Below are 71091 nucleotides of genomic sequence, written 5' to 3'. Positions count from 1 at the left end.
TTTTGTCGACAAGCCTTTGCCGGCCACACGACCAGCTTACGTCGGCTTACTGAGCTTATCCTTGTTCTTCATTACATTCAACGCCCTATTTAGAGTGGTGTCCCAAGGGTTGCTCTTAGTCGACCCCGCGCTACTGCTTTCAGTCACCTGCGGAAGGAATGTGAACCATTTAGAAATTTGGCTTCATTAATTAGAATGCAACCATATGGAGCTAATTACGAGGGGGTGTATTCCTTACCAGAACAAGCTCAAGCGCCCTGGTCTTCGGATCCGTGGTAAGCTCCTTTGTTTTCGGGTCCTTCTTGTACCGGGCCCTGACAAAGTTCCTGGTCTGCTTGTCACCGTATTTATCGAAGAGGGGCGGTAGGCCTTGCTCGGCACGGTCCGCCTCCTCCTTGTCCCATATAGGCTCCGCCACTCTGTAACCGTCGGGACCGAGTGTGTGTTCCCCTAAGTTCAGCTCCCGCATTTCTTTCCCCCACTTACTTGATTCGGAGTTTGCGGTGCTCGAGCAATTGATCTTGAAGTCGTTGTAGTCATCTTCGGTGATCGAAGGATTTTTCTCCTTGATCTTCTCATAACTCTCACCTTTCTCGATCATTCTCTTCACATTGCTTTTCCAAGTAGACAGGGCCTTGCTCATCTTCGTGAGGGCAGCATTGTTCACTTTATTCCCTTTGAGGCTTGTGTTTTCAAATTCAGCAGGGAACTTGTATCGTTCGTGCAGCTTCGTGAAGAGGAGGTTGCGCAAATTCCCTCGGTCAGGATGCCTCAGGTTCTCGGTGTTGATCGAGACGGTGCTCCGGAGAATGCACCCGAGCTGAAGCGAGTACCCCTTGACTATTCGTTCGGGCGCCGTTGGATTCCCGTCGGAGTCCACTTCAGTAACTTCCTCCTTGAGGGTGCGGAGCACGGTCGAGCACCGGTCCTTCCGTTGCCTCTTTGGTTGGCTGCCATCTGTGCGTGTGCCGCCATCATCAGTGGTGGCATCCTCGGCGGCACCATCAGTGGTGGCATCAGTGGGGTCATCCTCGGCGGTACCATCAGTGGTCTCGGGATCGGTGGGGAAGGCGGCGTCCTCATACAAGTGAGGTTGTTCCTCCATCTCCTGGGACAGCTTCCAGAATGGCTTGACGCTCGAACCCCCGGTCTCATCGTTGTTGGCCATGTTTCTCTCTAAATAGGAACAAAGTTTGGTCAAAAAGTTGGTTATTGTCAAGGAACAAGATCATGGTCTCATCATTTAGGGTTTGTCGACACCGAGGCATCCTAAAAGCTAAGCTTTTATCATTGAAGGTTTTTCGACGCCGAGGCACCCTAAAAGCCTAAGCTTTCATCATTTCGGTTTTTATCGACACCGAGGCACCCTAAAAGCCATGCATTAGTCACAAGTACGCCGGGGCACTTGATCCTACTTAATTACCTACTAAGATACCCCGGCCCATGTATTAGTCACAAGTACCCCATATGTCCTATTTTTAGCAAAGTCATGCTAAAATTCACGGAAAATTTCAGCATGACCTTTGCTGAAAATAGGACATATGGAGTACCCAAATTTGCCGGAACGGAAGTTAATCGACATTCCGGCAAACTCAAGGGCCTCTCGGGTGGACAAGGGCCTCTCGGGTGGACAAGTATACCATCATTTTTCTTTTCTATACATCTTCTTGACCATCTACTACAATTGATACATCCTATCAAGAATGGTACACATCACCATATATTGCAAAGATGTACTGGTCAGCAGCAATTTTAACAAGATGTACTGGACAGCAGCAAATTGAGCAAAAAAATGTACTGGACAGCAGTATATACAGGGGGAGAGGAAGAGGGGTTGGTACCTTGGGAGAGGAGGGTGTGCTTGGCTCTGCCGCCGTGCCTGAGTAGCAAGCACCTACGCCCCTGCCTTGTTCCACTTGTATCCTGCAGATCGAGAGAGGATGAGATGAATCAGATCAGTTGCTCATGCTTTTTACAAATTGTAGCTACTGTTTTTCATACCTAAACAAAATTGCCCTAGCTATATTTGCTACTGTTTTTATACCTAATTTTTTGCTACTATTTTTTTAATTTGCTGCTGCTTTTTTTTATTTGCTACTGTTTTTATACCTAATTTTTTTGCTACTGTTTTTAAAATTGCTACTATTCTTTTAAAATTGCTACTGTTTTTTATACCTAAACAAAATTACCCTAGCTATATTTGCTAATATTTTGTATTTGCTACTGTTTTTATACCTAATTTTTTGGTACTATTTTTTTAAATTGCTACTGTTTTTGCTACTACCCTAATTTCCTAAAAGATTTCTAACTTTGCTAACTGTGCTAGATTTGCCCTAAAATTTATGCACAAAAACACAGAGAAGGCATTAGGCATTACACAAAAACACAGAGAACTGCTATAATTTACAACAGGCTTTTGGTTTCTGGAACCATTTCATGCCCAAGTGATCTGATCCTTGTACTTTTGCTACAATGATACAGTGATACAAGTAGAATATGAAGGCATTAGGCATTACAACAAAAGGAACAGAGCTGCTATATTTACAACATGCTTTGTATTATTTTATATGGGAAAAATTTTATATGATGTCATGCAGCCGTATACAAAAGTGGTTATGAATTTGTTAAAAAGTATGAATTTGTCATCTAAAATTCTTGGCAGCTACCCTTCATGATTTTCCTCTTTAACATTCATATATATATACATATTCATAACCAGTTTCAGTCAGTGTCTTGCACAAAGTCATGATTATTTTTACCGGGAAAATGCATCCTACTACCGGGTGTAGCTACACCCATTTTCAGTCAGTGTCTTGCACAAAGTCATGATTATTTTTCTTCATGCAGTAAACGCCTAGACCACATAAAGTGGTCAGATGTTAGGTGAAGCATCAAAATTCAATATAACTAGTTCTAGACATGGACAAGAGCTTCATTTGATCTTTTGTTGCTCTGAAGCCATATTTTCCCTGTGTGTCTCTTTGTGCAGGTACTTGAAAAAAAAATACACAACTTGATGATGTGCTCAATTTTGACTTAAGTAGAATAAAAGAGCTTGCTAACATATATAAGAGTGCAAAGAAGATTGGTTGTATTTTTTCACTATAGTAGCTACTACAGATTTTTATGATGGTTCATTTTCACCAATATCTAGCTGCACTTCAACAGTAGACTATGTGATAATTTGTAAGAGTTTACAGCAACTGGGCAACAGGCGGTTCCAAAGAAAGTGCACTACAGGGTTACTGAAACAAATTTATGCTGCATTATGGAAGTAATCTGTGTGGGGAGCAATTGCAGGCGCGTTTGGATAAGGCATGATGCATCCAATTGACTGCCAGAATACAAAGCTTCAGAGTCAAACCCTACACCCTAAAATTTACAAAGGGGAAGGAGGAGGCCGGAGGGGGAGGGAGAGGTGGGGGCAGTACCTGAGGAGGCGGAGGAGGCCGGAGGGGACAAGGAGGAGGTCGGAGCGGCGCGGCGGTGGCGCGGACGAGGAGGAGGGCGAGGACGAGGACGACGGGGCGGCGGCGTCGGGAGAGGAGAGGGGAAGGGGATCGAGGGCGACGTCGAGGGGCGAGGAGGAGGTCGGGGCAGCGGCGTCGGGAGAGGAGAGGGGAAGGGGCAGCGGCGTCGGGGCGTCGGGGCGGAGACGAGGACGACGGGGTGGCGTCGAGGCGGCGGGGCAGCGGCGTCGGGAGAGGAGAGGGGAAGGGGATCGAGGGCGAGGGCGAGGGAGAGAGAGGGGATAGTTTTCTTCCAACAGGTACATCCATACTAATGGCGCACCTCACCCTGGTGCGCCATAAGTACATCCATACTAATGGCGCACCTCACCCTGGTGCGCCATAAGTACATCCATACTAATGGCGCACCTCACCCTGGTGCGCCATAAGTACATCCATACTAATGGCGCACCTCACCCTGGTGCGCCATTAGTATTTTTTTATTTCTGCTCGAGCCAACAGGTTATCTTCCACCTGACCTGATCCACACCAAGTTCCCTCTACTAGCTCGACTGGTCAGCAGCCAGTTCTCACACCAGGAGGTCCTGGGTTCGATTCCCAGGCTCCACAATTTTTTTTATGCATTTAAAATGTTGTTTGATATTTATTTGTGTTTAAATATGTTCAAACTTGTTTAAATCATAATAGTAATATTTTTTTATAAGACAGTAATAATTTTTTAAAAAATATCATCAAACAGTAATGCCGGTGGAGCGGGGGAGGGTGCGCGGGGTGCGGGGGGCCAGGGGACCGGGGGGTGCTCGGCGGCGAGGGGGACCGGATCTAGCGAGGTGGGATAGCGATCGAGATGGAGGGGGATCGAGATCGAGTGTCCATGAAATTTAAAAATATTCATGATAGTTCAAAAAGTGCCCATGAAATACAATCGAGAAATGAAGGCTACGATTTAAATACAATCGATCTTAGCTAGCTATCTGTTCACAATCTTCTTGCCCTTCTTTTTCGCAAATGGGGTTCTTCTGTGGAACGGACGTCCTTTAGGTAGGGTGGTCCTGCTTCTTCTTGTGGTGTATGATGCTACTTCATCATCGTCGTCATGTTCGATTCTCGGGTCGCCGTACTTGTCGAAGTCTTGCTCATTGGCTACTCCATCCATTCCGATGATCTTCCTTTTGCCTCTCCTCACGACAACACGACTGGGCTTTGACGGGTCGGTAATGAAGAAGCATTGGTCCACTTGGGAAGCCAGTACCCATGGCTCATTTTTCGCGGTGAAGTTTGCGCCTGCGGTCTTGGATTTGGCTTCGGGTATAACCATGGTGGTGAAATACCGGTCTTCTTTTAGGACGCTCTTGGCCCATCTGACACGGAACATCGGGACCTTCTCTCCAGCGTAGCTCAGCTCCCAGATCTCCTCGATCCTTCCGTAGTATCTGTCCTTGTCGTTACCGGTGTAGGATTCCATCGTTACCCCGGAGTTCTGATAACCATCGCTCTTCATGTCCTTGGCCTCGGAGTAGAATGTGTAGCCGTTGATATCGTACGCCTCATAGGTCATCAGGTTGTGCTCGGCGCCCTGTGACAAGGCGAATATGAGTTGTTCTTCCGCGGAAGAATCCTCATGTAAAGGGTACGACAGAAGCTTCTGCTTGAACCAACGCGTGAAACATGAGTTGTGCTCTTTGAGTATATCTCCGTCCGTCCTCTGTTGGCCTCGGTCATTGTACGTCTTCTTAATAAAGGTTTTGTGCTCTACCACCCAAGGATCGACCATGTCTATGTGTTGTAGCGCGACTAGGTTTGCTCTTTCAAAGTCGGCGAGTCGACCCTCGAAGTCGACATGCATTTCGCGGCGACCCTCACGGTGACCCCATCCAGCGAGCCTGCCGAGGTGCCTGTTGACGGGCAGACCAATGGGGTTCTCGATGCCTAGATAATTCGTGCAGTAGGAGATGCACTCTTCGGTCAGAAAGCCCCTGGCTATGCTTCCCTCTGGACATGACATGTTGCGAACGTATCCTTTGATGACACCATTCATCCTTTCGAACGGCATCATGCTGTGCAAGAACGTCGGCCCGAGTTGGATGATATCGTCCACGATATGGACCAGCAGATGCACCATAACGTCGAAGAATGCGGGCGGGAAGTACATCTCAAGCTCGCATAGTATCACCACGATCTCTTCCTGTAGCCTTCTGAGTTGCCTCACGCCAACAGACTTCCGAGAGATGACGTCGAAAAAGTTGCATAGGCCAAATAGCGTTTCACGGACGTGCGCGTCCATGATCCCACGGATTGCAACTGGAAGTATCTGCGTCATCAGCACGTGACAGTCGTGAGACTTCATCCCGCTGAACTTCAGCTTCGCTAGGTCTAGGTATCTGCTTATCTTCCCCGCGTAACCGTAAGGAAGTTTTACTCCTACGAGGCAGGTGAAAAACTGCTCGATCTCCTCCTGACTTAGAGTGAAGCACGCGGGAGGGTAGTCATTTCCGGTCTTCTTGGCCTTTTTGCCTTTGCGACGACTTTCCGTGTCCTGCTTCGCCTCATCATCATCATCATATATAGCGTGAAGCTCCTGCCTGATGCCCATTGATTTCAAGTCTGCCCTTGCTTTCGGCCCATCTTTGGTCCTCTCTGGCATGTTGAGCAGGGTACCAAGCAGACTCTCGCACACGTTCTTCGTGATATGCATGACATCAAGGCTGTGAGGCACACGGTGGATCTTCCAGTACGGCAAGTCCCAGAAAACAGACCTCGTTTTCCATACCTTCAGCAGCGGCTCTGGCGCCTTTCGCTTCTTTCCCGGCTCTGGCGCCTTTTGCTTCTTTCCCGGCAGTGGGCAGTCTTTCCAATTTTTCAACAGCTCGTCTATTTCCTCGCCGCTCCTCGTACGCGGACGTCCTCGGGGTTCGGTTTCACCATCGAATAGATCCTTGCGTTTTCTCCACGGGTCATCGTCGCGAAGCCACCTTCGATGTCCCATGAACACGGTTTTCGAAGACCCGGGATCTCTATCTAGCTGGCGATACGTTGTGTCATCCATGCACCTGACGCATCCAGAAAATCCGTGGACCACCTGCCCCGCGACATATCCGTAACCGAGATAGTCGTGCACCGTCGTGAGCAGCGCGGCTCTCATAGGGAAATATTCTTTCTCTGCGGCGTCCCACGTATTGGCTGGCGTTTTCCACAGCGTGTCAAGCTCCTCTTTCAGCAGCCCCAGATACAGATTGATGTCGGTTCCTGGTTGTTTCGGTCCTTCAATTAGCATACTCATGTGAATGTACTTCCTCTTCATGCACAACCAGGGGGGAAGGTTGTACATCCACACAAACACAGGCCAGGTGCTATGTGTGCTTCTCTGGCTGCCAAACGGATTGACTCCATCGGTGCTCGCGCCCAGCACGATGTTCCTTGGATCGTTCCCAAATTCTAGGTCTTCGAAGTTCAACGCTTGCCACTGGCTCGCATCCTTAGGGTGACTCAGCATCTTGTCTTTTTTATCTATCTCCGGATCATTTGCGTCATCTTCTCGCTTCTTCTCCTCACTATCCGCGTGCCAACGCAGGAGCTTTGCTACCTTAGGGTCCGCGAAATACCGCTGCAGACGAGGAGTGATCGGAAAGTACCACACCACTTTTCGAGGAGCTTTCTTCCTCTTCTTGTATCGAGTGACGCTGCACACCGGACATATGGTAGACTCCGCGTGCTCGTCCCGATAAATGATGCAATTGTTCATGCACACATGGTATTTCACGTGCGGTAAATCCAGAGGACACACGATTTTCTTCGCCTCCTCCAAACTGGTCGGGCACTTGTTCCCCTTGGGAAGACGTTCGTGCCAGAATGACATGTTCTCGTCGAAGCATGCGTCGGTCATTTTGTGTTTTACCTTCATCTCCAGAGCCATGAGCGTTACTTTCAGGCGGGTATCCTCGGGCCTGCATCCTTCATACAATGGAGTAACCGCGTCTAACTCAAGTTGATCCATCTTGGCTTTCTCTCGGGCGGCAGCTCTTGTGTTATCCGTCTGCTTGAGAAGCAGCTCTTGAATATGAGGGTCCTGCACCCAGCCCATCGATGGTCCAGCGTCGTCTGCTCCGCCGGCATCATCATCTTCATGATCATGCCCGTCGTCTGCTCCGGCATCTTCCTCATCATCATGTCCTGCATCTTCTACATGATGACTGTGTACAGCATCACCGTCGTGATCATCTCCTGGGGATTCTTCGTCTTCTCGCCCGCCCGAGCCGCGGTGGTTGTCTTGCTGCCCTTCCTCATTTCTTGCCCGGCCCCCATGGACGACTTCGTAGTCATCTTCATCACCTTGCCACCGATAGCCATCCATGAAACCACGCAAGAGCAGGTGGTCCCGCACCTGCCAGGATTCCGGGTCCGCAATAAGGCTCTTCAGCTTGCATCTTCGACACGGACATCTTATCTCCGTCTCGTTCTTTTGAAGCATCTCGGCCTTCGCGGACCTCAAAAACCTATTCACGATGCCTTCGGTCATCATGCGGACCATGGTCGCCTGCGGGGTAGAGCAAAACGATATTTTAGAACCAAGAAAAAATTTGGCATGACTTTCCCTAAAAATAGGACAAAAAAGAATGCTTAATGCCAAAATTCTCGCCGAAACGAAAATGAATCAACATTCCGGCAAAATATTGGCAACTATCGCATTTCAAATACCGGTACACCTCCAAACACAAACACATATGCAACACCACGAACATACATAGATCTAGCTAGGCCATAAAAAGTGCATGTGCACATTGTTGTAGGGAGAACAACATAAATATAGCTTCCCCCCTTACTTACCTATCAAAACAAGGTAATTTAACCACTTAAATTGAATGAATCTATGGTGGAAATGAGGTGAAAAAGAGGAGGCACCCGAGACAAGGAGGAGGTGGAGAGAATGAAGTGGGGAGAAAGTGAGTGTGGGTAGGAGAGGCTGTCCAAAATATCTTGTTGCTGCCCACTTACTAATGGCGCACCAACTCTAAATGCGCCATTAGTAATCCAGGTTACTAATGGCGCACCTTCTGGTGGTGCGCCATTAGTATGTTTGGACAGGCGCACTAGTTAAAAAAAAATTGATACTAATGGCGCACCCAGGGCCAGGTGCGCCATTACTAGTTACAACTAGTAATGGCGCACTGTGTCTGGATGCGCCATTAGTATGTTTGGACAGGCGCACTAGTTAAAAAAAATTGATACTAATGGCGCACCCTGGGCCAGGTGCGCCATTACTAGTTACAACTAGTAATGGCACACTGTGTCCGGATGCGCCATTAGTATGTTTGGACAGGCGCACTAGTTAAAAAAAACTTTTTTTTATACTAATGGCGCACCCTGGGCCAGGTGCGCCATTACTAGTTACAACTAGTAATGGCGCACTGTGTCTGGATGCGCCATTAGTATGTTTGGACAGGCGCACTAGTTAAAAAAAAATGATACTAATGGCGCACCCTGCGCCACGTGCGCCATTAGTAGTTTCAACTCTAATGGCGTATCAGAAGGTGGTGCGCCATTAGTATATACTAATGGCGCACCGCTTGTCTGGTGCGCCATTAGTGTCAATCCCATCTATAGCCCTTTTTCTAGTAGTGATATTATCACCATCATATCCATGTTTTAGATCCGATCTTGCAAGTTATAGTCACCTACTACGTGTTATGATCCGGCAACCCCGGAGTGACAGAAACCGGGACTTCTACCGGTGATGACCGTAGTTTGAGGAGTTCATGTATTCACTATGTGTTAATGCTTTGTTCCGACTCTCTATTAAAAGGAGGCCTTATTATCCCTTAGTTTCCAATATGGACCCCGCTGCCACGGGAGGGTAGGACAAAAGATGTCATGCAAGTTCTTTCCGTAAGCACGTATGACTATTTACGGAATATATGCCTACATTATATTGATGAAATGGAGCTAGTGCCGTATCGCCCTAGGTTATAACTGTCTCATAATGAATATCATCTAACAAGTCACCGATCCAATGCCTACGAATTTATCCTATATTGTTCTTGCTAAGTTACTACTGCTATCATCACTGTTACACTTGCTGCAAAATTACTGCTATCACTGTTACCGTTACTGCTGCTACTATTATCAAAACTATCATATTACTTTGCTACTGATTACTTGCTGTAGATAATTAATCTCCAGGTGTGGTTGAATTGACAACTCAGCTGCTAATACCTTCAAATATTCTTTGGCTCCCCTTGTGTCGAATCTATAAATTTGGGTTGAATACTCTACCCTCGAAAATTGTTGTGATCCCCTATACTTGTGGATTATCAGCGCGCTTATTTGGTCAGGGGAGGGTGGCTCATCAAAAGCCTTGGCATACTGCTCCAAACGCTCTTCCTCGGCTTCCCCTCGGTCTGGGATGGCTAGGCCTCTCTTGGACATGACGAGGCGTCTCGCCTGACGCATGATGGAGCTCTTCTCGCCTGCAAGGAGCTTCTTCTTCCCCTGCAGCCTGTTGCTCCTCCTCGTCGCCATTCCTGGGGTTCTGGTGTTCCTCCTCTTGTTCTTGTTCGCGGTGGGAGGCGTCGGTAGCAGCGGCGGGGCGATCGGCACGCGGATGCTGTTGAAAAATCCTGCAGTGTTTGACCCAGACATGAGGGGCACGGGCGGGTCTGTGCTATGGAGCGTGGGCTCCGTCTGCGGCGCTACAGCCGATGCGTTGTTGTTCTCGGTCCTGTGTATTTCCTCCCAGAGACCCAACTGCAGGCCCAGCCTGTCATTGGCATGCATGGGGGTGTTGCTCTGGGCCCCAACAGGCTGGTGGTCTTCGCTTGGCAAGGCGTGCCCCCCTCCCCTGCATGCATGCATGTGTCCTCCTGCGCGTGGTCTCCAGATGTGGCATGCGGCAGCCTAGGATCCAGCATGTCGGGCGCCGTGATGGCTCCAGTCATCAGCGGAGAGGAAGTGGGCGCCCGCATGCTCTGTCCTTCTGCCACCTGGTCGCTGGCACGGTGGACCTCAGCCTGGTCAGCATGCTGTTGCAGCAGCGGCATGGGGGTCGACGCCGGTCCCAAACTCTTGTCCGCCAGAAGGGCGCTCAGCGTGTCTGCATGGCCCGCCAGGTGCGCTGCAGCCTCTCCACAGGGCAGCATGTCCGTGGCGTGGCCCACCGCAGGTAGCACCGCGTCGTTGGCCGGCGGAACGGCGTAGCCGTCACCGTCAGCATGCGCCTCTCCCATCGCCCGTCCTGCGTGCTGCACCGTTACGTCTTGTGTGGCGCCCTTCGTTTGCGGTGTCGGTGTGCCCGCCCGCACTGGGTAGCGCGTGAGCCTGGGTGGTTGTGGCGTGCCAGATACTCGATGGTAGCGCCCGGAGTAGGTGCGGTCAGCGTCGCGACGGCGTCGGCGAGCGGACAGCGAGAGGGAATGATTCTAAAAACAAATTTAACTCGTTGGTGAAGTTTCGGAAGGTAGAAATATTGGTAAAACAAATTTAACTGTTAAAATAAATGATTCTAAAAACTATTAATAAACGAAATAAGAAATTGCAAATATTATCTTCAAACTTCTCTGGTGACGAAATGTGGCACAACACATTAGCGCTACTTGTCACAATCATGGAGTTTTGATGGTGCTCTGCCTTGGGTTAAAGGGGGCGGGAGGTTGTCAATACATGTCTTCTTCTTCTTCTTCTTCTTCTTCTTCTTCTTCTTCTATATAAAATTTAAAACAAAATATATTTAACATTTGCGTATAAATTATGAACCCTTTTTCATCATCGCGTTCCATGCGCTAGTATGTCCAAAACTATATCCATCATTCCATCTTAATAGGTTGCGACAAACAAACATCTTCTGACACAACTTGTACTTCCGACAATAACATATTTATACTCTCATGATAACATAAGTGAAATTCACACGACAACAGACTTGTATGTTCTTATGGATAGTATACTTCCCACATAGGGAAACTTATAGTTCATGCAAAGTGAACATGTATTCTGTATAGTGTAACATATACTTTCACACAGTACTACAACCAATACCCCCGATTAATCATGTACTCCTGTGTGCTGTAATTTGTACCGTGCGGTATGACATGTACCTGCATGGTGTAATGTGTACTCTAGAGTCTAATGCAACTACCCCTCCTGATTTTAAATGAATCCCCATCACGCAATGAAAATTTTGTAGGGTGTAGCTTTACTGCTAGATCTAGAGATGGTTTGGTCAGCGCATTGTACGTATGCGTTGAAATTTCCAACACATATGCATCATTGGTAGCATTGATGTAGGTCTATGGAAAAAATGACTCAACCACGAGTCCATGACCCATCATCCATTGTCCCTGACGCTTGAAGAATGGCGACAAAGTTGGTGCAAGCAGAGGAAGTGCTAGTCACTTGCCAGTGCCCGAGGACGGCGACAAATCAAAGAACGTGGCATCAGAAGTTGCTAGTAGTAGTACAAGCCGAGTGAAGACCGAAGACACCGACGATTCACATGAGAAGGTCAAAAAGATAGCCGGCCATCCTAACTCCTGAGGCTGATTGCCCTGTTGCCGGACCACGACATCGCATTGGCCAAGCTAGATTTACATTCCCAATTATCCACGTTCATACAAAACAAGCAACAATATGTTGTAGGTATCCTTGCCATTTGATGGAACCACCAACATCGCCATGTAAAGTTCATACATACCAAGTAACTCCACCTCTAAGGTTCCATGAGTCTCTGAAAATATTTCGGACCGCCAACTACTGCCACTGGTCGTTCAAAGCCTTTGCGCACATGTTGTAACTTCGCCATGGCATCAATAAAAAAATGTGGTCACTAAAAGCCTTGGCGATGAGCTTGGTCTTGTGACCCTGGCCTGCCATGAGCGCTCGCCACCTGCTAGGCTCGCGTGCGCCTCATGGCGCCCCTTAGGCCAATGCAAGGTGCTTAGGTGAGGTACTTAGAGAAATAAACCAGGCTTTTCTTAAGAACCGGTACTTATTTCTACAGGGTAGACGCTTGATTAGGTGTCTCTCCTGTAGAAATAGGAACCGGTGCTTCTGAAAAACCCAGGTTATTTTCTAAGCACCTCCCTCAGCATCTAGCATTGTACAAGGCCTTAGGAAAACCACCCAGGGGCACCCACTCACTAGTTGTTTCCAAACATCTCTTGTCTTTTTCTAAATGTTAACTCCTTAAAAAAATCTCAAACTTAAATCCTCAAAATTTGAGAAGTTAATTTTTGTGTTGCATCTAGTCATTTCCTCAAAACCAACCGCTAATATACCTGGCCCCACGTGGAAACCTCTCTCTCCATTGACAAGTGAGTCCCACGATTAGGGACAGAGCTCTAGCATTGGCATTAGTGTCAGCTGACACCAGCGATTTTCAAGATTTCTTCACTGAATCTGCGCCAATCAATATTAATTTGTGAACACGACATCATTGCTATGAAGCTGACCCCATAGGATTTTACTAGCAAATATGCCCGTGCGTTGCAACGGGTGAAAAAAATCACATGTCCCTAACCCACTAAACATGGCACAAGACCCACCATAGGTCCACAAAATGTACACACTTCACTCTAGAGACTACAGGCTATTGAAAATGCAAATATTAGTCTGATGCTGCTTGTTCCAAATCTCCTCAATTGGTTGCACTACACACATCAAATAATACAAACCGATAGCTGCATATGTTCAGAAAAAAGTGTGAAAAACATTCACTAACGTGGTGCAGGCAATGATGTTAATTATTAAGCGAAGGAAATTTCGGCAATAAATCCCAACTCAGAATCTGCTCAATTTTGGACTGGCCATCCTGCTGCTCCTTTTGCTATTGATTGTTCCTTGAAAATAGTCTATTCTCAGATTTCAACTAATCATAACGTATCTGAAGCACAAAGGCACGAATCCTCGGCAGTCTCTTCTCTATAGCAGCAGCAAGATCCTGTATACATCTAATCCTGTCAACAATAGTTATACTCTTATTATGGTTTGCAGAAATAGCTTTTCATGCAGAATGCGAGAACAATAATTGTTCAATCTGAAACTCTATGTTTGCTCATTTGAATGGCTGACCATTTTAACCATTCGCCCAGTTTCTAGGAGGACTGATGTGGGATAAATTGCTCAAACTTCAAGATAAACAAACTACTAAAGCGTGACATATAGTTATGTAGATGCGGCAGGAAGATTCAAACTAAAAAGAATACATTGTTCAAGGAAGCAAGTACAGAGCAATAGCAAGAAAATTTCAGCAAGCCACCCTTTCCATGCCATCAACAACAAGCGGCGTGCATTAACCAGAAAACCAATGTTGATAGTGAGTGGCAAATCTAAAGGACCTGTATTTAGAAACATGAGCTTAGTAGGTTATTCCACAGTTGATTGACTGAAAATTTATCATAAAACACTAACAACATCAGCAAGAAGTATAATTGAGAGGAAAGTTCACCAGAGGTGTCAAATTTGGACTCGTGGGTTCCTGACTTCCTATGGATCCCCATACCCTTCCTTCAATTTTGAACTATAGGGTAAAGATATGCCAATGTACTGCCAGACCAACTTTGATCGGCAATAATGCAACTCCTCCCCTCCAAGAAAGGACCATATATCATAGCCCAAGACAGTTTTATATGCCTATTAGGGAAAGAGCGTTTAGGATATGCAACATCAGCAAGAATTATGACTGGACTAAGATACTAACTACCGAGTCTTTTACCAATGACCAAGTGATATGCAACAGGACACTAAGCTAACAATTCAAATCTTGATACGAATAGAGTAAGATACTGACTATTGAGTGATTTACAGGAGAACAAATGACATGCAACATTCCTGGACACGGCTGACAATTCACAATCTCTTCCAGCGCCGCAAGAGAAAACAAAAGGTGTTTTACCTGAATATGTGATGGTTGATGAAATCCAAAGGTTCTTAATGCATGTAGAATCTAATCACCACAGCCAATCTCTTTAAATGAACAGTGACTAAAAAAATCCACTGTCCAAAGGGGTCTTCTGCTTTTGATCCACTCTTCAATAAGATTTGAGTTGTCACTGAAGCATCAGCTTGATATTATTGCAATCTACAAATAGGAAAGTGCAGTATTCATTCAACTGAGATATTCCAGAAGAGTTATAGCACTATGATAAAGCATCATAACTACAATGCATTAAACAGTGCAAGCACTTACCACGGTCATTTTCACTAAAAAATTACCACGGTCATTCCTAGACCTGCGATTGTTATGCTAAACGGATGATCTAATAGACAAAAATATTGTCTGCTTTGAACAGCAACTTGACAGATACCCAAACTTTGGGGGTAGGTAGTAGAAATAGCAAAAGTTAAAATAAATTTGTTGTTGTATGTAGCTAAGATTGATGAAATGAACAATGATATGCGAATGAGCGGATGTGGCTGTGGCAGGCGATTGGGAGCATTTGCAACCAGCCGGCGACGGTGACGGCGTTCCTATCGTATATGGATCTTAGAAAGAAAATTATTGGTCGTGACCATTGTTAATTCTGTTGGCTATAACCAATGTCGACTTTAAAAGATAGTTCTGGAGCTTCAGTTCATATGCATCTAAAAACAGATGAAGAAATAAAATAGTTAAGTTGTTTTTCCTTCATAACAAATAGGAAGAGAAATATAACTGTACAAGCTGTTCAACAAAACAATAGGAAAGATTGCTCTACATGATGTAAACTGGAGCATAAATATCACACCAACTGGTACTGCACTTTTCGTGAAAGAAATGTGAACACGACACCATTGCTATGAAGCTGACCCCACAGGATTTTACTTCTTGCTTCGTCTCTGAGGATTATGGAGGCACCAAATATGACGATTTTGTGTGCCTCTGGCTGCAGCCTTGACATCCATATGGAGCATGCATTTACAATATGAAGGGTGCTAATATGGTGGCTCCTGGGGTAAGATGCAAAAGCTAGCTGTCCAAAAGAAGAAAAAGCACTGAAAACACCAATTAATCGTGCATATAGTAGTATACAAGACTCTGTCACTTCAATTTTGTTCCATCCACATAAGAGTGCTGAACCTGCAGGTCGTGCATCGACCGTCACCCAGAACATCACAAAGTGGGCAAAGAACAAAGAACAACCCCACAACTAGAGGACGGAGCAGAGCTGCTGCAGCCTGCGGGATTAAATGGGGCGGTGGTCCGGCTAGTCGCGGCATTGGCTGATAGCGGAGCAGCCGCGCGAGTAGGGGTTGGCGACGGCGCCCGGATGGCAGTTGTAGTAGGACGCGCCCGGCACGGAACACGGCACCGAGTCCCTCATCAGCGCGGAGTAGCTGATGTACTGCGTAGGGTAGCCGCCGCCGTCCTCCTCTTCCTCCGCGTAGACAAGGCGCCGCCTGAGCCCAAACACGTCGTCGTGCTCGCGCTCGCGTTCGTGCAGGCACTCCTCCACCGTGCCTTGGCAGGAGATGGGTCCCGGACGCATCCACCCCGCCACATCCGCCGTGCGCCCCTGGACGACGAGCTCCACCGCCGCCGCGGCCGCTGTGGCAGAGGCGACGAGCGTGGCTACGAACAGGAGCAGCGTTTGCCGTGCCATGGTTGACGAGAGAGCGGCAATGGAGGCTGCAGTGCTCTGGGATGCGTGGGGTGGTGGAGCCAGGACAGGAGCGAGCGTGCCGCAGTCGACCTTGGGCGGTGCAGCAACAGAGGAAGGGGGGAAGCTTTTTTAAACGCGAGGAGTGGGAGTCGGGCGTCTGTAGAGTCGGCCCGGATTTGTGTTCAAACTACACGAGCGTGCCACTCATGTTAACCTGAGTTTGCTGTGTGCAACAAGATGCATACACCATTGATTGAATGAGATGTTTTGTTGCTACGGTTCCACATGAAAGTTTCTACTCCAGTTTTGGCTGATTTACTATTGAATTCTATAGTACTCCAGAGATTATTATGAAACACAGGAAGTATCATCTAAGGGCCTCTTTGGTTTCTAGGATCTAAAAACGCAGGAAAACACACACAGAAATAGGATATAATACATGCGCAAACCAGAGAATTGATCATATCAAAGTCAAACCACAGTAAAATGTATAGTTAGAATCTTATGATGCCATCAAGGATCTTATTATCGTTCTTCATGCATATGAATTTTAATAAGAGCTCCAAATGTATGCTGGAATTCCTGCGTTTTTTCCTTTGAAATTGAGATTAAAGGAATTTTTTCTCCATTTTTTCATTACCCCAAACCTTTCAACCAAATGCATGAACAATAGTACCAAAGGAAGACTTTCTGTTCCTACGTTTTCCCTCCATTTTTCCTCAGAACCAAAGAGGCCCTTACTACTGAATTCTATTGGATCGCCTAGAACCTATACATGAAACAAATCATGAGGATTGAAATCCTCAAATAATCTTTTGAATATAAAATGCCCAAATCTACGCCTTTTGTATGTTTGCCATCTTTATTCTTTTTTTTCATACAGCGACTTTCGAGAAGGGAGTTAGGGTCTCTTTGATTCAAATGATTTTTAGAGGACTCTAATATTGACAAATTATTCCTACGTGAGTTCTTGGCTGTGTGAATGTGTGATCTCTAGAACCTCAAACCATATGAACTTTTCCTAGGAGTAAATAAACACTATATTTCATAGAAAAATAATCATCCACTCCAACCTCTTTGGAAAGAACCCTACGTCTTCATGTTCACAATCAAACATCATTTCAATCTCATAGCATCGAAGATGTCATTATAGTCTAATCTTTCTGCCTTGATAATTTTGAGACGGTTTTAGTTGGTATGTGTATAGGTGCTCCTGTTTTGCCATGAAATACATGCACAATTGCCTCCAAATTGGACCAAACACGGAGACCAGCACAACAAAGTGCGCCACAAGTATTTTGATGCTCACCTCTGCCGGCGAGTGACCCCAAGTTAGAAAGAGCTTACAAGTTTAGCCCCAACATTTATGTGATTTTTGAAGGATTTGAATCCTAAGTTCTTTTTTTCCTACGGTGTCTTTAGAAATAGAGTTCAAATCTTTAGACATGTTGTTAAAAAAAAATCTTTTGACATGTACTTTATTTTGGAGAGAAAATTGCATCCACTCAAACTTCTTGCTATAGTTACTTTGTGTTTTACACATATGTGTTGAAAATCTTCCTGCAACCCCGCATCGGACACCAACTGACACTAGTCCAGAACCGGACTTTAGCGCCGGTTCGTAAGGGCCTTTAGTGCCGGTTCTGCAACCGGCACTAAAGAGTGGAGACTAAAGCCCCCCCCCCTTTACTACCGGTTCGGCATGAACCAGCGCTAAAGTGCCACCACGTGGCACGAGCCAGGCCCGGGTGCTGGTAGAACATTAGTACCGGTTGGTAGCACCAACCGGTACTTAATGTTTGGGGGGTTTTGGTTTTAATTTTTATTTTTCCATTAATTTTGTGTTTTTCATTGAATTTTTTTTGTTTGCTGGTATTTTACGATACTACATATTGTACACGTTATGCATATATACAAATAGATTTTCTCGTAGAACCGATCATATATATATATAATCGAATGTCTCACAACCACCATTAATTATTCACACATACACATGTATATATATACAATTTCTCCTACATGTTGCCCTGGTGCCTTCGGAGCACGATGACAAGTGGTTCATGGGGCGGTAGCGGGTAATAGTATTCTCCTTTGGGATCTATGACCTGGTCGAGCAAAAATCCCGCTATTTCCTCTTGAAGTGCTCGTATGCGCTCTGTTGGTAGGAGCTGGTCCCGCACCTCTTTGAACTGTTAAGAAGGAGATCAATATGCATGCGTATTAGTTGTGTGACTAGATATCGACAATCATGTAAGATTTGTGAATAGTGTTCTGGCAAACGTACCCAGTCCTGTCTATCAGATCTGCTCCTTTCGGACGCCATCATGCGAATGTTCTCGCAAACGTAGTATGCACACACTTCAGTCCCCGGCGCCTGCTTCAGGTCCTTTACGAGAATAGAATTTAATCAGATAATAATTAATCAAGCATGTTAATTAATTAATGGTATTGAAACAAGAATTAAAGAGATGGTAGGTAGCTAGCTAGTACTACTTAATTACTTACCTTGGGTCGATACCAACATAGCTTTTGTCGCCATTTTCCTGTAGTCACCTTGATGTACTTTGCCCAAGCCCTGTCCGCCGGCAAAGAAAATTAATAAAGGGGTTATTAAAAATAGTTCATATCAGGAAATGACGAACTAAATAGGCTGAGATATAGTTAATAATGATTGAAATAACCTGTCGACTATCCCCTTCACGATGTTGTAGTCACTATCTTTTTTAAGTAGTGAGTCCAGTACTTCAACTTTTCCTTCGTCAACTTTAATGTCTAACAAGATCCAGTGGAAGCTGCATGCGCATACGTTTGCATGTATAAATTAAGCGGGCATGTGCATAACACTAATCAACTATAACCCTAAACCATATACACTTATTAACATCTAGCTAGTAAGCAAAAACAGAATTTGTAGTACAAGACAGTGTGACTCACTCGAAGTTGTAAGGAAGTAGTATATCTTCATTGCTATTGAGGCGCTTCAAGAACTCTAGCATGCATTTCTCTACATCTTGTCTACACCATTCCAATTTCCATGTGTATTCATTAACGGTATTTGGGTCAATGAACCCAATGCCATAGCGTCCAGCTTTTTTCGTTTCATACATCTTCATCCTGCATAATACCACAGAAAAGAATATATAGTGAGGATACAGGTAATTAATGATCAATCAATGAGCACTAGAGCTAGCTTGAGACTTAAATTACAGAAAGAAATCACTTACATACAATAGCAACTGACGATAGATTTGTCGAGTGCATCTTGATTGAATAACCGAAATAGTTCTGAATACTCAACGGACAGAGCTTTCTTATTGAAGTAATGATCTTCCTCGACTTGCACCATGAGGGATTCTCGGTTGGAAATCTTGGTAATTTTCATGTACCAACCATGCAATTCATACATTCTCGTTGGGAGGTTCTTGACCTCCTCGGTCTCGACCAAAGGTTGGCCCCGGACATATTTCTGTTTTATTTCCTCCTCTCTAAGCGGAGACATGGGCTCGATATCGAGGAGTTGTCCAACAGTGATCTTGAGCATTTCAGCCTGCATTATATGCTCCTCGGTTATTACCACATCGCCCAGCTCGGGAACGTAAACGGTTTGCCCACAATAATATTGGGCGCGTGTACTCTCATGTGTTGTTGGCACAACAAGCGGGGGGTCAATTGCGCCGCCTGTTCTCCCAGCTGGGGAACGGTTTTCCCGCATTTTTTGACAGCTGCTTGTTGGCTCGAGCTCGAGCTCGCTTCTTTCTGTAGTCGTGCTCGATGTGCCTTCCTGATTTGGCGCTCATAGTCTGAGTCAACAGGCTTGGGAGCTGGTGGTCTAGCCATACGAATGAAGTGGTCAATCTTTTCCTCAGGCACTTTCTCCCTCGGCGGCGGTGCCGGTTTCGGTCCAAAATGGGCGTCCACTTCGGCCCGCACTATTACATCGTTTTGCTCCTCGGTCATGTCGTAAGGCCTCTGAGGAAGAGGAGCGAGGCTGCTTGGACCATATTTATATTGCTTGTCTCCGCCTGTACTTCCTGTACTACCTCGACTCGTACCGCTACGCACCATAGCTGCGGCATGTCTCTTCTGCGATTGCTTAGGCGGTGGAGACGGCTGACGTGGCTTAGTTGGAGCAGGAGGAGTGGCCTGACGCTGTGCCGAACTTGAAGCAGGAGGTGTGGCCTGACACGGTGTCGGACTTGAAGCAGGAGGTGTGGCCTGACGCTGTGCCGGACTTGAAGCAGGAGGTGTGGCCTGACACGGTGTCGGACTTGAAACAGGAGGAGTGGCCTGACGCTGTGCCGGACTTGAAGCAGGAGTCTGCTCACGCGTTCGTGGACTTGGAGGAGCGGGAGTCTGCTGATACGGTGGCGGACTTCGAGGAGTCGGCAGACGCGGTGTCGGTGGACTTCGAAAGATGATGCAATCCTTTCTCCATAGGATGATACGATGTATGGCCTCTCCCAGTGTGTGCTCGTCGTCACCTCCAGGAATGTCAAGCTCTAGCCCCGAATATGGGTCCACCACCTCATCAACCAAGACACGAGCATAGCCCGCTGGAATCGGGGCGCAATGGAAGGTTGCTTCGAGGGTAATTGTAAAAGCAACGGCGTTCGCCACCTTCATGGATATGTTCTTCATTTTAAAATGTAGCTCACAGTTAGTGTTCTCTATGATGTCATCCACAAGGTATGTATCCAGCAGTGCGTCGCCCGGGGCGGAACCAACGCTGCTTCTCGGCATGGATGGGACGGTGCTATCCAATGCTGGATGATCATCCGCTTGCTGCTGCCGCTGCTGAGACCCCCTTTCCTGGCTAAGTGAGTCGATCTGCTGCTGCTACTGCTGGAATTTGAGTGCCAAGTCCGCGTGCCTTGCTTCTAGGCCTTGAAGGCGTTCCGCGTCCTTCTTCCTCTGCTCCTCCTCCAGCTTCCTCTTCTTCTCCTCCTCCATCTTCTTTCTTGCACGGGTCCTGTAGTCGGCGTTCCATTCCGAAAAGCCCTCATACCAGGGAATAACGCCCTTGCCTCGTGTTCTTCCCGGGTGTTCAGGATTTCCCAGGGCGCGCGTAAGCTCGTCGTTCTCTCTGTGGGGCGTGAACACCCCCTTTTGAGCAGCTTCTATTGCGTCAAGTAACTTTTGTTCTGCTCCTTTTAGACTTGCCTTCTTCGAAACCAGGCCTCTCTTCGGGTCCAACGCCCCCCATGCGCATAGAACCAAGTTCTGCACCTGGGGGGCCAGCTCCTAGTAACCGGAGTGACCCCTGCATCCTCCATCTCTTGCTCAGACTTATCCCACTTACGCATTGCCACCGCGTAGCCACCTGGACCCAGCCTATGGAACTGCGTCTTTTTGCGGCATTGGCCTTGTTTTTTCTCGACCGTTCCTTAGATAATTCTGATTCCTTGAATTTCACGAAAGCGGGCCAGTGTTCTCTTTGCTTCTCCAGTGTTCCCTTGAATTCTGGAGTCTTCCTTTCTGCAGCGAGGTAGTTGGCCCATACAATTTTCTTGTGGGTGTTGAATGCAATTGCCATCTTCTTAAGAGCAGCGTCTTGACTTTCTGCACATCTGCATCAGTGAAATAATCTGGTAGGGTGAAATGTTCCATCAGAGATTCCCAAAGCTTTTGTTTTGCTCTGTCGTCGACCCAAGTAACATCTGGGCGTTTAGTTTTTGGCTCTTTCCATTCTTGAATGGAGATCGGGAGTTGGTCCTTCACAAGAACTCCGCACTGACGAACGAACTTGTTCGCAATGTTCTTAGGCGTGAGGGGTTCGCCACTAGCTTTGATGGAATCGATGTTGTACTTTACACCCTCCTTCAACTTTTTGCCCGGCCCGCGCTTTGTCCTGCTGTCTGTAGAAGCAGATTTGCTCGATCCGGAGGGCTGAAAGAAGAAAAATCGATTCGTTAATATATCTTCAAATAAAAAAACATGTGATGATCACTAGATGCCTGCTTATATAAATATACCTCGCCGGTAGTCTTTGTTATTTCAAGATCAACATTGTATTCGTCATCATAATCATTGTCTGCGTCATCATAATCATAATCATAGTTCATGACTTCATCAGCTCGGTCGTCGAGATCGAATATCTTATCATCACCCTCCCCATTATTGTTCAGATATTGGGAGCCGTCATTTGCTTCATTCAGATCATCTGGCCTGTTAGGGCTGCGTATGATCTCGAACAGGGCCTCTTCTCCCTCTCTGCCGGTATTGTCCGTCATAGCTTTTATTTAACTAATACAGAAGAAATATAAAACAATTTAGTATTCAAATTACAATGCATGGATGCAATCAATAAGGAAAAACTAAATCATATAGTACATAATATGCATCGTCTCGAATAATATATAATCTCGAATACATCATCTCGAATAATATATAATCTTGAATACATCACTGGCTAGGTAGCTAATAAAGATCGAATACCATAGAAGAATCTAGGCCACTCGCGGTTCCTAGGGCGCGGGCGGTGGACACCGAAAGACAAGGAACCATCACAGGATCATATCTCCGGTCATCTGCCCAAAGAACCTGCCAGGTATTGGAGAACCTGACGTCCATAGCAGCCATGTAGCGATGGACGTGCCCGTCCTCCTCCCTGACACGACGACGCACCACCTCCGGCGGGGTCGGCTCCCTCTGCACCGAATGTGACCCACACGAATGCCACCAAAGGAGATCAGGGTCGACGACGGGACCCGAGGCCGGGTTCCTCACCAAGCGGCGCGCCCCTCCAGGTAGCACCTCCCAGTGCCAGCCCGGCGGAGCCCAATCCCGGACATGGGTCAGCCGGACGTCGTCGCGAACGGGTCAACGGCGAGGATGCGGGCCGGGCATCATCGAGAACAAATACTATATGCCCGCAAAAAGTAACATTTTTTAAGGACCCCGATAACAGCCGAACGTTCGGTCTGGAGGGCCTTCCCACCGAACGAAAGATTCGTACAGAAGCGATCGTGGCAACGAACGAAAACGTTCGGGGGAAACACGCTCCAGTCCGAACCCGTGATAGCTAAAAAAGGAGAAACCAAGTGGGCCAAAGGCCCAGCTATCTCACGCCATAGCACCATCTAACTTTTTAGTTTAACATACAGAGAAAGTTGCCATCCTTTTCGAATTAAAAAAAGCCTAAATATGGATTCATAAAATAAATGTATGCAAAAAAAATGACGTCCATAAAATAGCCACAAAATGTTACAAACTAAAAAGTTTACATGCTTCTAAAGTGGCAAAACTACCACTTATTCAATGTGAGTATTTGCATTTTCAGTTCACAAGCTTCAAAAACTGTGCTAGGGCAACTACTATCCAATAAATTTACCATGGCGCGTAGTGTAAATTTTACCATCAAATATTCAAGGATGTCGATAACGACCGGCCGTTCGGCCCAGTGACTCCGCAGATCGAACAATTCGTTTAGTGTCGGGGTGGGCATCGACCGAACAAGTTCATTCGGATGAGAGGAGCCCCAGCCCCAACGCCCTCCCCCGCCCAGCATGAACAACCCAACACAGCTGCCGGCCTTGTGACTAAAAAAAGAAAATAAACATAGTATCACCTAGTTTGTACTGCGAATGAAAAATATTTTTTTATCTATGAAAAAGAAAGCCCAGATTTTGCCATGTTATGAAAAATTTGCCATTAAAAGGAGAAAATTGAGAACTAAAAAATCCCAGTGATGCAAGCCAGAAATTTCCATCTGTCTTTAACAAAGCAAAATTTGCCATGGACAAAAAAGATCTTTGTTTACAAAAAAATTAAAACAAACATGAAAATGCCTAAAACCTACTCCATGTAGTGTACAGAAATAATTGCCCATCTAATATAATATGAAAAACTCTTACGTGAATAAGAATGCAGCAATGAGATTCCTTAGTTAAAAACGTATTCTTTCTGGCATCGCCTTGAAAAAAGAAACTTGCCATGGGCATTAAACTGAATTTACCGTGGGACATTTAGTGAATTTGCCATGGCAAAATCACTTTAAAAAATTGCCATGGTAAAAAAAATTGACATCGTCTTGAAAAAAGAAACTTGCCACGGGCATCAAACTGAATTTGCCGTGGGAGATCTAGTGAATTTGCCATGGCAAAATCACTTAAAAAATGGCCATGGTAACAAAAAGTTGACATCGTCTAGAAAAAAGAAACTTGCCATGGGCATTAAACTGAATTTGTCGTGGGACATCTAGTGAATTTGCCATGGCAAAATCACTTTAAAAATTGCCATGGTAAAAAAAAGTTGACATCATCTTGAAAAAAGAAACTTGCCATGGCCATTAAACTAAATTTGCCGTGGGACATCTAGTGAATTTGCCATGGCAAAATCACTTAAAAATGGCCATGGTAACAAAAAGTTGACAGCGTCTAGAAAAAAGAAACTTGCCATGGGCATTAAACTGAATTTGCCATGGGACATCTAGTGAATTTGCCATGGCAAAATCAATTTAAAAATTGACATGGTAAAAAAAAGTTGACATCGTCTTGAAAAAAGAAACTTGCCATGGCCATTAAACTGAATTTGCCGTGGGACATCTAGTGAATTTGCCATGGCAAAATCACTATAAAAATTGCCATGGTAAAAAAAGTTGTTATCGTCTTGAAAAAAGAAACTCGACATGATCATTAAATTGAATTTGCCTTGGCAGAATCATTTTCAAAATTGCCATGGTAAAAAAAGTTGACATCATCTTGAAAAAAGAAACTTGCCATGAGGATTAAACTGAATTTGCCGTGGGACATCTAGTGAATTTAATAAACACAAATTGTCTTCACAAATCACGACTATGTAACATGGCAATAAAAAAAATATATAAGGTGCCACTGCCACGGCAAGAAAACATACTAATTACCATGGTCATTTATAGGTCGTGAATTTCCCAACTAAAGCTATCTACACGCCTTATGTAAATTTGCCATGCCAGTTTGTCAGAGGTGAAGGAGAGGGGGAGCAAACCACTATCTACACCTAATGTGATTTCCCAACTAAACTAACTCGCAAACTGCTCCAAATTCCAAGAAACCTCACACAGTAAATGCAAAAAATGGTTTTAAAAGATTGGTCAAAAAGCAATGAGGGGATGCGTACCCCCATGGGGCAAACTATCTGTGCAACTACAGCACATAATAAAATTGCCATGGCAAAAAGGAATCCTCTTAACCCCCTACAAAAACACAAGGGAGGGGGAATTTAGTTGCCATGGCTAAAAGAATCACCTGAAAGCCCCTGTAAAACATAGGGGGAAATTAAGTTGCCATGGGTCTCTGGCTGAATTTGGCATGGGTAGTAAAATTTGAATGAACACTAATTCAAAAGGTTGGTTCTGAAAAAAATAATGCCCAAAACATACACTAATCCGGTGCCCTCATCCAAGTCTACAATTTGTCGATTTGCCATGTGTAGATTCTGCAAAAATCATCTACACACCTTAATCTGAATTTGATAGGAGGCAAACTGTCTAAACATCGAGCATAAAAAGTGTCACTGTCTTCTCAAACCATTTTCATGGCATTATCATAGGAACAACAATTTCCTTATCCTATTGACTCGAAAATAGTTACTCCTGGAATGCATTAGAAACTCACGGTTGGCCCCTGCTTCATGACAATGGTGCGAGTGTGACTATTTATTCTGAATCGCACTCTCGGTCTGCATACAGCATGTGCTGCTCACGAAATCAGATTCAGTTAGTGCTTATGCCAGGACTGAGAGGGTGGGTTACTCTGCACTCAAGCGGCTCCCTGTGCATCGCCGGAGCCGCCCCGAGCACGATCGCTTGACAGCACCGAGCTCGTGCTCCGGGAGCATCTCCTCCTGCCGCGGTCTCCGGGCACACCGCCGGGTAAGCCACCCGCACGAGCTCCTCCGTCGAGGTATCCGGGCACGGCGCCGCGGAAGCCACCCGCACGAGCTCCTCCGCCGCGGTCTTTCGGGCACGCGCCGGAATCCACCGACGAGAGAGCGCTGTTGGGGGAGGAGTTGTGAGGCTCTCGGGTGTCTCCGGGGAGGTCGGAGGTGTGTGGCTGTGGGTGTGGTCAAAGTGAATGGATAAGATGCCTGTGTTTGTTTCGTTCGGTGGCTCGCCATCCAGCCTGAACGTTTGGAAAAGATGACGTGGCAGCCTATGTACTATGATTCGTGCTGGAATAAATGGACGGCGATGGAGCCGTTCGGGACGAGAACATAGATTCCTGACGTTCGGGAGTTATTGATATCGTTTTTTAAATGATTGAATTGTGATAACTAAAATTCTATATGCAAATTCTAACAATTTGACATTAATCTAATTCATCTAACTAAAACTAATTTTAAAATTTCTAACATTTCTATATATATAACTAACATTTCTAATATTTCTATAACTAAAAAACAAAAAAATTGCTAACATTTTTATAAATATTTCTATAACTTAAAAACAGAAAAATTTATAACATTTCAATATAACTAACATTTCTAATATTTCTATAACTAAAAAACAGAAAAAATTCTAACATTTTTATAAATATTTCTATAACTAAAAACAGAAAAATTTCTGTAACTAAAAAACTAAAAAACAATGTGTGTGTGTGGACATGGCGACCGGGGCAGGAGCTCACCGGCGAGGCGAGGCGACGGGGGGCGGCGACGGGCGGCGACGACGGGGATGGGGACGGGGCGGTGACGACGGGGACGGGGACGGGCCGGGCGGGGATGACACGGGACGACGGGGCGCGGCGCGGCGACGACGGGGACGGGGACGGGGCGGCGACGGGGACGGCCTGGGCGGCGATGATTGGGACGGGGCGGCGACGGGGGAATCGACGAGGGGTGGCGACGGGGGGCGGCGGGCGACGGGGCAGAGGAGAAGAAGCAGATGAGAAACTGAATTTTTTGAAGTGTTTTCTTATATAGGATGGGCCTTTAGTACCGGTTGGAGCGACCAACTGGTACTAAAGGTCAATTTTGGCCAGGCCAAGCGGCGGGAAGCGCCCACCTTTAGTACCGGGTGGTGGCTCCAATCGGTAGTAAAGACCCTCCCTTTAATACCGGTTTGAGCCGCCACCCGGTACTAAAGGGGTGCGCTCGCGCTGGTGCGGTGCGTCATGTTTAGTCCCACCTCGTTAGCCGAGGGGCGTCCGCACTGGTTTATAAGCCCCAGTGCGGTAGCTCTCTCGAGCTCCTCTCCAAAGCAGGCCTACTGGGCCTAACTGTTCTGTGCTGCCCTGTGGGCCTACTGGGCCTTCGTGGGCCTGCATCCTGGCCGAACAACAGGTTGGGTTTCTAGTCGTATGCAGGCCGCTGTGGCGCAGTAGGCGGGCTTTTTATTTTCTTATTTTTTTTGCTTTATTTTTTTATTTTTTTGAGTTGTTTTTTTGCTGTATTTAGAGTTTCTTTGTGAATATTTTTTGCTTTAGGTACAAAAAATTACAAACTTTCTATTAGTGCCGGTAGTTTACAATTTGAATAGTTTACATTTTGAATTATTTGAAATTTGTGTGAATTACTAGTTTGTGAATAACTTAACTTTGAAAATAGATTTTTCAGTGATACTTTTTTCTTATGTTTAATATTAGTGTGTTTTATCATTATATTCAATTTGGTAATGCTTAGGTTATTTAAAAAATGAAATGCCTTTGTAACGGATGAGTTTTCGTCCGAAACCCTGATACTTTAAAAGAGATTGTCCATTTTATACACGAAGTGCATCCAGTTTTTCGGTAACCCTCTCTATTTTTTGCACATGCTATGTGGGTGAAATTATGATACCATGCCAACTTTCAACCTTTTCTGAGTTCATTTGAAATGTTTTTCAATTTCAGGGTCATTTAGCTGAAAAAATCAGTAAATGCATGAAAGAATTTGTTTGCACATAAAATTTCTTCGCATTTTAAATGCCAAAACACATAACTACCTTAACTATTATAGAGATTCCCTCCTGGGTGTGAAACACAGAAGAAAGTGATGATAGTGAAGCCGATCACATCCCAGATCTTTGGGTGTGAAACTTTTTCTTCGCGTGTGTCCCTTTGCGCCATAGCCATGGAAAATTTTCATCATTTAACTGGATGCTCGGGTCAATATTCACTGTGAATGGAGCAATTTCATCAAACTTTTCATAATCTTCTGACATGTCTGTCTTGTCATCCACTCCCACGATATTTCTCTTCCCAGAAAGAACTATGTGGCGCTTTGGCTCATCGTATGATGCATTCGCTTCCTTATCTTTTCTTTTTCTCGGCTTGGTAGACATACCCTTCACATAGAAAACCTGTGCCACATCATTAGCTAGGACGAATGGTTCGTCTGCATACGCAAGATTGTTGAGATCCACTGTTGTCATTCCATACTACAGGTCTTCCGTTACCCCGCCTCGTGTCATATTGACCCATTTGCACCGAAACAAAGGGACCTTCAAACCACATCCATAGTCAAGTTCCCATATCTCCTCTATGTAACCATAATATGTTCCTTTTCCCGTCTTGGTTCTTGCATCAAAGCGGACATCACTGTTTTGATTGGCGCTCTTCTTATCTTGGGCGATCGTGTAAAATGTATTACCATTTATCTCGTACCCTTTGAAAGTCATTATATTCGAAGATGGTAACTGGGACAGCGAGTACATGTCATCTTCAATAGAGGCGTCATGCATGGTACGTGTCTGCAACCAGCCGGCGAAACTCCTGGTTTGTTCACGTGTAATCCAGTCATCAGACCGCTTCGGGTGTTTGGAGCGTAGAAAATTCTTGTGTTCGTCCATATACGGAGCCACCAAGGCGGAATTCTGTAGAACTGTGTAGTGTGCTTCAGTGAGAGAATGTCCGTCCATACATATTATTTGATTCCCTCCTAGCATGCCTTTTCCATCCAGTCTGCCCTTATGCCGTGATTCAAGAACACCAATCGGCTTAAGGTCAGGAATAAAGTCAATACAAAACTCAATGACCTCCTCATTTTCATGGCCCTTGGAGATGCTTCCTTCTGGCCTAGCACGGTTATGAACATATTTCTTTAAAACTCCCATGAACCTCTCAAAGGGGAACATATTGTGTAGAAATACAGGACCCAAAACGTTAATCTCTTCGCATAGGTGAACTAGGACGTGCGTCATGATGTTGAAGAAGGATGATGGGAACACCAACTTGAAACTAACAAGACATTGCACCAAATCATTCTCTAACCTTGGTATGATTTCTGGATCGATTACCTTCTGAGAGATTGCATTGAGGAATGCACATAGCTTCACAATGGCTAATCGAACGTTATCCGATAGAAGCCCCCTCAATGCAACCGGAAGCAGTTGCGTCGTAATCACGTGGCAGTCATGAGACTTTAGGTTCTGGAACTTTTTCTCTGCCATGTTTATTATTCCCTTTATATTCGACGAGAAGCCAGACGGTACCTTAATACTGAGCAGGCATTCAAAGAAGATTTCCTTCTCTTCTTTGGTAAGAGCGTAGCTGGCATGACCCTGATGTATGCCGTCTTTGCCATGCATACGTTGCTGGTCCTCCCGTGCCTCAGGTGTATCTTTTGTCTTCCCATACACGCCCAAGAAGCCAAGCAGGGTCACGCAAAGGTTCTTCGTCACGTGCATCACGTCGATTGCAGAGCGGACCTTTAGGTCTTTCCAATAGGGCAGGTCCCAAAATATAGATTTCTTCTTCCACATGAGTGCGCGTCCGTCAGCGTCATTCGGAACAGGTTGTCCGCCAGGACCCTTTTCAAAGACTACCTTCAAATCTTGACCATATCATGTACATCAACACCAGTACGGTGGCGAGGCTTCGTCCGGTGATCCGCCTCACCTTTGAAATGCTTGCCTTTCTTTCTTACGGGATGCCTGCTCGGAAGAAATCGACGATGTCCCAGGTACACATTCTTCCTACAATTGTCCAAATATATACTGTCGGTATCATCCAAACAGTGCGTGCATGTGCGGTATCCCTTGTTTGTCTGTCCTGAAAGGTTACTGAGAGCAGGCCAATCATTAATGGTCACGAACAGCAAGGCTTAGGTCAAATTCTTCCCCCATGTGCTCATCCCACGCACGTACACCTGTTCCATTCCACACCTGTAAGAGTTCTTCAACTAATGACCTTAGGTACACATCAATGTCGTTGTCGGGTTGCTTAGGGCCTTGGATGAGCACTTGCATCATAATGAACTTCCGCTTCATGCACAACCAAGGAGGAAGGTTATACAAACATAGAGTCACAGGCCAGGTGCTATAGTTGCTGCTCTGCTCCCCAAAAGGATTAATGACATTTGCGCTTAGACCAAACCATACGTTCCTTGCGTCATCTGCAAACTCCTTCCCGTACTTTCTCTCGATTTTTCTCCACTGCGACCCGTCGGCGGGTACTCTCAACTTTCCGTCTTTCTTACGGTCTTCTCTGTGCCATCGCATCGCCTTGGCATGCTCTTTGTTTTGGAACAAACGTTTCAACCGTGGTATTATAGGAGCATACCATATCACCTTGGCAGGAATCTTCTTCCTGGGGCGCTCGCCCTCGACATCACCAGGGTCATCGCGCCTGATCTTATAGCGCAATGCACCGCATACCGGGCAAGCGTTCAAATCCTCGTACTCACCGCGGTAGAGGATGCAGTCATTAGGGCATGCATGTATCTTCTGCACCTCTAACCCTAGAGGGCAGACAACCTTCTTTGCTTCGTACGTACTCTCGGGCAATTCGTTGTCCTTTGGAAGCATATTCTTTATCATTACCAGCAACTTTCCAAATCCCTTGTCAGATACACCATTCTCTGCCTTCCATTGCAGCAATTCCAGTGTGGTGCCCAACTTTTTCTTGTCAGCTTCGCAATTCGGGTACAACAATTTCTTGTGATCCTCTAACATGCGCTGCAACTTCTTCTTCTCCAAATCACTTGCGCAGTTTCTCTTTGCATCGGCAATGGCCCGACCTAGATCATCAACGGGCTCATCTGATGCCTCTTCTTCAGCTTCTTCCCGCATTGCCGGCTCAGCTTCTTCCCCCATTGTTGTATCATCGTATTCAGGGAACCCATGGCCAGGATAGCTGTCGTCGTCCTCTTCTTCTTCATTGTCTTCCATCATAACCCCTCTTTCTCCGTGCTTGGTCCAAACATTATAGTGGGGCATGAAACCGGACTTAAACAGGTGGACGTGAATGGTTCTTGACGTAGAGTAATTGTGATCATTCTTACAGACTAAACATGGACAAGGCATAAAACCATCCGCCCACTTGTTTGCCTCAGCCACAAGCAGAAAAGTTTGCACATCATTAATGAACTCGGGAGAGCATCGGTCATCGTACATCCATTGTCGGCTCATCTTCATTACACAACACCGAAAAGACCAAATTAATACAAGTTCATACATAAAGTTCATACAAGACTTAAATGTAACAAACAAATAACTCTCTAACTAAAGAATTTAAATGCAACAACAAATGCGATCAAGATCGCAACTAAGGTAACAATTGATCCAACAGCATAATGATACCAAGCCTCACTATCAATGGCATATTTTCTAATCTTTCTAATCTTCAAGCGCATTTTCTCCATCTTGATCTTGTGATCATCGACGACATGCAACTCCAATTCCATCTTCTCCCCCTCAATTCTTTTCAATTTTTCTTTCAAATACTTGTTTTCTCTTTCAACTAAATTTAACCTCTCGACAATAGGGTCGGTTGGAATTTCCGGTTCACAAACCTCCTAGACAAAAATATCTATGTCAACTTGATGGGCATAATTTGTCATAAACACGAAATGCAAGAACTAGTTTTAATAGAGAATATACCACATCCGAATCATAACAAGGACGAGGGCCGACGGGGACGGATATCAAAACCATGACACTATGTATAACAAACAACGTAAGGGTAAGATAATTATACGAATAACTATATATCCAAATCACACAAATATCAATTTGATAATGTAAAACATTCATGAACAAGAGGCTCACCACAAGGTGGTGCCGGCGACGGAACGATGCGGGCGATCGACTGTGGTTACGACGGAATTTAGAAGGCACTAAGTAAACCACACCTACATATGCAAACTAAGTGTTATTTTTGACATCAAATTGCATATAAATCAAATACTAGCACATATATTTCCTCCCAAATTACTAAACTCATAAATTAATCACTATACAAAGCATTGCAAGAGCTAATCTAGCAATGAGAGATGAAAGGACAAAGTTGCTAACCTTTGTGATCATTTGAATGGATGGGGGCCTTCAAATCTTGACAAATTTTGGGCAAAATGTGTGATGAGCTCGAGAGGAAGAGGGGAAGAACAGAGAGGAGAGGGGAAAAGGGAAGAACAGAGTGAGCTCGGGTGAAAGAAGGGTTTATGTAGAACGGCCTTTAGCACCGGTTCGTGCCACGAACCGGTCCTAAAGGTGCTGGAGGGGCCTCGGGCTGACAACATCCTGCCACCACTCACTTTAGTACCGGTCCGTGGCACGAACCGGTGCTAAAGGTCGGCCACGAACCGGTACTAATGAAAGCGACCGGCTAGCCGTTAGAACCGGCACTAATGCACACATTAATGCCGGCTCAAAAGCAAACCGACACTAATGTGCTTGACATTTGACCCTTTTTCTACTAGTGTGAACATGCGACGATTCTAGCAGCTTCACGAGTGGCGATGCCAGCACCAAAAAGCTATGGGTTCAAGTGCACTAATTTCTCTAGAATGTCTTAATTTATATTATTACACAAATATTAATAGAACTAGGGATGCAGGTTGACCTAGGAATCTTCGCCAATTTTCTACTCATCTGACGCATGCTGGGTTGCGGTCACAAGCTTAGGTCCAGGGAAAGCCCGCGCAGTGCCAAAGATCTATACAGCAGCTGGCCAGTTCACTTAAAATTCAGTTGCTATTGACACACAAGTCCTTGCAGCATAGCGGCTCCTCGCCACCTTCCTACAGTAGAAATCGAAGTGAGCTGTAAGGAGAAAAAACTGGGGAATTAGATGGATGGAAAGAAGGTACTCCAACGATACCAAGTGAGCTGGCAGGATGCAGCATACTCGGAAGAAGCAAAACCCCTAATAGTAAAAGGAAGCAGTTTCCATGCCGGATCTCAGTTTCGATTACCATCTCCCAAGGCCAGGTAGTAAAACTAAAAGTAAAAGTAAAAGCAGAAGCCAAAGCACCACGCCGTGCATCTTTGTTTTTAAACACAAAGGCTGCAGACATGGTAGTATTAGTATACAAACCATAAGGCCATGCATAGGTAACATCGTAGTAGCAATCATGAAAAAGTACTGATGAAATTAAGACACGTGACTCATGAAATCACGAAAAAGGAAGACATAATTTGTGGAATGTAGGAGATCCACACCAACAAATACATACATATATAGGGCCTGTTTGATTCCAATAAGTCACCTAACTTATAAGTCAGGTGACTTAAAACCAGTGACTTATAAGTCACGTCTGTTTGGTTCTCATCTGACTTATAAGTCACCTGACCACACCTTCCCACCTTATTTTTTTATGTAAAGGTTGTGGGACCCACGCAAAAGAGGTTGACTTATAAGTTTTAAGTTGGGGTGGAGCAACTTATGACTTATAAGTTGGGGTGACTTATAAGTTGGGTCTGTTTGGCAAAATAAGTCACTTTTTCCACTTTTCGACTTATAAGTTGGTGACTTATTTGAAACCAAACAGGCCGATAGTTGCAGAAATACTAGTGACCCAACACGACTCAACCAATAAAGTTAAATGAAAATTATCACAAGCAATTCCTTAAAAGAATACTAGAAAAGTTAACTGTTAGTAAACCGAGTCACCCAAAAAATACATGAAAATCATATGGGAGCCGGTATCTCCAAAAAAGAAAAGAAATAGGATTACAGTGCTTCAATTTTATTTATTCTTGAATCAAACACCGAGATACTTTATGTTCATAGATCCAAGCGTTGCAATGGATCCAGGATCTCAGATGCAAGACACCACAAGTTCTAAATTCTGAAGGTGTGATTGTCCTTACATACCTTGTGTGAACGAACATTAAAGAATTTTTGAAGAAAAAAAAATCATCTCCCATATCTAGCACACATTTTCTTTTTTGCTACAATAATTGTTTTCGCGCATTCTACTCCTGCCAGGAACTCCGTGAAGAAACATTCACATGATCTGTACACCTAAGCAAAAGAAGAGAAGTTATTCCTTTAATGCATTATTTTCTAAAAACTTCAGAGATGATAATAAAACAGATAGATGACTAACCAGCATTTATGAGGAAACATAAAACTTGGGGAAGCAAAAAACAGTGTCAGGTCTATTCTGCAGTAGCTTGGCAAAATCTTCGCCATAAAAGGGTGGCATATTTTTGCTACACATCTTATCAAGTCCATCTGTTCGATCATTTTCACAAGTCATTTAGATTGTAACTTTACACAAGCATCCTATTATTAGCTAAAGCGTAAAGCCTGCCTCCAGCAGGGCCCTACATGGATCCTATTTATGAACTATAATTCAATTTCCCCGATGAACCGAGGATAACTGCAATGCGAAGGTGTGGGCATAGTTCGTTTAGCCACCAATTTCATGAAAATGTCAGATAACACCAACGGCAAATCAGTTAAATGATAAACCATTCAGACGCCTAACAATGGGATTATGCGGTCATAAGGCAAGACCAAAGTTATGCATTTGTTCAATCTAAAATTTCTCATCATGAAAAGCAACATCTTGATCACCCCTGAAAGGAAGACAACCATAGAAACAGGAGGATCTCAGAATGCTAAAGAACCTAGATGGAACAAAGTTCTTGTGAGCGTGAAATAAACTCTATCTCAGCAGGGAAAACATAAAAAATGGTGCAATTAACTAGGACGAAAACATACATGGACTCACAAGTAGCTCCATAATTACCGTAACAAATCCTCTGGCAGATCACATGACCAGGAACACTCGACAAATGTTGGAATGCATTATAACGATATAAGCAACAATGGTGGATTTTACTTTGAAGATGCACCCAGCGGACCACCAACAAAAACAACAAGAACAACAAAGCCTTTAGTCTCGAACATGTAGGGGTAGACTAGAGCTGAAACCCATAACATCTCGAAACCAACTCATGGCTCTAGCACGTGGATAGCTAATTTCCACGTATCCCTATCAATGGCTAGTTCTTTGGTGATATTCCAGTCCTTCAAATCTCTCTTTATGGACTTCTCCCATGTCAAATTTGGTATACCCGACCTCTGTTGACATTATCAGCACGCCTTAGCCGTCCGCTATGCACTAGAGCTTCTAGAGGCCCGCGCGGAATATGCTCAAACCATCTGGGCGATGTTGGACAAGCTTCTCTTCAATCGGTGCTACACCAACTCTATCCCGTATATCATCATTCCAGACCCAATCCATTTTTGTGTGGCCACACATCCATCTCAACATGCGCGTCTCCGCTACACCTAACTGATGCACATGTCGCCTTTTAGTCGGCCAACACTCATCGCCATACAACATTTGCGGGTCGGATCGCCATCCTATAGAACCTGCCTTTTAGCTTTTGTGGCACTCTCTTGTCACAGAGAACGCCAAAAGCTTGGCGCCACTTCATCCATTCGGCTTTGATTCGATGGCTGACATCTTCATCATATCACCCTCCTTTTGCAGCATTGACCCTAAATATCGAAAGGTGTCCTTCTGAGATACCACCTTCCCATCAAGGCTAACCTCCTCCTCATGTACTCAGTTTTAGTTCTACGAAGCCTAAAACCTTCCGATTCCAAGGTTTGTCTCCGTAGCTCTAACTTTCTATTAACCCCCGGCCGAGTGTCATCGACTAGCACTATGAGATATCTCGTATATCCCTTGTGACCTCATCCATCACCACAACAAAAGGATAAGGGCTCAAAGCTGACCCTTGGTGCAGTCCTATTTTAATGGGGAATGTCACCATCACTTGTTCGAACACTTGTCACAACATTATTGTACATGTCCTTGATGAGGGTAATGTACTTTGTTGGGACCTTGGATCCCACCACATGACATTCCACGATATCTTATCGTAGGCCTTCTTCAAGTCAATGAACATCATATGCAGGTCCTTCTTTTGCTCCTTGTATCTCCCCATAAGTTATCATACCAAGAAAATGGCTTCCATGCTTGACTTCCCAAGCATAAAACCAAACTGATTTTTGGTCACACTTGTTATTCTTCTTAAGCGATGCTCAATGCCTCTCTCCCATAGCTTCATTGTATGGCAAATCAGCTTAATTCCACAGTAATTAGTACAACTTTGAACACACCCTTTGTTCTTGAAGATTGGTACTAATATACTCCGCCTCCATTCTTCCGACATCTTATTTTCCCCAAAAATGAGGTTGAAAAGCTTAGTTAGCCATACTATCGCTATGTTTCTGAGGCCTCCACACCTCAATGGGGATACAATCAAGGCCCATCGTCTTGCCTCCTTTCATCCTTTTTAAAGCCTCCCTGACCTTAGAATCCTGGATTCACTACACAAAACACATGTTGATATCATCAAAGGAGTGATCCAGTTCAATGATAGAGCTCACATTTTCTCCATTCAACAGCTTGTCGAAGTACTCCCGCCATCTATGCTTAATCTCCTCGTCCTTCAACATGAGTTGATCTGCTCTGTCCTGGATGCATTTGACTTGGTCAACATCCCACGTCTTCCTCTGGCCATCTTATAGATGTCTCTTCCGCCTTCCTTCGTATCTAAGCGCTGGTAGAGGTCCTCATACGCCCGACCCCTTCTACTTCCATATGTTGTCTGCACACCTATCCAGGTGTAGACGTCTGAAACAGTCTTTCCTCTCCTTAATAGCCTTCTGGACATCATCGTTCCACCACTAGGTACCAAACTCCTCTGAAGCCACCTTATGAATGCAAGTCGTCATCTTCATCCACATATTGTTTGCATCACCTCCTTCCCAAGGGCCCTCTTTAATGACCCTTCATCTCCTTGAAAGCCCGAGCTGCCTCCTTGAGCTTCCACCACTTCGTTCTAGTGAGTTTGGCGCGCTTATTCCACTAGACACGAATCCAAAAGCGGAATTCAGCCACCACAAGCTTATGTTGAGGGACAACAGTCTCTAGGTATCACCTTACAATCTAGGCAAGCACGTCTGTCTTCTCTTCTTGAGAGGTCGAAATCAATCTGGCTAGAGTGTTGACCACTACTAAAAGTCACTAGATGTGATTCTCTTTTTTTAAAGAGGGTGTTAGCTATGTTCATGTCGTAGGCTAGAGCGAAGCTTAAGACATCTTCTCCTTCTTGATTCATGATGCCATAGCTAAAGCCTCCATGCACCCCTTCAAAACCTGTGCTAGATGTAGCCACGTGGCCATTGAGGTCTCCTCCTATGAAGAGCTTTTCGCCAGTAGGCACACTCCTAACCATGCCCTCCAGGCCTTCCAAGAACCCCCTCTTGGTGTTCTCATTGTGGCCAACTTGTGGGTCATACACGCTGATAACATTAAGAACTAAGTCCCCAACTACCAGCTTGTCCAGGATAATCCGGTCCCCACACCTCTTGATGTCTACCACTCCATATTTGAGGCTCTTGTTGATCAAGATACCTACTCCATTTCTGTTTTCAGTTGTTCCCGTGTACCACAACATGGAGCCGGTATCCACCACCTCTTTCACCTTCTGTCCCCTCCATTTGGTTTCTTGGATGCAAAGGATATCAACAACTCTCCTCACCGATGTATCAACTAGCTCCCGTAGCTTACCTGTCAGGGACCCTACCTTCCAGCTATCTAAGAAGATCCTACTAGGCTTGGCTAGCTTCCTTACCCTTTGCACTTACCGAGTCAAATGTGAAGACCGTTGCTCATTTTTCACTACACCCGGGCGTCGATGTAGCGCACCACTAAGGATGCAACAACCCAATCCTTGCTTACTTGTCACCGTATCCAAATCAAGATACGACGCGCCACCAAGGGGGTGACGGCCCGGCCCTTGCCCATTTGACACCACACCCGGGTTTCGATATGGCACGTCGTTAAAGAGGGTTACTCCCCAACGTGATACAAAATGCACAAATTCAGAGATATCAATTTTTAGAATGTGATTTTACTTCCATATTGAAAGAATTAAGAAGGAATAGGATAACACAGACATGCTCAATACGCACACAAGATGATGAGCATGATCTCAAAAGAAACGCAAATACTAATATGACTCGATACCCTTCTATTCTCTTGGATCCTCACCCTGGAGGCTTCTCCCGATGCTGCTCTGTAGCTTCCAGCATCACAGACTGGCACATGCTGGCGCGGCCTTGACCTCCATACCGACGCCAGCTCCACTATCCCCTGGTTAAGCCCCTGTCAGCTTCTCCCTCACCTGACGGTACCATCAGTTCAATGCTGAGTCTCAACCATTTTACTCTTGACCCAGTTCTACCCACTCTCATCCTATAGCAGGATTTGGGACTGGGGAATTCCATGGCCTCATCCCTCAATGCTGCCTCTCACCACCTCACACATGGCAGCAACTTCTGTAGTGTTAGTAACAAGTCGAAGCAACTATCTATTGGAGACATTTTACTTTGCACACAATAGTTCATTCTCTCTCTTCCTAGTAACAAGCTAAGTAATAGCTTGTGAAGATGCTCTTGGTGTGCAACTAAACCTAAATTTGCAAGGGAAATTGCAAACCTTCTGGTTAAGGTTCGATGGATAATTTAGATTCTGCAAACTCATGCTTTTATAGTAGTAAAGAGGTATAGATACAGAAAATAAAAACAGAGATCATGTTGCTCATATTGATGCAAATACAAGTTATTTCTCTTGCAAATAAATAAATAATAGAGAAGGCCACATATGCAAAGTAGAACAAGCCGCATTAATGTTCTCTATATTATGCAGCAATGAAATAGCCACACCTGAATACAAACTAGATGCTGGGTAAACAATGTTCTTGTATTGTTAGCTTCAGGCCTCACAAACTAAGAGCAATCAAAAGGCACTTCGACTAATTTCTAGCTCATCCACTATGCAGTTGGCTGGAATGTACCTGCAATATTCAGAATCAGCATCGGTCCTTAGTCCATGTAGTGAGGTGTTGTTTGGACAAAAAGCTCCTCATCTTCTTCATCATCATCGTCTTCGTCGGCACCTACCCAGTTGCTTGGGTGATGCTGCGAACGAGGGTTATCAACCACAACTTCTGTAGCAAAACAAAAGGCCAATCAGCTGAAAATTCAGTGCCAACACAAATGTATGCATTTGAGTTCAATGGGTGTTTGCTGAGATAGTTAACCAGGAGGCTCTTCCAAGTGATCCATTTGCACAGGCTGCTCTCTGTAGTATAAACTAGTGAAGGAAACAAGTTACCAGAAGTAGGATAGCAGAAATAACTTACGACTCAGATCTTACAACTCCCCAGTTATGACTCACAACAAATGAAAAATCTGCATTAACATCAAATATGTTGACATGATTTGCCAGTTACTTGTAGGAATTAATAAATGGTCGGTATATGATTCTTTTATGGAGTTGGTATATGAACTAATTGCAGTAACCAGATGTATTTGATTGCTTCGTCAGTAATCATTCTCCACTGAGTCTCTACAAAATGATTTCCTTTTGGACTCGACATCTTATATCAAAAGGCATATCTCCGACAAATAGAGTATATTACCATTGGTATGGCTGTAATTTCACTCCCAACACAAGTTCAAATTACCTTAAAAGATGTTATGGTTTGAACTAGCTGAAATGGAGTAGATACCCCAAAACTCTGAGGAAGATAGGTTAGTGAAGCGAGGGTTTGTCTGTGTAGTTCTACAACATGTGTTCCCGAAAGATTCCATCATGAGGGATGCTGGTATAGTGGTACTTCCTCCGTCCCAAAATATAGCATGTATTATAATTTTTTCCTAGTCAAAACTTGTAAACTTTGACCAAGTTTAGAGGAAAAATATCAACATCTAAAACGCCAAATCAATATCATTAGATTCATCATAAAATATATTTTCATATGGACTATAGTTGGTATTGTAGATATGGATAAATTTCTACTAATCTTGGTCAAAGTTTGTGAACATTGACTTACGCGAAAACCAAATGTACACTATATTATGGGACAGAGGGTGTATTATAATCCCAACTAAAGCATATCTCAACTATACTAGCTCAAATACCTAGAGAGGATAGGGAAATGACTTCTGTTATTGTGCCTGATTAGCTAATTTGATAGCTGCAAGGAGATATGCCAGATATATAGCTGCAAGTCCTGACTTTTGTGGTACCAAATTATATCACTCAAATAAATAATACTCCCTCCGTCCCAAAATTCTTGTCTTAGATTTGTCTAGATACAAATGTATCTAGTTACGTTTTAGTGTTAGATACATCCGTATCTAGACAAATCTAAGACAAGAATTTTGGGACGGAGGGAGTACTAAGTAAAGCGACTTAATAGGATACATATAGTTTGCGTTATATGTCACTGGTAGCTTGCAGGGAGCATTGGTATTGGGAAGCACTGATGTGTCATTCAGTACGTTAGCTCTTCCATTTCTCTCCTTCTGGGCACGATTTTCTGCGTTAGCTTCAAAGCTTTTGGGAGTAAGACCTGTTCAAGAAAGTTTGCTTATTTTAGATAGCTTTGATGATAGATGAACAGGACAGTGCTAGAATTAAGAGATCAAAGGAACTTTCTAGCACCAGCAGGTTTGATTACACCAGGCATGTGAAAGTCCATGCACTGTGATCTGACATTGACCTCACAAAAGTGTTCAACTGGTCATGATGTTTCATACAGGCGCTTTGGCTGTGTCTCCTCTCATCAGATCACAATGGTGCATAGTTCAGTGTAGGAATGCATGCCTGGAGTGTGACCATATCGATGGCTAACAAGAACCTTTTGCCAAAATGACACACACCTGAAAGCTCTGACCATATTCTTGTATGGTTTGAGACATTTTCTGGAACTGGTGATGGTGCAGCAGCGGCAGCCCTTGGTTCTTCTGCATGATGTGCTGATGTAGGTGGCTGCTGAGGAACACTGCCATCATTTAGTTGTGATACAAGCATAGTGGCTAGAACTAGAGTTACATCGAAATTAGAACTTGATCCATCATCGAATCCAAATCTTGGAGCCAACAGTACAGGTCTGCAATTCAAACGAAGCCTCATGGGTCATGGGGACCAGTCAGAAAACATAACCAAATTCAACAAGTAAACTACTTACTCGCCAGCCTTCTGATAGAATAGGAGAATATCAACCTCACATCCTTCACAAAATGTTAAAAATGCCTAGATTGAAAGAACAGAAAATAAATATGTATATAAGATATCGATTCAAAATGCAAAACATGCATGCACAGTTTTGTGCTGGGCATTGTGGGGCTAGCTAGAAAATAGGCATGATTGACCTTCCTTCTCCTGGTGGCCATTCAATTTGGCACTCACTAATTTTGACAATACATATTGAAACAGTAAGAAAATGAACCAGATATTGCTTCTTCATCATACATCATAACATGACTTCCTGAGACATCATCCTACAGCCATACAAAAAGCACTTTCTCTCTAGTAAGCACTAGAATGTCGAACCTCGCTGAACAATCACCTAACCAAATTCACTCTCTAGTAGGCTCTAGTAAGACATATCTGTCAGATTTGTGCAGTCACAGGTACCAGACCAGAAGACAGAGCCATCAATTGCCAAACCCTTGTTGTGTTGTTTTAGAAAGCAGAAATGAAGATAGTATTTCCTATTCTGAGCTCGACTACAAGTGAGGACACACACATACAGTTATTTCCTGAAACCACTTCTACTTCTACAAAGAACTATTCCTTGACTTGGTTAAAGGCAAATAAGTTCCAATTAATTTCCCATTTCAAAGGAGACATTACCTTATTTCTTTTAAAGTTGACGATCTAAATCTTTTGGCATGAAGAAAGAAGAACAAATCATAGAATCACCTTCAATTCTTTCACCCCGAATGTGACATCTACGGGATCCCCAGCATGCTCATACTCCAAGAACTCCTCTGCTGGATCGATCCACAGTTGTGTGTGCAGCCTACTGTCGTAGTCATCTGCAATTCCCAAACCACGTCACAGTTGACAGCCCCATAGAAATTTCACCACCACGCTATTTTTTGACAGCCCCATAGGAAGGAAACCTTTACCTTTGGTCGGGTCGATGTAGCTTAGGAGCTCGACTGCCTTCCCCCCAGTGCCATCATCGACGCCAGGCAACCGTGCAGCAGGCTCGGTGGCAATAACGGTGAGCTCCTGCAGCGAGGACTGGAAATTGGAGAGCAGGCGCGTGAGGTCCCGTGGCCGTATGGCGAGGCGGCTGGGGAAGCCGTTGCGGTCGAGCGCCAGAGTCTGCACGTCGGACTCCGCGCTGCACGAGATCCGGTGCGTCTTCTTACGCCCTTGACAAGACAAGACGCGAGAAGGCACATCATCAGCTCAGAGCGGCAAATTTTGGGAAAGAGCCGAAACGGCAAAAATTGGCGGGAAAACAGGGAAAATGCGCGCCGATGTTGACAAAAAATGGGGAAATTTTGAGCACGTCAATGGCAAAACCCTAGAGGGAGGGAGGGATGGGCTGGGAACATGTACCGCTGACGCAGTGGATGACGAACTCGAGCTTGGACGCTTGGGGGTTTGGGAGCGAAGCGTTGAGGCGGTCGATCGCGGAGGTGGGCGTGCGGAGCACAGCGAGGACGGACTTGAGGAGGACGCTGCACTGGAGCGGCGTGGAGGACGGCGCGGCGTCGGCGTAGGCGTCGGCGGGGAGGTGGAAGTGGTCGAAGAAGTCGCGCGTGAGGGAGACGGACGCGAAGGCCGACCGCGAGCTGTTGAGCGTGTGCAGCTCCAGCTGTAAGCCGAAGGCGAAAACATGAGATTAGAAATCGTGAGAACCGGCCGCCGCGCTCCGGTGAGGAATGGCATGTGTGGGCAGCGAGGGGAGACGGCGCACCTTGTCGGGGTAGGCCTGGAAGACGAGGTCGGAGCCGATGCGGGCGAGGCAGGTGACGCAGCGGGAGAAGGTCCGCAGCGCGCCGCCGCTCATCGACAGTTCCATGGCCTGTCGCGTTTGGGGGTTTCGGGGGAAGAGGAGGAGCGGGAGGAAAAAGAAAACGGGAAGGAGGGCGCGACGTGGGCTTCGGAGTATTGGGCTGGGGCCCAGCCCAATAACAGCACGCCACGGCCCAAGGAGGAGGCTGCGTTGCAAGCGCTGTCTGTCTCGCTGCCGGTGGGTCCACGACAGGACGCTAGGGTTTACGAGCCCTCCCTCTGGCCGCTCCTGCTATAAAGTCCCGGCCTCACACACCCTTGCGCCTCCGCCGCCGCACCAGCTTCTCTTCCTCCTCCCGCAGCGCCTCCTCGAATCCAAGAGATCAAGGTGCGTCCCTTCCCTGCCAACTCCTTTCGGTAATCTGTTGCTCGATCTTGGATGTCCACCTTCCTGCGTGTTCGTCGATTCGTTCCCATCCTGCGTCTTCACGTCTTCTTCTTGTCACCAAGTATATTATTGTTAGCGCCGTAGTGCTTGGTCAGGATCTATGGCTAGCCTAGGATGCGATGCTTTGCATACCGCAAGATGGACTGCTGGATTCGTGGTTAAGCGCGAGCTTGTGTCCCAGATCCTGTTATTAGTTTCGTAGTAATAATTAAGTAGGAATCGATTCATGCCGTTTGTTAGGGTGAATAAGAATTTCTGTTGATGTCGCTAGATTCTTGGAGACAAGGCTGTGGCTGGACATGACCGACTTCCCATGACCTCGAGCTTTCAGCTTTCCTCTTGTGCTTAGTTTGTGCCTCAACTGTTTCTTCTTCCATTTGCAGTCGCTGTTGTTGTGCCACTCCCCCTCCAGCCGCCGTCATGCAGAACGAGGTGGGTGACATGGTGGACCTCTACGTCCCCAGGAAGTGGTATGTCTCATGCGCTCTCTCTTTAGTCTGATGGCGTATGTTTTGCACTTGTGGACGCTAATCATTTTCTTCTGCTTCTTGCAGCTCGGCCACCAACAGGATCATCACGGCCAAGGACCACGCCTCTGTCCAGATCAACATTGGTCACGTTGATGAGAATGGCCTCTATGATGGCCGCTTCACCACCTTTGCTCTCTCTGGGTTCGTCCGTGCTCAGGTAATCATCTTTGTTGTAATTGATTGATTCAACTATGTGTGTGGTCACAAGTTTGCTCTCATCAAATTACTATTTTCAGTGATCGTGTTACTGTTGATGAAATAGTAGTAAACTCAGTCCTATCTTTGAGGAAATGGAACAAGTGTTTGATATTTTCTATTGGTGCTGCGTACTTGCTTATGTTAAAACCTGATAATATTGACCATGAACATCTATTTTCATCTTGTCCTTGCACCCAAGTAATTGTTTGAAGACTTGTCTACCTTTTAGTTCTGAGTGTTCTAGTTATCTGATTCAAATGGATGCTCAGTGTCATCATGTTATCAAATGGATGCTCAGTATTACCATGTTATCCACTTTGGTTATTGATACTTCCTCTGTAAACTTGTATAAGAGCGTTTAGATCACTAAAGTAGTGATCTAAATGCTCTTATATTAGTTTACAGAGGGAGTACTTTGAATTCAATTTGTTGGATTACACATTAACTAAAAATTATTTGAGCTGTTTTGATAATTGTTGGGTGCATTCATGTCTTGTATCACATTCATTACTGGGCTCTTACCGCTTGTTATGTTTTGGCAGGGTGATGCTGATGGCTCCCTGGACAGGCTGTGGCAGAAGAGGAAGGCTGAGATCAAGCAGCTCTAGATGTTGCTAGTAGTTTTACCTGGAACTTGTGTCCTTCCCATGTCTACCTAGCTCTTGGATGTCTGTGGTTGGTTTCAGTTGCTGCTATGGAAGCTAAGACTTGATGTCACTTGGCCTGGTTTATTGTGAACATGTTTTGAGTTTAATCTGTGTTGAATGCTTGATATATGTCCCTTATCTCGTTGCTTATTGTTATACTGATGATTTGGCCCTTATCTCGTTGCTTAATCTGTATTGAGTTGTTTGTCCCTTGTTATTCTTTACTTCAAAATGCATGTACAAGAGTAACAACTGTAGCAAATTCGTGGACAGCAACTGCGTTTTGGCCAATTGAAATCCTTGGATTTCTAAGACGTGAGACGCTGCACTTAGGCCTATCTTATTCCATCACACTATTTCCGTTATTCTGGCTGACGATTGATGCTGTAAACTGCTTGCTAAGAAACTCTGGTGCTATCTTGCCGTTTGCTCCTTCCGGGTAGAAGCCACCAGCGATATGCTCGTTGCCGGTGAGGTAGAGGATCCTGAGCAACTCGGCCGGTGTCCGGGCGTAGGAGGGAGTCCCTGTCGGCGGAGAGCACGTTGGTGCAGATCTTGCCCTCTGGGCCGAGCTCGGGCGGCACAGTGAGCCCCTTGTCCTTGACCCCGCACTTCCCCAGCTGGTTTCTCGTGGCGGAGAACTCTGCCACGGTGATCCCCTTGTAGGGTGGCACCGTCTCGTGCTTACGCTCGAAGAGCAGCGCGCGGAAGACGGCGTCCTGCCCCGCCTCCACGCCTAGCAACCCTGCAAGTAGTTGCAACAAATACAATGGCGTCCTTGTTACCAACTATGAATGGTGCCGATGTGCATGGATACGATGTTGGATGGTCGATTTGAATTTGATTACATGTTTAGTCTGGTAGCCGTCGATGATGGGGTTGGAAGTTGAGGGCAAAGTTGTTGGCGCTCAGGTCGATCTTTGGCCTAGGGAACCCACCCACCGTGTTCTGGATGGCCCTGCAACCAAAATGAAGGGCGTCATATGGATTTAAAGTACCAACTTGCTTCCATCTAAGTGGATTTTCATCAACGTAATAATAATAATCAACGCCGAACGCCGCGTGGAGGAAGAAGTCGGCCTCGGTGTACTCGAGGTTCAGCGCGAACTGCATCGGGTCGACGTCGTACGGGAACACCGGGACCGGAACGTGCGGAGCCGGTGGCTGGCAATGAGGCCTGCACTGCCGCCGCTGACGCCTTGGCTGGAGGGCAGACCGCATGGCCGGATGATGCCCTGCATGAACAGGCTAAGGCTAGGACTAGGAGGAACAGGAGCAGCAGGAGAAGAGTCACTGTGTAGGTGCGAGATGATGCCATTGCCATCCTAGTACTAGTTAGCTAACTCGAGGAAGGTATATGGTGTCATTGCTAAATTTATAGCACGTCCAACAATCTGGAAGCTGCCCTTCTGAATTGAAACAAACAAGCAGCTAACCACCCTTCTTTGACCGTGATTGTTGCCGAGGTTACCTCCTGCTGCAAGGTAAACATTGTGCGTGAGAAATCTGGAGTAGATGGTTGATGCTTGGAGGTATCCGGAAATATCACTTTCTACAGAGTCCAGCTGCTTCACTTCAAATTGGATTGCCATGGTCCCAAAGTATCGTCTCAATTTTCTTGAGCCTATCTCCGCATCACCCGTATGCAGGCCGCAGATGCTATTTCTAGGTGAGAGGCGAGTTTCTGTGGATCACTTCGTCAAATTTTTCTTCACTGATGACATGTTTATACACGGCAGTTTTTATGTGGTTGTTGTCAGGGTGTCCACAGAATTCATGCCTTTCCTTGTTTAAGTGGTGGCTTGATCACTTCAAATTGGAGGGACTATTGGGCCAAATTCCCATACTGTAAAAAAAGTGAAGAAGTGTCAAACCAAAATACCCAATAAGCATAAGCGGGCTGCCCCCTCAACTCAACCCTGACGAGTACGCAAACTTGGTCAGGGAGAATTTAGACGGTGCAACTTTTTGTGCCATATCTTCCAAAACCAAGTTGTGTACCATCCGGTTGCCTATGGGGGACGCCTTTCCTTTGCTGGGAACTTCAGGTAGTATTTGACAACCTTGTCTGTAATGGCAGCCACATGCATCAGCTACCTTCCTGACTGGAATGAATCGCACACGATGCAATACTTTTTATCTTGTGGTTAAGCTTCCAGCTGAGGCGGTGGTTAAACTGCCATGTAAACAAATATATGAGAGTGTTTAGGAAGTACCTTTCTTTTTTCCCGTGGGGAAAAGCACAGGTTTGTACGACAAGATGTCCCACCGGATTTGGCTGGTCCAAAATTCGGCCGGCCACTTAGCAGCCGCCCGATCCCATTGCCCGAGACCGTCTGATACCCCGCCTCTGAGTCCGCGACTCCGTCTTCCGTGTGCGGCTCCGGCGAGGGCAACGGCCGCCTCGCAGCTTGCACCCCGACGCCTTGCAGCCTCTCCGTTGCCGATCGGTTACCATCGATCGGTTGCAACTTCCATTGTTGTTGCTCCATGTTGCAGCACCCCCAATGAGCCGTCGTAGCCCCTTGCCGCCGATGCTTGCTGCACTGGATTGTGCGAACGACAACACCAGTCAACGCCGTTGAATGGATGTAGCAGAAAACATCGCCGGTCATAGCAAAAGACGACGACGGTTGCAGCAAATCATTCATCGTCGCCGTTGGGGGGTTGCAGCTCCGCCATGGTGGGTGTAGCAAAATCTCTTGCCGGTAATAGCAAAATCCGACGACGGTTGGAACTTTTTTTATCTACTGTTGAAGTTTTTGTGACAATGGTTGCAACTTTTTTCAGTTGCGCGGTGCCGCAGTTGAAGCTTTCTCTATCTACAATTGAAGCTTTTCTGACAAATGGTTGTAGCTTTCCTAGTTGGGTAGTGCCAATTGAAGCTTTCTCTATCTACAATTGAAGCTTTTCTGACAAATGGTTGTAGCTTTCCTAGTTGGGTAGTGCCAATTGAAGCTTTCTCTATCTATCGTTGAAGTTTTTTTCATCTGTGGGTTGAAGCTTTTTTGGTCCACGGTTGCAACACTTGTATACGTGTGGTTCCGCGTCTCACCTCCGTCCTAGCGGCAGGCAGCGGTAGCAGCGCCGTCAACGACCTGCAACATGAGATGGGTGTAGAGCAATGCCCATGGCCGTGGCTACATGGTTTGCTCTCGCGAAAGAGAGAGATAGAGGATGGGTTATGCTCATCAAAGAAGAAGAAAATAAAAATGATTGGCTGGGGAAAAGATAAGCTTGAGGGGAAATTGGGACATTAGTCGCATGATCTTCTTTGAACCGATGGCACGTGCAGCCAGCGAAACGCTTCGGCCGATCGACTGTTGTAAGGCCAACTCCTACGCGCAACCCCAACCGGACGTATGTTTTGTCCGGATTCTGCCTGTTTGGGTCGGGCAAAGGGGTGTTGTCCGGCCGCCCCCGACCGAAATTGGCCGATACGCCCAACTGATGGACGCATTTCGTCCAGGCTGCCATGAAAATTGAAGTAAAAACTAAAATAGCTCACGCCCATAGCCATGTCAACATCCATAGTTCATGCCGGCTAGAGTGCCAGCGGCCGGCACACATGCCAGTCTACAAAACAACACCCAGGGTTCACGCTGGCACACTAGCCAGCGGCCGACACACTTGCCAGCGCACAAAAAAGGTCATAGTTCATGTCTCTGGCCCCTAGTTCATGCTGGCATGCATACAAGCTGGCATACAAAATGATGTCGCTCTTGGTTGTAGCTCAATCTTCTAGATCGAGCATCGCCTTTTGCTTCTTTTCGAATCAACTCTCCTCTTCGGGAACATCGCGCTCAAGTCGACCATCATGATCTCCACCTCCTTCGCCATGAAAGCTATTGCCACCTCTTTTGTGTTGTTCTTGGTGTTGGTGTCCTCAATCTCGAGCTTCTTCGTTTGGACGGCCTCCTCAATCTCGATCTTCCTTCTTTTGACATCCTCCCAGAGGCGGAACCAGTTTCTTAAAGCCTAGGGCTAAAACTAAGTAGCTGTAAATGATGCCAAATACAACCACCTCGCAAAAATATCTCAAAAAACTCCAAATATCACACATCTTGAATTTATATTTTATCATTTTAATAAATAAAAATGGTACATAATTTAATTTAATATCACCAACATTGATTCCGGTTGATACTTCCTCCGTTTCATTTTAGTCCGCATATAAGATTTGTCTTATGTCAATCGTAGTAAAGTTTGACTAAGATTATAGAAAAAATAGTAACATTCATAATATAAGATAGATTTCATTAGATTCATCATTGAATTAACTTTCATATTGTATCTCTCTAGTGTTGTAGATGTTGATAACTTTGTATATAAATTTAGTCAAACGTTATGATGTTTGACTTGAGACAAATCTTATATGTGAAGTAGTAAAAATGAAACGACAGGGGTAGAACGGAACTAGAAAAAAAAATACTACCTCCAATGCAAAATAAATGTCGTGGTTTTAGTTTTCAACGCGAGTAGGTGATAACACAAACAAGAGATTGCCTAATTTACACGCCCGGGCGATTGTGGTGAGGGAGCACAACAGGAGAGGAAAAAAGAGGGCTGGAAAGGGGTTGTTCTGACAAAGTGAGATGATTTCTACATACGCGTGTGGACTGGGGCGGTGCAGCGTGACTTCCTCTCCACAGGTTTTTTACGCTGGTCCGTAAAAAAACTCTAGCGATTGATTCGGAAGCAACCAACCACCGTCCGTTGTGAGAACTCCTAAGAAGCAATGCAGGCTGACGCCTGGGGCTGGGCTTCTATAAGGCTTTAAATCTGACAAAAAATCCTATTGGGTACATAGCACTAATTTGGCTACGCTTGGGGCTATAGCCCCAGTTGCCCCAGGCCTAATTCCGCCTCTGCATCCTCCTCCATGTCGAGCTTCTTTGTTTGGATCTTGATGTAGGCCTTCATTTGCTCCTCTTTTTCTTGGTGCTTCCTCTCGTCCCTTGCTTTCTTTTGGGCAATCATGCCTTGCAAAGTTTCTTGCAAGGCAAACGATGCTGCATCACGCTTCTCGTCCACCTTCGAGTTGGTCTTATGCCTCTGCTACTTCACTCCTTCTCCATGCTCAACGACAGTCATTGGCCCTCCATTATTCTTAACGGCGGCATATTGACCTTTAAACTTGGGGCAATCTTTGATGAGCATCCAACAATGGGTGAGGGTGAATGGCTTGTTCGCATGTTGGACCTTGAAGGCTTCCAAAGCTTGGAATGCCTACACAATAAAAGTGTAGGTAAGAATGTAATAGTGAAGGACAAAAAATGCAACAAACATGAACATGGCATATGAACAAAGTGAAGAAGTTCATACCATGTCACCCACGCCTAGGCTACTCACGGGACGGGCTTCAATGCTCTGAAACGCAGAACAAAACTTGTTATACTTGTTGGATAAACCCCCACTTCTTTTGGATTGAGTTGATGCCATAGGTGCTTGCAAAATTATAGAGCGAAAACTTACTACGTTCATGGAAGCTGGCATAAACTCTCCCCCAAAAAATGTCTCCTTTTTGCTCGACACCGATCTTGGGATCTTGCCCTATTTCCTTCCAACTTTTGCAAATCAACTTGTCCTCATCTTAGGTGTATGATCCCGCTCGAATGCTTTGCCTCCTCTTTTGTGTGTTTTCTTTTAGGGTCAGCTCATCGATAAACAATGGCTCCTCCTCAATATGTACGCCATCTTCTTTGTCTTGGCAATACATGTCTCCATTCAATGGCTCGCTGATACATCCATTTTGCATCATGTTTTCCTACTATTATTTTTATTGTTTTAGAGTTATATTTCACTTTTTGACGCAATTCTAATGCCTTTTCTCTCTTAAATTTCAAGTTACATCACAAGAGGGAGATTAGCGGCAATTGGAATTTTGGACCTGGAAAGAGCTACAACAGAGATAGTTATTCTCTGAAGCTCCAAAAGACCTGAAAACTTACGGAGATTTATTTCAAATATATAAAAAATACTGAAAATAAAATATACCTGAGAAGACCCTCCATGGGCCCACAAGCTCAGGGGTGTGCCACCTACACTTGTGGGGCCCACGGAGGTCCACTAATGCCCATGTTCCACTATATGAAGTCATTTACCATAGAAAGAAAATCAAGAGAAGACTTTTGGGATGAAGCGCCGCCATCTCAAGGCGGAACCTTGGCAAGAGCACTTTTGCTCTCCGGCGGAGCGATTCCACACGGGATAGTTCCCTCTGGAAGGGGGAAATCGAAGCCATCATCATCGTCAACACTCCTCTCATCGTGGCAGGACTCATCTCCATCAACATCTTCACCAGCACCCTCCCATATCCAAACCCTAGTTCATCTCTCGTATCTGATCTTTGTCTCAAACCTTAGATTGGTACCTGTGGGTTACTAGTAGTGTTGATTGGTTGAATATTGTATGTTAAATTTATTAATTACATATTTAGGTTGTGTTCGGTACGGCTCCTGCTCTCAGATTCTGTATGGGAGTCGAAGGAGCAGAGCCGAACGCCCGGGCTCCGAGAAAATATGATCCGCGGATCGGCAAGGAGCGCAGCAGAAAATACACCAGCGCGGAGGAGCGACCAACGGGTCGATTCTATTTTTGTGGAATCCAGAAGGCCCAGAGAAGTTAAGAGATATTACCCACCAGTACCATTACTAACCCCCAAAATCTCATACCTCTTCCCTTAATCTGTTCCATCTCCTCTCTTTCTCTCATACGAGGAACAGAGAGAGGCGATCGGTGGCAACCACGGCCACCACCGAGGCCGCGACCGAAGGCAGCCACTGGAGACCGGCGAATGCGACCTGCTACACCGTTTGCTTGTTTCCCAAGATAAAAATTCTCCCCAGAACCTACTGACAGTTTCTGGGTCGTGTGGGAAGGACCCCCCCTATTGCACACACTCACTAGGCGACGGTTTAAAACTCCGTCGCGGAAAGGGGGTAAAAAACGTTTATATAGCACGTCTCTGCACGAGTGTGATCATGAAAATGATATGCATATGACTCAAAGAAATGAAATAGATGAAATTTTCTTTAGGAAAGAACCTATTCTTAAGCATAACTTGCCTGTTAAAATTTTGGGAGATCCTCCTCCACATGAGGGTGATCTTGTGTTCGAATTAAAGAAACTCCCGGATACTTCCAAATATGCTTACCTTGATGAAAAGAAGATATATCGTGTCATTATCAATGCTAACCTTTCAGTACATGAAGGAAAGATATTATTGAAAACTCTGAAGAAACACCATGAACCAATTTGATATACTCTTGACGACCTTAAAGGCATCAGTACTACTCTGTGTCAACATAAAATTAATATGAAGGCCGATGCTAAACCATTTGTTGATCATCAACATCGCTTAAATCCTAAGATGAAGGATGTGGTAAGAAGGGAAATATTAAAGCTTCTAGAGGTCGGTATAATTTATCCTATAGCTGATAGCAAATGGGTAAGTCCCGTTCATTGTGTCCCTAAGAAAGGTGGCATTACTGTTGTTCCTAATGGTAAAATGAACTTATCTCACAAAGAGTTGTTACAGGTTATAGGATGGTAACTGGTTTTAGAAAATTCAATAAAGCTACTAGAAAAGATCATTATTGTTTGCATTTTATTGATAAAATGTTAGAAAGATTATCTAAGCATACACACTTCTGTTTAAGGATATTCTGGATTTTCTCAAATACATGTGTCACTAGAAGATCAAGAGAAAACTAATTTTACATGTCCTTTTGGAACTCATGCTTATAGACACATGCCTTCTGGTTTATGTAATGTACCTGCTACATTTCAAAGATGTATGATGGCTATATTCTCTTATTTCTGTGAGAAAATTGTTGAGGTCTTCATGGATGATTTTTCTGTGTACGAAACTTCTTTCGATGACTGTTTTAGCAATCTTGGTAGAGTTTTGTAGAGGTGTGAAGAGACTAGTCTCGTCTTGAACTGGGAGAAGTGTTACTTTATTGTGAATGAGGGTATAGTCCTTGGTCATAAAATTTCTGAAAGAGGCATTGAAGTAGATAAACCTAAAATTGATGCTATTGAGAACATGTTGTGTCCTAAAATATCAAAGGTATAATAAGTTTGCTCGGTCATGCAGGTTTCTATAGAAGGTTTATTAAGGACTTCTCTAAAATTTCTTGACCTCTTACTAATCTTCTACAAAAATATATTCCATTTGTTTTTATGATGATTGTGCAGAAGCCTTTGAAACACTTAAGAAAGCTTTAATAACGGCTCCTATTGTTCAACCACCCGATTGGAATTTACCCTTTAAAATTATGTGTGATGCTAGCGATTATGTTGTTGGTGTTGTTCTTGGCCAAAGAGTTGATAAGAAATTAAATGTTTTCATTATGCTAGTAAGACCTTAGGCACTGCTTAGAAAAATTATGCTACTACTGAAAAATAAAATTTAGCAGTTGTGTTCGCTTATGCTAAGTTCAGACCTTATATTGTTGATTCCAAAATTAGCTCCCTTTATATCCCACTACCTATTGATGATAGTTCTCCCGATGACCCATTGCCTATTGATGATAGTTCTCCCGACGAAAATTAGCTGTTACAAATGCTTCTTCTTCTCGTGATAACCCTTGGAATGCATATTATGTTAATTCCATTGTTGCCAAATATATACTACCTAATTACACATACCAACAAAAGAAGAAGTTCTTTGACTTAAGACATTACTTTTGGGATGACCAACATTTATATAAAGGAGTATATCGTGTTATTAGATGTTGTGTACCTGAGCGTGAGTGGGAATAAATCTTGAGGAAGTGCCACACCGATGCATATGGACGACACCATGCTGGAGACAAAGCTGCACACAAGGTAATGCAATCTGGTTTTTATTGACCTACTCTCTTCAAAGATGCACGCAAGTTTGTCCTTTCTTGTAATGAATGTCAAAGAGTTGGAAATATTAGTAGACGTTAGGAAATGCCTATGAATTGTTCAGTTGTTATTGAACCATTTGATAACCGGGGCTTTGATTATATAGGAACTTTCCTTCCTCGTATGGTTATACTCATATTTTAGTTGCTATTGATTATATCGCTAAGTGGGTAGAAGTTATTCCAACTAGTAGTGCTGATCATAATACTTCTGTTAAAATGCTTAAATAGGTTATTTTTCTGAGGTTTGGAGTCCCTGGATATTTAATAACTGATGGTGGTTCACATTTCATCCACGGTGCTTTCCGTAAAGTTCTAACTAAATATGACATAACCATAGAGTAAAATCACCTTATCATCCTCAATCTAGTGGGCAAGTAGAATTAATTAATCAAGAAATTTATAGCACGTCTAACAATCTGGAAGCTGCCCTTCTGAATTGAAACAAACAAGCAGCTAACCACCCTTCTTTGACCGTGATTGTTGCCGAGGTTACCTCCTGCTGCAAGGTAAACATTGTGCGTGAGAAATCTGGAGTAGATGGCTGATGCTTGGAGGTATCTGGAAATATCACTTTCTACAGAGTCCAGTCGCTTCACTTCAAATTGTATTGCCATGGTCCCAAAGTATCGTCTCAATTTTCTTGAGCCTATCTCCGCATCACCCGTATGCAGGCCACAGATGCTATTTCAAGGTGAGAGGCGAGTTTCTGTGGATCACTTCGTCAAATTTTTCTTCACTGATGACATGTTTATACACGGCAGTTTTTAATGTGGTTGTTGTCAGGGTGTCCACAGAATTCATGCCTTTCCTTCTTTACAGTTTCCTATGGGGGACGCCTTTCCTTTGTTGGAAATCTTCAGGTAGTATTTGACAACCTTGTCCGTAATGGCAGCCACATGCATCAGCTACTTGCCTGACTGGAATGAATCGCACATGATGCAATACTTTTTATCTTGTGGTTAAGCTTCCAGCTGAGGTGGTGGTTAAACTGCCATGTAAACAAATATACGAGAGTGTTTAGGAAGTACCTTCATTTTTTCCCGTGGGGAAAAGCACAGGTTTGTACGACAAGATGTCCCGCCTGATTCGGCTGCTCCAAAATTTGGCCGGCCACTTAGCAGCCGCCCGATCCCATTGCCCGAGATCGTCTGATACCCCGCCTCTGAGTCCGCGACTCCCTCTGCCGTGTGCGGCTCCGGGGAGGGCAACGGCCGCCTTGCAGCTTGCACCCCGATGCCTTGCAGCCTCTCCGTTGCCGATCGGTTACCATCGATCGGTTGCAACTCCCATTGTTGTTGCTCCATGTTGCAGCACCCCCAATGCGTCGTCGCAGCCCCTTGCTGTCGATGCTTGCTGCGCTGGATTGTGCGAACGACAACACCAGTCAACGCCGTTGAATGGATGTAGCAGAAAACATCGCCGGTCATAGCAAAAGACGACGATGGTTGCAGCAAATCATTCATCGTCCCCGTTGGGGGGATGCAGCTCCGCCATGGTGGGTGTAGCAAAATCTCTTGCCGGTAGTAGCAAAATCCGACGACGGTTGGAACTTTTTTTATCCACTGTTGAAGTTTTGTTGACAATGGTTGCAACTTTTTTCAGTTGCGCGGTGCCGCAGTTGAAGCTTTCTCTATCTACAATTGAAGCTTTTCTGACAAATGGTTGTAGCTTTCCTAGTTGGGTAGTGCCAATTGAAGCTTTCTCTATCTATGGTTGAAGTTTTTTTCATTTGTGGGCTGAAGCTTTTTTGGTCCACGGTTGCAACACTCGTATACGTGTGGTTCCACGTCTCACCTCCATCCTAGCGGCAGGCAGCGGTAGCAGCGGCGTCAACGACCTGCAACATGAGATGGGTGTAGAGCAACGCCCATGGCCGTGGCTACATGGCTTGGTCTCGCGTAAGAGAGAGATAGAGGATGGGTTATGCTCATCAAAGAAGAAGAAAAGAAAAATGATTGGCTGGGGAAGAGATAAGCTTGAGGGGAAATTGGGACATTGGTCGCATGATCTTCTTTGAACCGATGGCACGTGCAGCCAGCGAAACGCTTCGGCCGATCGACTGTTGTAAGGCCAACTACTACGCGCGACCCCAACCGGACGTATGTTTTGTCTGGATTCTGCCTGTTTGGGTCGGGCAAAGGGGTGTTATCCGGCCGCCCCCGACTGAAAGTGGCCGGTACGCCCAACTGATGGACGCATTTCGTCCAGGCTGCCATGAAAATTGAAGTAAAAACTAAAATAGCTCACGCCCATAGCCATGTCAACATCCATAGTTCATGCCGGCTAGAGTGCCAGCGGCCGGCACACATGCCAGCCTACAAAACAACACCCAGGGTTCACGCTGGCACACTAGCCAGCGGCCGACACACTTGCCAGCGCACAAAAAAGGTCATAGTTCATGTCTCTGGTCCCTAGTTCATGCTGGCATGCATACAAGCTGGCATAAAAAATGATGTCGCTCTTGGTTGTAGCTCAATCTTCTAGATCGAGCATCGCCTTTTGCTTCTTCTCGAACCAACTCTCCTCTTCGGGAACATCGCGCTCAAGTCGACCATCATGATATCCACCTCCTTTGCCATGAAAGCTATTGCCACCTCTTTTGTGTTGTTCTTGGTGTTGGTGTCCTCAATCTCGAGCTTCTTCGTTTGGACGGCTTCCTCAATCTCGATCTTCCTTCTTTTGACATCCTCCCAGAGGCGGAACCAGGATTTCTTAAAGCCTAGGGCTAAAACTAAGTAGCTGTAAATGACGCCAAATACAACCAACTCACAAAAATATCTCAAAAAACTCCAAATATCACACATCTTGAATTTATATTTTATCCTTTTAATAAATAAAAATGGTACATAATTTAATTTAATATCACCAACATTGATTCCGGTTGATACTTCCTCCGTTTCATTTTAATCCGCATATAAGATTTGTCTTATGTCAATCGTAGTAAAGTTTGACTAAGATTATAGAAAAATATTAACATTCATAATATAAGATAGATTTCTTTAGATCCATCATTGAATTAACTTTCATATTGTATATCTCTAGTGTTGTAGATGTTGATAACTTTGTATATAAATTTAGTCAAATGTTATGATGTTTGACTCGAGACAAATCTTATATGTGAAGTAGTAAAAATGAAACGACAGGGGTAGAACGGAACTAGAAAAAAATACTACCTCCAATGCAAAATAAATGTCGTGATTTTAGTTTTAAACTAAAACCACGACACTTGTGTTAAATCAAAGCGAGTAGGTGTTAACACAAACAAGAGATTGCCTAATTTACATGCCGGAGCGATTGTGGTGACGGAGCACAACGGGAGAGGAAAAAAGAGGGCTGGAAAGGGGTTGTTCTGACGAAGTGAGATGATTCCTACATACGCGTGTGGACTGGGGCTGCGCAGCGTGACTTCCTCTCCACAGGTTTTTTACGCTGGTTCGTAAAAAAACTCTAGCGATTGATTCGGAAGCAACCAACCACCGCCCGTTGTGAGAACTCCTAAGAAGCAATGTGGGCTGACGCCTGGGGCTGGGCCTTGGTTAGTACGCCTGGGGCTGGGCTTCTATAAGGCTTTAAATCTGACAAAAAATCCTATTGGGTACATAGCACTAATTGGGCTACGCCTGGGGCTATAGCCCCAGTTGCCCCAGGCCTAATTCCGCCTCTGCATCCTCCTCCATGTCGAGCTTCTTTGTTTGGATCTTGATGTAGGCCTTCATTTGCTCCTCTTTTTCTTGGTGCTTCCTCTCGTCCCTTGCTTTCGTTTGGGCAATCATGCCTTGCAAAGTTTCTTGCAAGGCAAACGATGCTGCATCACGCTTCTCGTCCACCTTCGAGTTGGTCTTGTGCCTCTGCTACTTCACTCGTTCTCCATGCTCAACGATAGTCATTGGCCCTCCATTATTCTTAAGGGCGGCATATTGATCTTTAAACTTGGGGCAATCTTTGATGAGCATCCAATAATGGGTGAGGGTGAATGGCTTGTTTGCATGTTGGGCCTTGAAGGCTTCCAAAGCTTGGAATGCCTACACAATAAAAGTGTAGGTAAGAATGTAATAGTGAAGGACAAAAAATGCAACAAACATGAACATGGCATAGCAACAAAGAGAAGAAGTTCATACCATGTCACCCACGCCTAGGCTACTCACGGGACGGGCTTCAACGCTCTGAAGCGTGGAACAAAACTTGTTATACTTGTTGGATAAACCCCCACCTCTTTTGGATTGAGTTGATGCCATAGGTGCTTGCAAAATTGTAGAGCGAAAACTTACTACGTTCATGGAAGCTGGCATAAACTCTCCCCCAAAAAATGTCTCCTTTTTGCTCGACACCGATCTTGGGATCTTGCCCTATTTCCTTCCAAGTTTTGCAAATCAACTTGTTCTCATCTTAGGTGTATGATCCCGCCCGAATGCTTTGCCTCCTCTTTTGTGTGTTTTCTTTTAGGGTGAGCTCATCAATAAACAATGGCTCCTCCTCAATATGTACGCCATCTTCTTTGTCTTGGCAATACATGTCTCCATTCAATTGCTCGCTGGTACATCCATTTTGCATCATGTTTTCGTACTGTTATTTTTATTGTTTATGAGTTATATATCACTTTTTGATGCAATTCTAATGCCTTTTCTCTCTTAAATTTCAATTTACATCACAAGAGGGAGATTACCGGCAATTGGAATTTTGGACCTGGAAAGAGCTACAACAGAGACAGTTATTCTCTGAAGCTCCAAATGACCTGAAAACTTACGGAGATTTATTTGGAATATATAAAAAATACTGAAAATAAAATATACCGGAGAAGACCCTCCATGGGCCCACAAGCTCAGGGGTGTGCCACCTACACTTGTGGGGCCCACGGAGGTCCACTAATGCCCATGTTCCGGTATATGAAGTCATTTACCATAGAAAGAAAATCAAGAGAAGACTTTTGGGACGAAGCGCCGCCATCTCAAGGGAGAACCTTGGCAAGAGCACTTTTGCTCTCCGGCGGAGTGATTCCAGAAGGGATACTTCCCTTTGGAAGGGGGAAATCGAAGCCATCATCATTGTCAACACTCCTCTCATCGTGGCAGGACTCATCTCCATCAACATCTTCACTAGCACCATCCCATATCCAAACCCTAGTTCATCTCTCGTATCTGATCTTTGTCTCAAACTTAGATTGGTACCTGTGGGTTACTAGTAGTGTTGATTGGTTGAAGATTATATGTTCAATTTATTAATTACATATTTAGGCTGTGTTCGGTACAGCTCCTGCTCTCAGATTCTATACGGGAGTCGAGGGAGCAGAGCCGAACGCCCGGGCTCCGAGAAAATACGATCCGCGGATCGGCAAGGAGCGCAGCAGAAAATACACTAGCGCGGAGGAACGACCACCGGGTCGATTCTATTTTTGTGGAATCCAAAAGGCCAAGAGAAGTTAAGAGATATTACCCACCATTACCATTACTAACCCCCAAAATCTCATACCTCTTCCCTTAATCTGTTCCATCTCCTCTCTTTCTCTCATACGAGGAACAGAGAGAGGCGATCGGTGGCAGCCACGGCCACCACCGAGGCCGCGACCGACGACAGCCACCGTCGTCACTGGAGACCGGCGAATGCGACCTGTGATGTCTACTACACAACCTTCTTCTTGTAGACGTTGTTGGGCCTCCAAGTGCAGAGGTTTGTAGGACAATAGCAAATTTCCCTCAAGTGGATGACCTAAGGTTTATCAATCCGTGGGAGGCGTTGGATGAAGATGGTCTCTCTCAAACAACCCTGCAACCAAATAACAAAGAGTCTCTTGTGTCCCCAACACACCCAATACAATGGTAAATTGTATAGGTGCACTAGTTCGGCGAAGAGATGGTGATACAAGTGCAATATGGATGGTAGATATAGGTATTTGTAATCTGAAAATATAAAAACAGCAATGTAGCAAGCGATAAAAGTGAACGTAAACGGTATTGCAATGCTAGGAAACAAGGCCTAGGGTTCATACTTTCACTAGTGCAAGTTCTCTCAACAACAATAACATAATTGGATCATATAACTATCCCTCAACATGCAACAAAGAGTCACTCCAAAGCCACTAATAGCGGAGAACAAACAAAGAGATTATGGTAGGGTACGAAACCACCTCAAAGTTACTCTTTCTGATCAATCTATTTAAGAGTCTGTAGTAAAATAACACGTAGCTATTCTTTCCGTTCGATCTATCATAGAGTTCGTACTAGAATAACACCTTAAGACACATATCAACCAAAACCCTAATGTCACCTAGATACTCCAATGTCACCTCAAGTATCTGTGGGTATGATTATACGATATGCATCACACAATCTCAGATTCATCTATTCAAACCAACACAAAGTACTTCAAAGAGTGCCTGAAACATCCATTTTGCATCATGCTTTTATATCGATATTTATCGCATTATGGGCTGTTATTGCACATTATGTCACAATACTTATGCCTATTCTCTCTTATTTTACAAGGTTTACATAAGGAGGGAGAATGCCGGCAGCTGGAATTCTGGGCTAGAAAAGGAGCAAGTATTAGAGACCTATTCTGCACAACTCCAAAAGTCCTGAAACTCCACGAAAGTTATTTCTGGAAATAATAAAAAATACTGAGCAGAAGAAATACATCAGGGGGCCACCACCTGTCCATGAGGGTGGGGGGCGCGCCCTACCCCCTGGGCGCGCCCCCTGCCTCGTGGGCCCCCTGTTGGTCCTCCGACGGCCATCTTCTGCTATATGAAGTCTTTCGTCCGAAGAAAAATAATAAGAAAGCTTTCGGGACGAGACTCCGCCGCCACGAGGCGGAACCTTGGCGGAACCAATCTAGGGCTCCGGCAGAGCTGTTTTGCCGGGGACACTTCCCTCCGGGAGGGGGAAATCATCGCCATCGTCATCACCAACGCTCCTCTCATCAGGAGAGGGCAATCTCCATCAACATCTTCACCAGCACCATCTCCTCTCGAACCCTAGTTCATCTCTTGTATCCAATTCTTGTCTCCAAGTCCGGGATTGGTACCTGTGGGTTGCTAGTAGTGTTGATTACTCCTTGTAGTTGATGCTAGTTGGTTTATTTGGTGGAAGATCATATGTTCAGATCCTATATGCATATTAATACTCCTCTGATTATGAACATGAATATGCTTTGTGAGTAGTTACGTTTGTTCTTGAGGACATGGGAGAAGTCTTGCTATTAGTAGTCATGTGAATTTGGTATTCGTTCGATATTTTGATGAGATGTATGTTGTCTATCCTCTAGTGGTGTTATGTGAACATCGACTACATGACACTTCACCATTATTTGGGCCTAGAGGAAGGCATTGGGAAGTAATAAGTAGATGATGGGTTGCTAGAGTGACAGAAGCTTAAACCCTAGTTTATGCGTTGCTTCGTAAGGGGCTGATTTGGATCCATATGTTTCATGCTATGGTTAGGTTTACCTTAATACTTTTGTTGTAGTTGCGGATGCTTGCAATAGAGGTTAATCATAAGTGGGATGCTTGTCCAATTAAGGACAACACCCAAGCACGGGTCCACCCACATATCAAATTATCAAAGTACCGAACGCGAATCATATGAACGTGATGAAAACTAGCTTGACGATAATTCCCATGTGTCCTCGGGAGCGTTTTTCTCTATATAAGAGTTTGTCCAGGCTTGTCCTTTGCTACAAAAAGGATTGGGCCACCTTGCTGCACTTTATTTACTTTTGTTACTTGTTGCTCGTTACAAATTATCCTATCACAAAACTATCTGTTACCTACTATTTCAGTGCTTGCAGAGAATACCTTGCCGAAAACCGCTTATCATTTCCTTCTGCTCCTCGTTGGGTTCAACACTCTTACTTATCGAAAGGACTACGTGTTGGAAATATGCCCTAGAGGCAATAATAAAAGGTTATTATTATATTTCTTTGTTCATGATAATTGTCTATTGTTCATGCTATAATTGTGTTATCCGGAAATCGTAATACATGTGTGAATACATAGACCACAACGTGTCCCTAGTAAGCCTCTAGTTGACTAGCTCGTTGATCAACAGATAGTCATGGTTTCCTGACTATGGACATTGGATGTCATTGATAACGGGATCACATCATTAGGAGAATGATGTGATGGACAAGACCCAATCCTAAGCATATCATAAAAGATCGTGTAGTTTCGTTTGCTAGAGCTTTTCCAATGTCAAGTATCCTTTCCTGAGACCATGAGATCGTGCAACTCCCGGATACCGTAGGAGTACTTTGGGTGTGCCAAACGTCACAACGTAACTGGGTGACTATAAAGGTACACTACGGGTATCTCCGAAAGTGTCTGTTGGGTTGGCACGGATCGAGACTGGGATTTGTCACTCCGTATGACGGAGAGGTATCTTTGGGCCCACTCGGTAATGCATCATCATAATGAGCTCAATGTGACTAAGGCGTTAGTCACGGGATCATGCATTACGGTACGAGTAAAGAGACTTGCCGGTAATGAGATTGAACAAGGTATTGGGATACCGACGATCGAATCTCGGTCAAGTAACATACCGATTGACAAAGGGAATTGTATACGGGATTGATTGAATCCTCGACATCATGGTTCATCCGATGAGATCATCGTGGAACATGTGGGAGCCAACATGGGTATCCAGATCCCGCTGTTGGTTATTGACCGGAGAGGCGTCTCGGTCATGTCTGCATGTCTCCCGAACCCGTAGGGTCTACACACTTAAGGTTCGGTGACGCTAGGGTTGTAGAGATATGAGTATGCGGAAACCTGAAAGTTGTTCGGAGTCCCGGATGAGATCCCGGACGTCACGAGGAGTTCCGAAATGGTCCGGAGGTGAAGAATTATATATAGGAAGTCAAGTTTCGGCCACCGGGAAAGTTTCGGGGGTCACCGGTATTGTACCGGGACCACCAGAAGGGTCCCGGGGGTCCACCGGGTGGGGCCACCTATCCCGGAGGGCCCCATGGGCTGAAGTGGGAAGGGAACCAGCCCTTAGTGGGCTGGGGCGCCCCCCATGGGCCTCCCCCTTGCGCCTAGGGTTGGAAACCCTAGGGTGGGGGGGCGCCCCGCTTGCCTTGGGGGGCAAGTCTCCCCCCTGGCCGCCGCCCCCCCCCATCTAGATGGGTCTTGGCCGGCGCCCCCCTCCCAGGGGGCCTATATAAAGGGGGGGGGAGGGAGGGCAGCAACATAACAGCCTTGGGCGCCTCCCTCCTCCCCTGCTACACCTCTCCCTCTCGCAGAAGCTCGGCGAAGCCCTGCCGAGACCCCGCTACATCCACCACCACGCCGTCGTGCTGCTGGATCTCCATCAACCTCTCCTTCCCCCTTGCTGGATCAAGAAGGAGGAGACGTCGCTGCTCCGTACGTGTGTTGAACGCGGAGGTGCCGTCCGTTCGGCACTCGGTCATCGGTGATTTGGATCACGGTGAGTACGACTCCATCAACCTCGTTCATTGGAACGCTTCCGCTCGCGATCTACAAGGGTATGTAAATGCACTCCTTTCCCCTCGTTGGTAGTATACTCCATAGATGGATCTTGGTGAGCGTAGGAAAATTTTAAAATTCTGCTACAATCCCCAACAGTGGCATCATGAGCCAGGCCTATGCGTAGTTACTATGCACGAGTAGAACACAAAGCAGTTGTGGGCGTTGATGTTGCCAATTCTTCTTGCCGCTACTAGTCTTATCTTGTTTCGGCGGTATTGTGGGATGAAGCGGCCCGGACCGACCTTACACGTACGCTTACGTGAGACAGGTTCCACCGACTGACATGCACTAGTTGCATAAGGTGGCTAGCGGGTGTCTGTCTCTCCTACTTTAGTCGGAACGGATTCGATGAAAAGGGTCCTTATGAAGGGTAAATAGAAATTGGCAAATCACGTTGTGGTTTTACGTAGGTAAGAAACGTTCTTGCTAGAAACCTATACAAGCCACGTAAAAACTTGCAACAACAATTAGAGGCCGTCTAACTTGTTTTTGCAGCAAGTGCTATGTGATGTGATATGGCCAGAAGATGTGATGAATGATATATGTGATGTATGAGATTGATCATATTCTTGTAATAGGAATCACGACTTGCATGTCGATGAGTATGAAAACCGGCAGGAGCCATAGGAGTTGTCTTTATTATTTTGTATGACCTGCGTGTCATTGAATAACGCCATGTAAATTACTTTACTTTGTTGCTAAACGCGTTAGCCATAGAAGTAGAAGTAATCGTTGGCGTGACGACTTCATGAAGACACAATGATGGAGATCATGATGATGGAGATCATGGTGTCATGCCGGTGACGAAGATGATCATGGTGCCCCGAAGATGGAGATCAAAGGAGCATAATGATATTGGCCATATCATGTCACTATTTGATTGCATGTGATGTTTATCATGTTTTGCATCTTATTTGCTTAGAACGACGGTAGTAAGTAAGATGATCCCTTATAATAATTTCAAGAAAGTGTTCCCCCTAACTATGCACCGTTGCGAAGGTTCGTTGTTTCGAAGCACCACGTGATGATCGGGTGTGATAGATTCTAACGTTCGCATACAACGGGTGTTGACGAGCCTAGCATGTACAAACATGGCCTCGGAACACACGCAATACACTTAGGTTGACTTGACGAGCCTAGCATGTACAGACATGGCCTCGGAACACGGAGGACCGAAAGGTCGAGCATGAGTCGTATAGAAGATACAATCAACATGGAGATGTTCACCGATCTTGACTAGTCCGTCTCACGTGGTGATCGGACATGGCCTAGTTAACTCGGATCATGTTTCACTTAGATGACTAGAGGGATGTCTATCTGAGTGGGAGTTCATTGAGTAATTTGATTAGATGAACTTAGTTATCATGAACTTAGTCTAAAATCTTTTACACTATGTCTTGTAGATCAAATGGCCCACGTTGTCCTGAACTTCAACGCGTTCCTAGAGAAAACCAAGCTGAAAGATGATGGCAGTAACTATACGGACTGGGTCCGGAACCTGAGGATCATCCTCATAGCTGCCAAGAAAGATTATGTCCTAGAAGCACCGCTGGGTGAAGCACCAATCCCAGAGAACCAAGACGTTATGAACGCTTGGCAGCAGCGTGCTGATGATTACTCCCTCGTTCAGTGCGGCATGCTTTACAGCTTAGAACCGGGTCTCCAAAAGCGTTTTGAGAAACATGGAGCATATGAGATGTTCGAGGAGCTGAAAATGGTTTTCCAAGCTCATGCCCGGGTCGAGAGATATGAAGTCTCCGACAAGTTCTTCAGCTGTAAAATGGAGGAGAATAGTTCTGTTAGTGAGCACATACTCAGAATGTCTGGGTTGCACAATCGCTTGTCTCAGCTGGGAGTTAATCTCCCGGATGACGCGGTCATTGACAGAATCCTTCAGTCGCTTCCACCAAGCTACAAGAGCTTTGTGATGAACTTCAATATGCAAGGGATGGAAAAGACCATTCTTGAGGTATATTCAATGCTGAAATCAGCGGAGGTGGAGATCAGAAAAGAACATCAAGTGTTGATGGTGAATAAAACCACTAAGTTCAAGAAGGGCAAGGGTAAGAAGAACTTCAAGAAGGACGGCAAGGGAGTTGCCGCGCCCGTTAAGCCAGTTGCCGGGAAGAAGTCAAAGAATGGACCCAAACCTGAGACTGAGTGCTTTTATTGCAAGGGAAGTGGTCACTGGAAGCGGAACTGCCCCAAATACTTAGCGGACAAGAAGGCCGGCAACTCCAAAGGTATATGTGATATACATGTAATTGATGTGTACCTTACCAGTACTCGTAGTAGCTCCTGGGTATTTGATACCGGTGCGGTTGCTCATATTTGTAACTCAAAACAGGAACTGCGGAATAAGCGAAGACTGGCAAAGGACGAGGTGACGATGCGCGTCGGGAATGGTTCCAAGGTCGATGTGATCGCCGTCGGCACGCTACCTCTGCATCTACCTACGGGATTAGTTTTAAACCTCAATAATTGTTATTTAGTGCCAGCTTTGAGCATGAACATTGTATCTGGATCTCGTTTAATTCGAGATGGCTACTCATTTAAATCCGAGAATAATGGTTGTTCTATTTATTTGAGAGATATGTATTATGGTCATGCCCCGCTGGTCAATGGTTTATTCTTGATGAATCTCGAACGTGATGTTACACATATTCATAGTGTGAATACCAAAAGACGTAAAGTTGATAACGATAGTCCCACATACTTGTGGCACTGCCGTCTTGGTCACATTGGTGTCAAGCGCATGAAGAAGCTCCATGCAGATGGACTTTTGGAGTCTCTTGATTACGAATCATTTGACACGTGCGAACCATGCCTCATGGGTAAGATGACCAAGACTCCGTTCTCCGGAACAATGGAGCGAGCAACCAACTTATTGGAAATCATACATACCGATGTGTGCGGTCCAATGAGTGTTGAGGCTCGCGGAGGATATCGTTATGTTCTTACTCTCACTGATGATTTAAGTAGATATGGGTATGTCTACCTAATGAAACACAAGTCTGAAACCTTTGAAAAGTTTAAGGAATTTCAGAGTGAGGTTGAGAATCAACGTGACAGAAAAATAAAATTCTTACGATCAGATCGTGGTGGAGAATATTTAAGTCACGAATTTGGTGCGCACTTAAGGAAATGTGGAATCGTTTCACAACTCACGCCGCCTGGAACACCTCAGCGAAACGGTGTGTCCGAACGTCGTAATCGCACTCTATTGGATATGGTGCGATCTATGATGTCTCTTACCGATTTACCGCTCTCATTTTGGGGCTATGCTTTAGAGATTGCCGCATTCACTTTAAATAGGGCTCCGTCGAAATCCGTTGAGACGACACCATATGAATTATGGTTTGGGAAGAAACCTAAGCTGTCGTTTCTAAAAGTTTGGGGATGCGATGCTTATGTCAAGAAACTTCAACCTGAAAAGCTCGAACCCAAGTCGGAGAAATGCATCTTCATAGGATACCCTAAGGAAACCATTGGGTATACCTTCTACCTAAGATCCGAAGGCAAGATATTTGTTGCCAAGAACGGGTCCTTTCTGGAGAAAGAGTTTCTCTCGAAAGAATTGAGTGGGAGGAAAGTGGAACTTGATGAGGTGATAGTCACCCCTTCCGTGCCGGAAAGTAGCGCAGCGTGGGAAGATGTTCCTGTGGTGCCTACACCGACTGGGGAGGAAGTTAATGATGATGATCATGAAGCTTCGGATCAAGTTACTACTGAACTTCGTAGGTCCACAAGGACACGTTCCGCACCAGAGTGGTACGGCAACCCTGTCCTGGAAATCATGTTGTTAGACAACGGTGAACCTTCGAACTATGAAGAAGCGATGGCGGGCCCGGATTCCGACAAATGGCTAGAAGCCATGAAATCCGAGATAGGATCCATGTATGAAAACGAAGTATGGACTTTGGCTGACTTGCCCGATGATCGGCGAGCCATAGAAAATAAATGGATCTTTAAGAAGAAGACAGATGCGGATGGTAATGTGACCATCTACAAAGCTCGACTTGTCGCTAAGGGTTATCGACAAGTTCAAGGGGTTGACTACGATGAGACTTTCTCACCTGTAGCGAAGCTGAAGTCCGTCCGAATCATGTTAGCAATTGCCGCATACTATGATTATGAGATATGGCAGATGGACGTCAAAACGGCATTCCTTAATGGCTTCCTTAAGGAAGAGTTGTATATGATGCAGCCGGAAGGTTTTGTCGATCCTAAGAATGCTAACAAAGTATGCAAGCTCCAGAGCTCAATCTATGGGCTGGTGCAAGCATCTCGGAGTTGGAACATTCGCTTTGATGAGATGATCAAAGCGTTTGGGTTTGCACAGACTTATGGAGAAGCCTGTGTTTACAAGAAAGTGAGTGGGAGCTCTGTAGCATTTCTCTTATTATATGTGGATGACATATTATTGATGGGAAATGATATAGAATTCTTGGAAAGTATAAAGGCCTATTTGAATAAGTGTTTTTCAATGAAGGACCTTGGAGAAGCTGCTTATATATTAGGCATCAAGATCTATAGAGATAGATCGAGACGCCTCATTGGTCTTTCACAGAGTACATACCTTGACAAGATATTGAAGAAGTTCAATATGGATCAGTCCAAGAAGGGGTTCTTGCCTGTATTGCAAGGTGTGCAATTGAGCACGGCTCAATGCCCGACCACGGCAGAAGATATAGAAAAGATGAGTGTCATCCCCTATGCCTCGGCCATAGGGTCTATTATGTATGCCATGTTGTGTACCAGACCTGATGTAAACCTTGCCGTGAGTTTGGTAGGAAGGTACCAAAGAAATCCCGGCATGGAACACTGGACAGCGGTCAAGAATATCCTAAAGTACCTGAAGAGGACTAAGGATATGTTTCTCGTTTATGGAGGTGACGAAGAGCTCGTCGTAAAGGGTTATGTTGACGCTAGCTTCGACACAGATCTGGATGACTCGAAGTCACAAACCGGATACGTGTATATTTTGAATGGAGGAGCAGTAAGCTGGTGCAGTTGCAAGAAAAGCGTCATGGCGGGATCTACATGTGAAGCGGAGTACATGGCGGCCTCGGAGGCAGCACAGGAAGCAGTCTGGATGAAGGAGTTCATTACCGACCTAGGGGTGATTCCCAATGCGTCGGGCCCGATGACTCTCTTCTGTGACAACACTGGAGCTATTGCCCTTGCGAAGGAGCCCAGGTTTCACAGGAAGACCAGGCATATCAAGCGTCGCTTCAACTCCATTCGTGAAAGTGTTCAAAATGGAGACATAGATATTTGTAAAGTACATACGGACCTGAATGTAGCAGATCCGTTGACTAAACCTCTCCCTAGGGCAAAACATGATCAACACCAGGACGCAATGGTTGTTCGATTCATCACAATGTAATTAGATTATTGACTCTAGTGCAAGTGGGAGACTGTTGGAAATATGCCCTAGAGGCAATAATAAAAGGTTATTATTATATTTCTTTGTTCATGATAATTGTCTATTGTTCATGCTATAATTGTGTTATCCAGAAATCGTAATACATGTGTGAATACATAGACCACAACGTGTCCCTAGTAAGCCTCTAGTTGACTAGCTCCTTGATCAACAGATAGTCATGGTTTCCTGACTATGGATATTGGATGTCATTGATAACGGGATCACATCATTAGGAGAATGATGTGATGGACAAGACCCAATCCTAAGCATAGCATAAAAGATCGTGTAGTTTCGTTTGCTAGAGCTTTTCCAATGTCAAGTATCCTTTCCTGAGACCATGAGATCGTGCAACTCCCGGATACCGTAGGAGTACTTTGGGTGTGCCAAACGTCACAACGTAACTGGGTGACTATAAAGGTACACTACGGGTATCTCCGAAAGTGTCTGTTGAGTTGGCACGTATCGAGACTGGGATTTGTCACTCCGTATGACTGAGAGGTATCTCTGGGCCCACTCGGTAATGCATCATCATAATGAGCTCAATGTGACTAAGGCGTTAGTCACGGGATCATGCATTACGGTACGAGTAAAGAGACTTGCCGGTAACGAGATTGAACAAGGTATTGGGATACCGACGATCGAATCTCGGGCAAGTAACATACCGATTGACAAAGGGAATTGTATACGGGATTGATTGAATCCTCGACATCATGGTTCATCCGATGAGATCATCGTGGAACATGTGGGAGCCAACATGGGTATCCAAATCCCGCTGTTGGTTATTGACCGGAGAGGCGTCTCAGTCATGTCTGCATGTCTCCCGAACCCGTAGGGTCTACACACTTAAGGTTCGGTGACGCTAGGGTTGTAGAGATATGAGTATGCGGAAACCCGAAAGTTGTTCGGAGTCCCGGATGAGATCCCGGACGTCACGAGGAGTTCCGGAATGGTCCGGAGGTGAAAAATTATATATAGGAAGTCAAGTTTCGGCCACCGGGAAAGTTTCGGGGGTCACCGGTATTGTACCGGGACCACCGGAAGGGTCCCGGGGGTCCACTGGGTGGGGCCACCTATCCCGGAGGGCCCCATGGGCTGAAGTGGGAAGGGAACCAGCCCTTAGTGGGCTGGGGCGCCCCCCATGGGCCTCCCCCTTGCGCCTAGGGTTGGAAACCCTAGGGTGGGGGGGGGGCCCACTTGCCTTGGGGGGCAAGTCTCCCCCTGGCCGCCGCTCCCCCATCTAGATGGGTCTTGGCCGGCGCCCCCCCTCCCAGGGGGCCTATATAAAGGGGGGGGGGAGGGAGGGCAGTAACATAACAGCCTTGGGCGCCTCCCTCCTCCCCTACTACACCTCTCCCTCTCGCAGAAGCTCGGCGAAGCCCTGCCGAGACCCCACTACATCCACCACCACGCCGTCGTGCTGCTGGATCTCCGTCAACCTCTCCTTCCCCCTTGCTGGATCAAGAAGGAGGAGACGTCGCTGCTCCGTACGTGTGTTGAACGCGGAGGTGCCGTCCGTTCGGCACTCGGTCATCGGTGATTTGGATCACGGCGAGTACGACTCCAGCAACCTCGTTCATTGGAACGCTTCCGCTCGCGGTCTGCAAGGGTATGTAGATGCACTCCTTTCCCCTCGTTGCTAGTATACTCCATAGATGGATCTTGGTGAGCGTAGGAAAATTTTAAAATTCTGCTACGATCCCCAACACTACGATAGATCCCCTATACTTGTGGGTCATCAAGACTCTTTTCTGGCGCCGTAGCCGGGGAGTGAAGCGCCTTTGGTAGGTGGAATTAGGTAAGGAAAAAATTATATAGTGTGCTGAAATTTACAGTCACTTGTTACTATGGAAAGTAATCCTCTGAGGGGCTTGTTCGGGGTATCTTCACCCCGACCAGTAGAGCAAAGAGTTGCTCCTCAACCTACTGAAGATGAAAATATCCACTTTGAAAATCCTTCGGGTATGTTGGAAAAACTGCTAGCTAATTCTTTTGCAGGAGATGGAACAAAGCATCCTGATGAGCACCTAATATATGTGGATGAAGTTTGTGGATTATTTAAGCTTGCAGGTGTGCCCGGTGATTTTGTTAAGAAGAAGGTCTTCCCTTTATCTTTGAAGGGAGATGCATTGACATGGTATAGGCTATGTGATGATACGGGATCATGGAACTACAAACGATTGAAATTGGAATTTCATCAGAAATTTTATCCTATGCATCTTGTTCATCGTGATCGCAATTATATATATAATTTTTGGCCTCGTGAAGGAGAAAACATCGCTCAAGCTTGGGGGAGGCTTAAATCAATGTTATATTCATGCCCCAATCATGAGCTCTCAAGAGAAATAATTATTCAAAATCTTTATGCTCGGCTTTCTGATAACAATCGCACCATGCTCGATACTTCTTGTGCTGGCTCTTTTATGATGAAGACTATTGAATTCAAATGG

At 45.3% G+C, this 71091-nt stretch overlaps 4 protein-coding genes and 1 pseudogene across 5 annotated transcripts; 1 reads left to right on the top strand and 4 right to left on the bottom strand.

Annotated features, from left to right (window-relative positions):
• Positions 1–15416: 15416 nt before the first annotated feature.
• LOC109733298 (protein RALF-like 33) lies at positions 15417–16157 on the bottom strand. The gene has a single exon (XM_020292494.3). The coding sequence runs from the start codon at positions 16037–16039 to the stop codon at positions 15644–15646; it is 396 nt and encodes a 131-aa protein (XP_020148083.1). The 5' UTR covers positions 16040–16157; the 3' UTR covers positions 15417–15643.
• A 1804-nt stretch (positions 16158–17961) lies between these two features.
• Positions 17962–23580, bottom strand: LOC141021301 (uncharacterized). Its single transcript, XM_073496619.1, has 8 exons — positions 23373–23580; positions 22015–22285; positions 19267–21928; positions 18977–19156; positions 18724–18834; positions 18548–18617; positions 18327–18428; positions 17962–18231 (listed from the first exon to the last, which is right to left on the bottom strand). Exons 3-8 carry the CDS (start codon positions 19752–19754, stop codon positions 18058–18060), a joined length of 1125 nt encoding a protein of 374 aa, XP_073352720.1. The 5' UTR covers positions 19755–21928; positions 22015–22285; positions 23373–23580; the 3' UTR covers positions 17962–18057.
• Positions 23581–33888: 10308 nt separating this feature from the next.
• On the bottom strand, positions 33889–43120 carry LOC109733270 (uncharacterized). 2 transcript variants are annotated; one of them, XR_012182036.1, is made up of 11 exons: positions 42975–43120; positions 42614–42872; positions 42172–42423; positions 41963–42078; positions 41226–41290; positions 40918–41147; positions 40460–40607; positions 39291–39331; positions 39045–39197; positions 34268–34395; positions 33889–34182 (listed from the first exon to the last, which is right to left on the bottom strand). XR_012182036.1 is itself a non-coding variant. In XM_073496618.1 (10 exons), the coding sequence occupies exons 1-9, from the start codon at positions 43077–43079 to the stop codon at positions 39073–39075; spliced, it is 1341 nt and encodes a 446-aa protein (XP_073352719.1). In that variant the 5' UTR covers positions 43080–43096; the 3' UTR covers positions 33889–34182; positions 39045–39072. The 2 variants fall into 2 exon arrangements, 1 of the variants encoding a protein (XP_073352719.1); XM_073496618.1 differs by lacking the exon at positions 34268–34395 and having other exon boundaries at positions 42975–43096.
• A 145-nt stretch (positions 43121–43265) lies between these two features.
• On the top strand, positions 43266–45011 carry LOC109733271 (small ribosomal subunit protein eS21). The gene is made up of 4 exons (XM_020292463.4): positions 43266–43400; positions 43844–43930; positions 44015–44147; positions 44731–45011. The coding sequence occupies exons 2-4, from the start codon at positions 43881–43883 to the stop codon at positions 44794–44796; spliced, it is 249 nt and encodes an 82-aa protein (XP_020148052.1). The 5' UTR covers positions 43266–43400; positions 43844–43880; the 3' UTR covers positions 44797–45011.
• On the bottom strand, positions 44810–46056 carry LOC109733299 (ferritin-like catalase Nec2; annotated as a pseudogene).
• Between the last annotated feature and the right edge of the window lie 25035 nt (positions 46057–71091).

This window comes from Aegilops tauschii, chromosome 4 (genome assembly GCF_002575655.3).
Source record: "Aegilops tauschii subsp. strangulata cultivar AL8/78 chromosome 4, Aet v6.0, whole genome shotgun sequence".
Classification (NCBI taxonomy): Eukaryota; Viridiplantae; Streptophyta; class Magnoliopsida; order Poales; family Poaceae; genus Aegilops; species Aegilops tauschii.
This window is presented reverse-complemented; position numbering and strand designations above follow the sequence as displayed.

Excerpts from the sequence above, each read along its gene's own strand:
- LOC109733298 (XM_020292494.3), bottom strand. The coding sequence starts at position 16,039 with ATGGCACGGCAAACGCTGCTCCTGTTCGTAGCCACGCTCGTCGCCTCT.
- LOC141021301 (XM_073496619.1), bottom strand. The coding sequence starts at position 19,754 with ATGCGGGAAAACCGTTCCCCAGCTGGGAGAACAGGCGGCGCAATTGAC. Across the intron at positions 19,157-19,266 it reads ATCGTCAGTTGCTATTGTAT|GATGAAGATGTATGAAACGA; the intron begins GTAAGTGATTTC and ends GGTATTATGCAG. Across the intron at positions 18,618-18,723 it reads GTGAAGGGGATAGTCGACAG|GGCTTGGGCAAAGTACATCA; the intron begins GTTATTTCAATC and ends GCCGGCGGACAG.
- LOC109733270 (XM_073496618.1), bottom strand. The coding sequence starts at position 43,079 with ATGGAACTGTCGATGAGCGGCGGCGCGCTGCGGACCTTCTCCCGCTGC. Across the intron at positions 42,079-42,171 it reads CTACATCGACCCGACCAAAG|ATGACTACGACAGTAGGCTG; the intron begins GTAAAGGTTTCC and ends TGGGAATTGCAG. Across the intron at positions 40,608-40,917 it reads AATATGGTCAGAGCTTTCAG|GTCTTACTCCCAAAAGCTTT; the intron begins GTGTGTGTCATT and ends TTTCTTGAACAG.
- LOC109733271 (XM_020292463.4), top strand. The coding sequence starts at position 43,881 with ATGCAGAACGAGGTGGGTGACATGGTGGACCTCTACGTCCCCAGGAAG. Across the intron at positions 43,931-44,014 it reads CTCTACGTCCCCAGGAAGTG|CTCGGCCACCAACAGGATCA; the intron begins GTATGTCTCATG and ends TGCTTCTTGCAG. Across the intron at positions 44,148-44,730 it reads CTGGGTTCGTCCGTGCTCAG|GGTGATGCTGATGGCTCCCT; the intron begins GTAATCATCTTT and ends ATGTTTTGGCAG.